Source organism: Triticum aestivum, chromosome 6A (genome assembly GCF_018294505.1).
Source record: "Triticum aestivum cultivar Chinese Spring chromosome 6A, IWGSC CS RefSeq v2.1, whole genome shotgun sequence".
Classification (NCBI taxonomy): Eukaryota; Viridiplantae; Streptophyta; class Magnoliopsida; order Poales; family Poaceae; genus Triticum; species Triticum aestivum.
The window spans coordinates 114362604-114434692 of NC_057809.1; the positions used below are offsets into that span (position 1 = coordinate 114362604).

General features: G+C 44.0%; 2 protein-coding genes and 1 pseudogene across 4 annotated transcripts; 1 reads left to right on the forward strand and 2 right to left on the reverse strand.

Annotated features, from left to right (window-relative positions):
* Positions 1–14919: 14919 nt before the first annotated feature.
* LOC123132399 (probable glutathione S-transferase GSTU6) lies at positions 14920–16107 on the reverse strand. Its single transcript, XM_044552184.1, has 2 exons — positions 15707–16107; positions 14920–15587 (listed from the first exon to the last, which is right to left on the reverse strand). The coding sequence occupies exons 1-2, from the start codon at positions 16028–16030 to the stop codon at positions 15219–15221; spliced, it is 693 nt and encodes a 230-aa protein (XP_044408119.1). The 5' UTR covers positions 16031–16107; the 3' UTR covers positions 14920–15218.
* A 3895-nt stretch (positions 16108–20002) lies between these two features.
* Positions 20003–39994, forward strand: LOC123129527 (probable aldo-keto reductase 3; annotated as a pseudogene).
* Positions 39995–44324: 4330 nt separating this feature from the next.
* LOC123132400 (uncharacterized) lies at positions 44325–51420 on the reverse strand. 3 transcript variants are annotated; one of them, XR_006464682.1, is made up of 8 exons: positions 50841–51420; positions 50528–50723; positions 50359–50439; positions 49450–49557; positions 49102–49371; positions 48103–48318; positions 45077–48025; positions 44325–44960 (listed from the first exon to the last, which is right to left on the reverse strand). XR_006464682.1 is itself a non-coding variant. In XM_044552185.1 (6 exons), exons 1-6 carry the CDS (start codon positions 51317–51319, stop codon positions 48223–48225), a joined length of 1230 nt encoding a protein of 409 aa, XP_044408120.1. In that variant the 5' UTR covers positions 51320–51420; the 3' UTR covers positions 48066–48222. The 3 variants fall into 3 exon arrangements, 1 of the variants encoding a protein (XP_044408120.1); XR_006464681.1 differs by having other exon boundaries at positions 44325–48025; XM_044552185.1 differs by lacking the exons at positions 44325–44960; positions 45077–48025 and having other exon boundaries at positions 48066–48318.
* Positions 51421–72089: the final 20669 nt, after the last annotated feature.

Below are 72089 nucleotides of genomic sequence, written 5' to 3' on the forward strand. Positions count from 1 at the left end.
TGCTTCTTCAACTTCTGGTCTTCTTGCTCCAGCCTCCCAAAGCAGCGCCGGTCGTGCCGCCTGCTCCTACCTCCCGTGGCCGGCTGTGCTGCTGCGGAGGCCTCACCGCCCCCATACTACTCCCACCACTGGCCAGGCCATCCCTCCACTCCACTCACCCACACCCCCTGTTATTCTGTGGCGACGGCAGCGCAGCCGAACCAGTGAACCCTTGTACTCCTCTTCGCGTGGGCATCCACTGCCGCGTCTTCCCCGGCTCCGTGTCGTCCCTTTCCTAGGCCTCACCGTCGTCCACCGCTGTGGTGCTGTCGGCGCGGCGTGGTCAATGTGGTCAACGACCGAATTCCATCGGAAGAATATTGTACGTGGAGAGGCTGACAGTTGGGTCCACGGCAGCCGCAAGGAAGTGCCTCCTTATTATGCGGAAAATAATTATTCCTCCACCTGACAGCAGGGACCCACTGGACGCCCACCAGTATATCATGAAAAAAACGTTTGCCCCTGACTGCTGGGACCCACCCGACGGGCCACCGTATTTCACGAAAAAAACGTTCCCCCTGCTATCAGCTCGGACCCACCGGAAGTGCCTCCTTATTACGCACAAAAAAATGAATACCCCCTGCTAGCTGGGACCCACCTTGGTGGGAGGCTGACTTATGGGCCTACTAAGTTGACGGGGACAGACGGCTTTGTCAACTTAGTCAATATGCACAATTCTAGCTCCAGTGACCGTACGATGTCCATACAACGGCCGTAGTGCTTCTTCAACCTCTGGTCTTCTTGCTTCAGCCGCCCAAACCAGCGCCGGTTGTGCCTCGTGCTCCTGCCTCCCATGGCCGGCTGCGATGCGGCGGAGGCCTCACCGCCCCCTACTACTCCCACCGCTGGCCAGGCCATCCCTCTACTCACCCACACCCCCTGTTATTCTGCGGCGACGGCAGCCTCACACCGCAGCAAATCAGTGAACCCTCGTACTCCTCTACGCGTGGGCATCCACTGTTGCGTCTTCCCCGGCTCTGCATCGTCCCCTTCCTAGGCCTCGCCGTCGTCCACCGCCCTGGTGCTCTCGGCGCGGCGTGGTCAACGTGGTCAAGGAACGGCTTCCATCGGACGTGGACTGTACGTGGAGAGGCTGACAGCTGGGTCCACGGCCACAGCAAGGAAGTGCCTCCTTATTACGTGAAAAATAATTATTCCTTCACCTGACAGCGGGGACCCACCGGATGGGCCACCGTATTTCGCAAAAAATGTTTGCCCCTGACTGCTGGGACCCACCAGCTACATCTTCGCACGCAAGGAAGTGCCTAACAGTCGGGACCCACCTGGTCGAAGCGTACGTAGCGTTGTCATTCTGGTCGTGAACGTGTACGTACATATATACTGGTGGATGTAGAGGTGCGCACGTGTCGTAGTAGAGGCGCGCACGTAGCATGTACACGTACGTACAACGGCCAAGGTGCAAAAAATAAAATACGGCCATGTATGTGTACATACGGGCGGGGTCTCGAACGCCTACTCGCGCATACATACAGCCAGGGCTCGTGTACATGGCTGGGTCGGAACAGAGAAACAGCGTCGTCGTCGTGTTCATGGGGAGGCAACGGAATGCGTCGTGTTCATGGGGAGGCAACGGAATGCGTCGTGTTCATGGGGAGGCAACGGAACGCGTGGGAGCCAACTGGCTGGGTCGGAATGGAATGCGTGGTCGTGTTCATCGGGAGGGCTTGGACAGAACAGATGATGGAAACAAGGCCTGGCGTACCGCAAAATGGAGGAAACGGCCTTGTGTTCGACCGGCCACGTTCGAAACGGGGTCCTGTTCATCGGGAGGGTTCTGGCGTACCGCAAAACAGAGGAAACGGACCTCCTACTGTTGAAACAGGGGTCCTGTTGATCGGGAGGGATGTGGCATACCGCAAAACGGCCGAAACGGACTTGTGTTGGAGCGCTACGGTCGAAACGGGGGTCTTGTTCATCGGGAGGGGTGTGGCGTACCGCAAAACGGGACTCCACGGGATAATGTTCATCTACACCGTCGACTCCCTCCAGCCTCCACGAGCTACTGTTCATCCACCGTCGACCTCCTCCAGCCTCCACCTGCGACTTATCATCCATGGTCTCCTGTTCATCCAGCCTCCACCGCGCGCTACTCCACCGGCTACTGTTCAACCAGCCCTCTCCACGGGCTCCTGTTCAACCACCCCTCCACGGGCTACTGTTCATCCTGCCCTCCACCGTCTACTGTTCATCCTGCCCTCCACGGGGTGGTCCTGTTCATCCAGCCCTCCACGGGGTCCTATTCATCCAGCCCCAACCAGCTCGATCGATCGGGGTCCTGTTCATCCAGAGGCAACACCACGGGGTCCTATTCATCCACCCCCACCGGAACTGTTCATCCAAGCCCCCCCCCCCAATGCTCACTATTCATCCAGAGGTAGCATCGATCGGCTTCAGTTAGCAGCAGTAGTGAAGGAATCGCTCGATCGGGTTCAGTTAACAGCCATCGATCGATTGCTCGGGTTTAGTAACGCGAATCCTGCAGTGCAATCGCTCGGGTTCACTTAGAGCCCAACACCTCGCTCGGGTTCAGTTAGAGCCAGCGCCTCGCACACACACGCGTACGTGTATGAGAGAAGTGTGCATCGCTCGGCCCCCGACCTCCCACCGTAACTGGGAACTCCCCGAAATTTTCATCCCCCTCGCTTCTACCATGGTTTTTTCTATTAGGGACGGCCCAAAGAATGTCATGTAGCTGCGTCTCCGGCCCTCCCAGGACGAAAAGCCCATTTTCTGTCATGATTTTTTGTCATAGAAGTAGGAGCCCACCACATCTGTGATGATACCGGGTTTTGTCACAATTATCGTCATAGAAGTGTCATATGTATGACAGAGAAAAAATTCGTTCGGCCCAAAATGTCACGGATGCGTCTTTTTTTGTAGTGAAATAATGGACCTTAAGCAGCAAGTCAATAAGCTCGAGCAAGAGAATCGTATCCTGAGGGGCATCATCGCCAAGAATATCACATCACCATCCCCGAAAAGGAGACATAATCATATGAGTATGGGCACTCCCCTTGGCAACTGCCAAGCTTGGGGGAGGTGCCCCGGTATCGTATCACCATCACACTCATATCTTTACCATTTTTCTTAGTTCAATCCTTTTAGTAGTATTTTGATCTAATAGAATAAAGTTTTAGTATGATCTAGTTGTGAGTTTTGCTTTATGATCCCTCTATGTAATCGAGTCCGTGAGCTATATAATAAAGATTAGTGTTGAGTTAAGGGTTTGATTATTTTGCCATGATCTTGAGTGAATAAAAGAATAGAGAAAGAATAAAAAGAAACAAAGAGATCATATGGATCTGATGGAGAGTAATGAGCTCATGTATAAAGAGTATGATGAATAAAAGCTGTTGAGAGTTGACTAACATAGTTTTGGTAATCATTGCAATTAATAGGAAGTAATAAAGAAAGATAGGTCTTCGCATATAAATACACTATCTTGGACATCTTTTATGATTGTGAGCACTCATTAAATTATGACATGCTAAAGAGTTGATGTTGGACAAGGAAGACAACATAATGGGTTATGTTTTCTTACATCTGAGATAAATTATATTGTCATGGATCATCCAACATGATTGAGCTTGCCTTTACCCTCATGCTAGCCAAATTCTTTGCACCAAGTAGAGATACTACTTGTGCTTCCAAATACCCTTAAACCCAGTTTTGCCATGAGAGTCCACCATATCTACCTGTGGATTGAGTAAGATCCTTCAAGTAAGTTGTCATCGATGTAAGCAATAAAAACTGCTCTCTAAATATGTATGTTTGATTGGTGTGGAGGAAATAAGCTTTATACGATCTTGTGATGTGGAAGAAATAAAAGCGACGGACTGCATAATAAAGGTCTATATCATAAGTGGTAATATAAAGTGACGTTCTTTCGCATTAAGATTTTGTGCATCCAACCATAAAAGCGCATGACAACCTCTGCTTCCCTCTGCGAAGGGCCTATCTTTTACTTTTATCTCCCACCTTACATAAGAGTAATGGTGATCTTCACCTTTCCTTTTTAAATTTTATCTTTTGGCAAGCACAATAAGTTGGAAAGATCCTGGTATATATGGCTAATTGGATGTGAGTTTTCATGAACTATTATTGTTGACATTACCCTTGGGGTAAAACGTTGCGAGGCAAAAGTATAAGCCCCTATCTCTCTCTGTGTCCGATTAGAACTCCATACCCATAAGTATTGCGTGAGTGTTAGCAATTGTGAAAGACTACATGATGGTTGAGTACGTGGACTTGCTAAAAAGCTCTTATATTGACTCTTTCCTATGTTATGATAAATTGCAATTGCTTCAATGACTGAGATTATAGTTTGTTAGTTTTCAATGAAGTTTATGATTCATACTTGAAATTGTGATTGAATTGTTACTTTAGCATAAGAGATCATATGACAATAATTATATAAGTTGTTGTTCTAAGAATGATCATGATGCCCTCATGTCCGTATTTTGTTTTTATCGACACCTCTATCTCTAAACATGTGGACATATTTTTCGATTTCGGCTTTCGTTTGAGGACAAGCAAGGTCTAAGCTTGGGGGAGTTGATACGTCCATTTTGCATCATGCTTTTATATCGATATTTATTGCACTATGGGTTGTTACTACATGTTATGTCACAATACTTATGCCTATTCTCTATTATTTTACAAGGTTTACATAAAGAGGGAGAATGCCGGCAGCTGGGATTCTGGGCTGGAAAAGGAGCAAATATTAGAGACCTATTCTGCACAGCTCCAAAAGTCCTGAAACTTCATGGAAGCTATTTTCAGAATATATAAAAAATAATGAGCGCAAGAAGTTCCAGAGGGGGCCCACACCCTGGCCACGAGGGTGGGGGCGCGCCCTACCACCTGGGCGCGCCCCCTGCCTCGTGGGCCCCTCGATGCCCATCTTCTGCTATATGGAGTCTTTCTTTGAGGAAAAAATCATAAGCAAGCTTTTGGGGCGAGACTCCACCGCCACGAGGCGGAACCTTGGCGGAACCAATCTAGGGCTCCGGCGGAGCTGTTCTACCGGGGACACTTCCCTCTGGGAGGGGGAAATCATCACCATCGTCATCACCAACGCTCCTCTCATCGGGAGGGCGCCAATCTCCATCAACATCTTCACCAGCACCATCTCCTCTCAAACCCTAGTTCATCTCTTGTATCCAATTCTTGTCTCTAAGTCTGGGATTGGTACCTGTAGGTTGCTAGTAGTGTTGATTACTCCTTGTAGTTGATGCTAGTTGGTTTATTTGGTGGAAGATCATATGTTCAGATCCATTATGCATATTAATACCCTATGATTATGAACATGAATATGCTTTGTGAGTAGTTACGTTTGTTCCTGAAGACATGGGAGAAGTCTTGCTATTAGTAGTCATGTGAATTTGGTATTAGTTCGATATTTTGATGAGATGTATGTTGTCTATCCTCTAGTGGTGTTATGTGAACGTCGACTACATGACACTTCACCATTATTTGGGCCTAGAGGAAGGCATTGGGAAGTAATAAGTAGATGATGGGTTGCTAGAGTGACAAAATCTTAAACCCTAGTTTATGCGTTGCTTCGTAAGGGGTTGATTTGGAACCACATGTTTCATGCTATGGTTAGGTTTACCTTAATACTTTTGTTGTAGTTGCGGATGCTTGCAATGGGGGTTAATCATAAGTGGGATGCTTATCGGAGTAAGGACAACACCCAAGCACCGGTGCACCCACATATCAAATTATCAAAGTACCGAACGTGAATCATATGAACGTGATGAAATCTAGCTTGACGATAATTCCCATGTGTCCTCGGGAGCGCTTTCTTCTATATAAGAATTTGTCCAGGCTTGTCCTTTGCTACAAAAAGGATTGGGCCACCTTGCTGCACTTTATTTACTTTTGTTACTTGTTGCTCATTACAAATTATCTTATCACAAAACTATCTATTACCTATAATTTCAGTGCTTGCAGAGAATACCTTGCTGAAAACCGCTTATCATTTCCTTCTGCTCCTCATTGGGTTCGACACTCTTACTTATCGAAAGGACTACGGTAGATCCCCTATACTTGTGGGTCATCAGTTGTGCTCTCCTTGGAGAACCCCCAGGCGCAGTCTTGGCCCATTAGGTGTCTTCTGGTCCAAAAAAATCTCCGTAAAGTTTCGTTGCATTTGGACTCCGTTTGGTATTGATTTTCTGTGATGTAAAAAAACATGCAAAAAACAACAACTGGCACTTGGCACTATGTCAATAGGTTAGTACCAAAAATGATATAAAATGACTATAAAATGATTATAAAACATCCTAGATTGATAATATAATAGCATGGAACAATCAAAAATTATAGATACGTTGGAGACGTATCGGCATCCCCAAGCTTAACTCCTACTCGTCCTCAAGTACGTATGTGATAAAAACATAATTTTCGATGTGGAATGCTACCTAACATGTCAAATCATATTATTTTCTTTATAGCATGGACATTTGGACTTTTATATTGTTCAAAGCAATAGTCCAGTTTTGACATGATAACTTAAATACTCAAGCATATTAACAAGCAACTATGTCTTTCAAAATATCAATGGTAAAATAAGTTATCCCTAGCCCACTATGCTCAATCATTGATCCATTCATGGAACACACTCGCATATTAGCTACACCCAATGCTCAAGTACGATCATAATGCCTCATAGTTGGTGCTTTTGTAAGAGAAGATGGAGACTCAATTTCAAAAATAAAAATTGCATAAAGTAAAAGGAAGGCCCTTCGCAGAGGGGAGTAGGGATTTGTAGAGGTGCCAGAGCTCAAAGCAAAAATCTTAGAGATAAAAACATTTTGGGAGGTGTGACCTTCCCACCAATGAAAATGACTTAGAGTTCCCAACACTTTCCATGCTAGATATATCATAGGCGGTTCCCAAAAAGAAGATAAAGTTTATTCCTTTTTCCACCATACTTTCACTTTCCATGACTAGCCGTATCCACGGTTGCCCTCCATACCAACTCTTTCCAAGGAATTTATTATTTGACAACATAAAGTAAATTCATTTCTCATTTCGGGATTGGGCATCCCTAATACCTTTACCTTACTCTCGTGCAATGACAAGTGAATAAACATTCATCGTGAGAATAACACATCTAGCATGGAAAATATTAACCATCCCTCACCGCTCCACGAGCGAAACGAACACACAAAAGAGAAGTTTATTTTAAAAATTAGAGATGGCACATACTAATTTGCTTAGAACGGCAAAAGAATACCGCATATAGGTAGATATAGTGGACTCGTGTGGCAAAACTGGTTTAAAGGTTTTTGGATGCACAAGTAGTGATCATACTTGGTGCAAAATGAAGGCTAGCAAAAGATTGAGAAGCGACCAACCAAGAAACGAATAATATCATAAGAGAGCATTAAGCATAACTAACACCGAATAATGCACCACAAGTAGGATATAATTTCATTGCATAATTATTGACTTTTGTGCTTTCATAGGGAATCACAAACCTTAACCCCAATATTCTTACTAAAGCATAATTACGCATCAACATAACTCACATATCACATCATCATATCTCAAAACTATTACCAAGAATCAAGTTTATTTTGTCCAATGATCTTCATGAAAGTTTTTATTATATCCTTCTTGGATATCTATTGCTTTGGAACTAATTTTCATGTGTTGCTTTTGACAATCTCAAACAAATATAAGTGAAGATCATGAGCATAATATTTCTTTCTCTCAAATTAATTGAAGTGAAGCAAGAGAGACTTTCTTGAAAATTTTACTAACTCTCAAATAAATCTAAGTGAAGCAAGAGAGTATTTCTTCAAAAATACTAAAGCACACCGTGCTCAGAAAGATATAAGTGAAGCACTAGAGCAAATCCATAGATCATAAAAATTTAAGTGAAGCATAGAGAGCAATTCTAACAAGTCATGGCATAATTTTTGCCCTCTCAAATAGGTGTGTCCAGCAAGGAATCAAGACTTAAAACACAAAATAAAACAAGCAAATACTCTTATCATGCAAGACGCTCCAAGCAAAACACATAGTATGTGACAAATAGAAATATAGCTTCGAGTAAAATGTTGATGGTCGTTAGAAGAAAGAGGGGATGCCACTCGGGGCATCCCCAAACTTAGTTGCTTTCTCTCTTTTGGATAATAGCTTGGGATGTCGGGGCATCCCCAAGCTTAGGCTCTTCTTACTCCTTATTCCTTCATCCATCATAAGATAACCCAAAACTTGAACAGTTCAATCACACAAAACTCAACAAAAGCCTTCGTGAGATCCGTTAGTATAAGAAAACAAATCACTACTATAAGTGTTGTAGTAAACCAATTCATATTTTGTTCTTGAATTATATCTACTATAGTCCAACTTTTCAATGGCAAAAAATCATCAAAGAAAACCATAGAGCCATTAAAACAAGCACACAATGCAAAGAAAATAGAATCTATCAAAAACAGAACAGTCTGTAGCAATCTGGATATTTCGAATACTTCCGTAATTCTAAAAACTCTGAAAAATTAGGACGACCTGGGAAATTTGCATATTTATCTACTGCAAAAGGAATTGTTGTTTTATCACTCTCTGGTTAAAAGGAAAATAATTTTCACAAGTGCAAAAGTTTCTGTTTGTTCAGCAAGGTCAAACAACTATCACCCAAGAAGATCCTAAAGGCTTTACTTGGCACGAACACTAATTAAAACACAAAAAACACAATCATAACAGTAGCATAATTGTGCAAACACTCAAGAACAGAAAGAAAAAGGCAAAAATAAATTTTATTCATTGGGTTGCCTCCCAACAAGTGCTATCATTTTACGCCCCTAGCTAGGCATGAGATTTCAACGATGCTCACACGAACGATAATAATTGAAACGCAAAGAGAGCATCATGAAACATGTGACAAACACATTTAAGTCTAACATATTTCCTATGCATAGGCATTTTATAAGCAAGCAAATTATCAAAACAAGAAAAGACTAGCATATGCAGGGAAGAAGAATAAAACATAGACAATCTCAACATGAAGAGAGGTAAATTAGTAGCATGAAAATTTCTACAACCATATTTCCCTCTCTGATAATAATTATATGTGGGATCATATTCAAATTCAACAATATAGCTTTCACGTAACATATTCTCTATATATTCCACATGCATGCAACGTTGACACTCTTCCAAAATAGTGGGATTATCATCAAATAAAGTAGTGACCTCTCCAAGCCCACTTTTATCAAAAAAAATCATAAGATTGAACACTCTCCAAATATGTGGGATTATTTTTAGCTAAAGCTTACACTCTTCCAAACCCACTTTTGATATTATCGCAGGCATATTCAACATGAGGTTTAAATAAATTTTCAAGATCATAAGAATCATTATCACCCCCATCATGATCATTACAACAAGTAGTGGACAAAGCAGAATTAGCATCCCCAAGCTTGTGGTTTTGCATATTAATAGCAAAATTGACAATAATAGAATTTATAGTAACACCATTGCAATCATGCTTTTCATCCAAGGAGCTATCATGAATCACTTTATGAATTCCTTTGTTTAACACTTCATCACAATTTTCAGATTCATAAGTCTCCAACGTATCTATAATTTTTGATTGTTCCATGTTGTTATATTATCATTCTAGGATGTTTGACAATCATTTTATAATCATTTTATATCATTTTTTGGTACTAACCTATTGACATAGTGCCCAGTGCCAGTTGTTGTTTTCTACATGTTTTTTACATCGCAAGAAATCAATACAAACGGAGTCCAAACACAGAGAAACTTTTTGTGGATTCTTTTGGAGCAGAAGACATCCAGTGGGCCAAAGAAGTACCGAAGAGGGAGCCTGAGGTGAGCATAAGACACCAGGGCGCGCCTGGAGGCCAAGGGCGCCCTGGTGGGTTGTGCCCACCTCGGTGGCCTCTCGAACCGCCTTTTGGCTGTATAAATACCCCAATATTTCAGAAACCCTAAGGGAGTTGAGGAAAATCAATTCCAGCCATCGCAAGTTCCAGAACCACCAGATGCAATCTAGACACCATCACGGAGGGATTCATCATGTCCATTGGTGCCTCTCCGATGATGCGTGATTAGTTCTTTGTAGACCTACGGGTCCGTAGTTAGTAGTTACATGACTTCCTCACTCTCTCTTTTGATTCTCAATACAATGGTCTCTTGGAGATCCATATGACGTAACTCTTTTTGTGGGGTGTTTATTGGGATCCGACGAACTTTGAGTTTACGATCAAATCTATCTTTTTATCCATGAAAGTTATTTGAGTCTTCTTTGATCTCTTATATGCATGATTGCTTATAGCCTCGTATTTCTTCTCCAATATTTAGGTTTTGTTTGGCCAACTTGATCTATTTATCTTGTAATAGGAAGAGGTGCTTTGTGATGGGTTCAATCTTACGGTGCTTGATCCCAGTGACAGAAGTGGAACCGACACGTATGTATCGTTGCCATTAAGGATAACAAGATGGGGTCTATTTCTACATAAATAGATCTTTTCTACATCATGTCATCATTCTTATTGCATTACTCCGTTTCTCCATGAACTTAATACACTAGATGCATGCTGGATAGCGGTCGATGTGTGGAGTAATAGTAGTAGATGCAGGCAGGAGTTGGTCTACTAATCTTGGACGTGATGCCTATATAATGATCATTGCCTGGATATCGTCATGATTATTTGAAGTTCTATCAATTGCCCAACAGTAATTCGTTTACCCACCATTTGCTATTTTTCTCGAGAGAAGCCACTAGTGAAATCTACTGCCCCCGGGTCTCTTCTTTATTATATTTGCCTTCGCGATCTATTTTTATTTGCTTTTATTTTTAGATCTATTAAACCAAAAATACAAAATTACCTTGCTGCACTTTATTTTATTTGGCGATATATCTATCAATTTATTACAACTTTCTCACACCCACTTGCCAATTTCTGGCGCCGTTGCCCGAAGGGGATTGACAACCCCTTTAATATGTCAGGTTGCGAGTATTTATTATTTATGTGCAGGTGCCGTTCATGTAGTGTTGCGTGGTTCTCCTACTGGTTCGATAACCTTGCTCTCATCACTGAGGGAAATACCCACCGTTGTTGTGCTGTATCATCCCTTCCTCTTTGGGGAAATACTAACATAGTTCAAGCAAGCATCAGTCCCCGTCACCGACCCCCTTCGACCTCGAGGTGAGACTAGCCAAATCCCCATGTTGATTATGATGTAGATGCTTTCATAGATGTAGTAGAGTAGTAGATGAGTAGTTGTGACAATTTCCATGGAATAGAAAATTTTCAATGTAGGTCTTTCAAATATGATGGAGAGTTAGACATGTGATATGTAGTGTTGTGTAGTACTAGTGCTTGCCCAAGTGGCCTATGTTTGCAGTGAACACCTCACAGTGGCCTATGTTTTGCCATAGTGTTGATTAATTTCCATTCCGGCAAATTCAGGCGTTCGATATATGTCCTTTTTAGCAATGGTCATACCGGATTTTTCTGTGAATTTTGGCATGACTTGTGCTAGAATATGTAGGAAATATTGAGTGGCCCGGATCTTGTAGAAAGATAATTAAATGACATTTCGGGTTGACTTTAAGTCTGTTGGGACTCCACCATATATATGAGAGAAGAAGAATGCCGACTATTGTCGTGGGTGTCATTCTTCCTCTTCTTTCTTGTGATAGACCTTTTAGTAATGCACGAGAAGGAAGATAAGATCGACCATCACCGACGGTCACAAATGTCAGAGAGGAATCAGTGAGGGAGAGTCTCCACCATATATGAGAGGACAAAGAATCCCGACTGTTATCGTGCGGGTAGCTTCTTCTTCATTCCAAGGTGCTAGACATTTTGGTCTAATGCACTTTGGAATGACAGGAGTAGCTACCATCACCAACGGTCGAATATATACACCACGTGAGCTGAGAGTTTTCAAGAAAAGACTCGACGGACCGATACTCAACCCATGATGAATAATAATGATATAATTTAGTTTTTATAGTACATATATTGAATTGTACAAGTTTAATCTTTGAATTATGAACATAGGAAATGTCTGACGACGACGATAGGCTCCCAGAGTGCGACTGGTGCGGCGACGACCAGGGTCTGTGCGACAGGCCTCACCTGGTAGACGGTCGGCGCTTCAGTATTAAGCTCCACAAGACCTTCGATGTTGAAACGGTACGCAACAACTACAAGTGTCCTTTTGTATTTAAGCATGACTTCTGCTTCTTCAACGTGTAATTTCCGTCTTTTACAATTCGACTAGCTTATCCCATGCCATGCAAGATGCTATGTCTTGGAGAAGCTGGATTTTGAAGATCATAAAAATATGGAGACAAAGATAGTTCACCTAAGGACCCATCATGGTTATGATTTTGCTGTAAATCTATACAATTCTGAGAGCGTATCCCATTTGGGTTGCCTAAATTGGGAAGCACTTTGCAAGCCATATGATTTTCATGAGGGTATGCTTGTCACCTTCGATCTTGGTGATCCTGACATCGACGAAGAGAATATGGACATTTGGGTCCTTGTTGATACGCTTCCACTTCTACCGCTATGTGAGTTTCTCAAACATATTTATTAAGTAATTTATATTGTTTATTTCAAAATAGTTGACAGCTTATTTTCATTCTTCAAAAATTGTACGGAAGATGGTGGACACAACCTACTACGCCGATAGCGCAGAATTAACTTATCAGGAGAAAGATCATCTTATCTTATTTATTATTGATGTTGAGAATTACAATATCAATCATGAAACTCCTGCACATTATGGTCAGTACGTGCCATTAGTGCACGTGTTGAACTACGATAACATTCATGGAGATGGCATTGTAAGATTTTTTTTTACTATTATGACATCTGTGCATATTTTGCATAAATTCTTCTAAAGCTAAACTACATTGCTAACTACGATGTTATTATTATGTTTTTCAACAAAAAATCCCGAAGGATTGTGTGCCTGATCTTATGTTTCCGAAAGGTCACCTTGATGTTACTAGCTTATGGCCAAGTCATCCTAGGCTTCACCGCTGTTCATACTGAATTTCTAAAACCGATGAAGACATGACAATCAAAGAATGGAAAAAAATGTATGGACAATCATAAAGAGCTACTTAGAAGCAACATTGTGTGAAGCGCAAGAATTGGAGACATGGTAGTCTCCATTCTCCATAACGGAGCGTCAGGGCCTATCTTGTTTTATGCTATTTTACCTTAGAGAGGGTAGTAGGTCATATATGAGAGGAGTAGGTCCTAAGTATTAAGAATAATTAGTTAGTGTTGATTATGACTATGATGATGATTAGAAGTTGTTACTATGTGCTATAATGTGTTAGAGTTGATGATGATGAGGAGGAGGAGTTGTGATTATGACTAGTGACCAAGTTGTTATATGATGTATCATGGACGAAAATGATGGTCGTGATGAGTTGTTATATGACAATGATGTACTATGATGATAAGTTGTTATATGACAATGATGTATTATGATGATAAGTTGTTAATGATGATGATGATGATGATGAGTTATTATAATGGTGTATGAATACGACATAAAATAAAATAAAAATAGAATACATAGTAATAGTAGTAGTGCGGGCAGAGAGGCGCGCTGCCAGTAACTACCAGTAGCGCTTTCTGAAGTAAGCGCTACTACTAAGTAGGTATAGCAGTAGCGCGGGTGAACCAACGCTACTGCTACACTTTAACTGTACTGTCGTAGCAGTAGCGCGGCCCAAAAACCAGCGCTACCGCTAGGCTTTTCCCTAATAGTGTTCCATAATCTTGACATGGTAATCAAAGCCTTCCTCTTTCATTGCATCTAGCAACCACCTTCTCCATCGCATCATCCAGCCTTTATCTTCATATCATCCAGCCTCCCATCTTCCCATCACACCCACCATGTCTTCCTTCAGGCAAACTATCTCCACCGGCTTGAACAATACCATCTCTGAGCTTCTCACCAGACCCTACTATATTCTATGGCAAGTCCAAGCTCGCTCCCAGATCATGGGGATAGGACAATATGGGTATTTTGATCAAACCATTGCCGACCCACCAAAAACCATTGTTACTAAAACCTCCGAAGGGAAGGATCAAACCATTCCCAATCTGGCCCATAGCCTTTGGCTTACTCAAGATGCAACGGACATTCGGACGAGGAGGACGCAAAAACATCCGGTTTGTGTCTGTTTTAGATCCAAATTTTCGACATAATGGATCCGAACGCACACAAAACGAACAGAAAATGGGAATGGGTGCCTTGCTTGGGCATCGTTTTTTGTCCGCGCGGGCACAAACGGATGCGGCTGGACCAAATGGGTCGCCGCGTTGGGTTGCTCTAAGAGATTGGAAATTTTCCACCGACCTACCACAATCATGCTAGGCAGTAATGTGATGGATTGTTTCCAGTATGTCTGTTATCTGATCATTGATGTATGGTTGAGAGGCATTTCGATCTCTTTGGTAAATTACACCAAAATTTATTTTCCTGGACTTTCGACTGCTACAAAATTTAAGTCCCGCGACTTGTTTTCCACTCTGCATTGAGAGGTTTGGGGGCTTGCCAAAAGTTGGAGGTGTTGGTGCTATTTTTATTTTATCTTTTGAGGTGGCTGACCAAATAACCTCGATTGAGAAGTCTTTCAAGAAAACATTTTTTTTCTAGATTGAGGCTAATTTGACTGTTTTTGCATGCCTCTTTTGAAACATCTTACGAACTACAACAGCATGAATGCATGATTGATCAACAAACGGTCGCACAAATATATCTGCATTTCCAAAGCAAAGGTGCCAAGAAATATTGACTATTTTTCCTTTACTTGGTCTAGCTCAAATATCACTACAATGAATGAATATATATAAATTCAGACCAAAATTACCATAAATTTCAATTTGTAAGCATTTTGCTGGCAGTTTAAAAAAACTGTTGAACACACTCTTGAAACAGAAAGAGAACCTCAACTAATACATGCACGCATTATAAATTTTGGGAACTCCACACAAAAGTAAAATATTAAAAACTCAAGGACATAATCAATACTGAATAAATGGACAACATGAGTTACTGGTACACTACTACATCAAGCAACCGAACAAACAACATTTAAAAATAACAAATTTTAATTATTTTGGATGTGTGCTCGCTCAGTTAGACGCTGCAGCGGCAACCTCTCGTGCCTTGGCGAACTCAAGCAGCCTGCCCACGTCCGGCAGGGCTGCCTTGGCCGCGTCGAGCCCGCTGAAGTGCTCCACCCACGCGGCCAGGAGCGGGGTCTTGGCAGCGTCGAAGATCTTGTCACCGGACAGCACCTCGGTTACCTTCATCCACGACAGCACGCCTCCCAGCGCAACGTCGACGAGCCCGACGCCGTCCCCGCCGAAGAAACCCCCTCCCTTGGAGCACTCCCTCAGGGCCCCTTCCAGGACCTCCACCGCCGCGAACGCCTGCTTCTTTCCCTCGGATTTCTCCTTCTCTGTCTTGCCCTTCAACCACTGCCTCCATGGGGCTACCAGCTGAAACACAGAGAAAGATAACGGTCAAAGATGCTCGTTGGATGCCTTAATAATAATATATCTACTGTAAATGGAAGGAACGGATGCCACTAGTTCAACCAATTGAGGATAATTTAAACCTTGTCGTCAACGTAGGCCACCCAGAAGCGAGCAACGGCGCGTTCGTAGGGGTCCACGGGCAGAAGCGACGGGCCGGTGCCGGTGAACACGTCGTCGATGTACTGCACAATGATCATGGACTCGCAGACCGGGGCGCCGTTGTGGATGAGCACGGGTATCTTCTTGTGCACCGGGTTGGACTTGAGGAGAAGCTCGCTCTTGTTGTACAGGTTCTCCTCCACGTCCTCGTAGCTCACGCCCTTGAAGGCGAGCGCCAGCTTCACCCTGGTAACAAACGGGCTTGGCCATGCGCCGAGCAGCTTGAGGTCATCTCCTCCGGCCATCTCCAACTAGCTAGCCTAGAACGATGGATGTGTGTGTGTGCGTGAAGGCTGAGATCGTTTTAGCTGTTTGTGATTTGCTGGGTACTGGCTTGATGAATGTATCGGAGGCATATCAACTGTTTATATAGTGACCATGTAATACAAACTGGAGTATACGTCATGGGTGATGCTGCTTCGAGGAGAGTGTCATCCGTGATGCCTGGGCGATCAGCAGATGCCGTCCTTGTAGTGCGTCGATGGATTTTTAAAGGCCTTTTGTTGGTTTCCTTCAATCATGCTTGACTGTGGAGATGCGTCTGTCTTAACTTATACACTTGAAATGTAGTTGAATTATTTCTGAGGCGCCACGTGCTGCTGCCTCCCCTCGCGCAAGCCCTTCCGTCAGCAGACCATCCATACAGGCGTCAATTTTTCTGACTTGGTTGCGAGCAGATGATTAAAATACCGTAGCTACAAGTTACAACAACATCCGCCTCTTTTGTCACTGAATGTGGAGATTGTATCTGGATTAAAATTTCAATGGCATAATTTTAAAAGGACCACCTACTCAACAGTTGCTCTTTTTTTGTGTGTGCTTTCCATCGATTTCGTTCAATCCAACTCCTGCTGGCCATCATCCTCCCCACCCCTTTTATGGAAAAGGGTTTCTCCCCGCTTTAGATTATAAAGCAACCGCCACAACAACATCCCTACTAGATACATTGTTCATCTTCTTCCTAGAACCGTCCCTGACACCCGCCCAACCGCCCGCTCCTTCCCCCTTGGCAGGCGAGCACTGCCTTGTAACCCCAACATGGCAGAGCATTTGCCTCCGCCGCCCTACAGCCGTCCCCGCCTCCCCGGCTTCCCTCTAGACCACACCAGATTCTAACCGGCAGCCCACCAGCACCCCCCCCCTGCCCTCACACGAACCCATTAACCTCTGACTCCTCCAGCAACACCACTGATGTGTCGTCCCTCGCCGTTGGCAACTTTGGAAGCACTGTGACGTGGTGGTCTTTCAGGGCTTGCCCCCATTGCTACCTCGGCTGCTACAGTTGTGTAGGGAAGATGTCATGCTTTGGCGTGTTCGCTTGCCTGCTGCCCTTAAACATGCATTAGATGCGTGGCTAGGCTGCCTGGTTGGTCCTTGGGCCACCTGATGATTGCCTTGCCCCCCACCCCCCCAAACTCTTCCCTCTCCCCTACTCTCCTTGTAAAAATGTACCTATGCATGTTGTCTTACTTGGGCATTTTGGCCCCGATATATGAAAATTCAGGTGGGGAAAACTTCCCTCGGTGAAAATTCAAAAAAAAAAGTTTTGATGAAAATGATCATGAATAATGTTTGGATTATTCCCTCCATCCCATAATGTAAGAGCATTTTTTTCACTACTGTAGTGTCAAAAATACTCTTATATTATGGGACGGAGGGAGTAGTTTACAAGCATTGGGACCACAATTGCACTACAAAAGTATAAGAGCGCTAGATGGTTGGTTAGTCTCCCAAAAGAAGAGGAAAGAATGCATTGTTGGTGATTATACAACCGTTGCGGTGCCCATCAACAAAAGCAGAGGGTAAAACAGTGTGCTAAAAAAACACAGGGTAAAACATGTAGAAAATATTTGAACATTGATTATTTGTATTGTATTGATCTCATCGTCATATGTGACATATATAGAAGTACAAACTTGAAGGGTAAGAAGCCTAGAGACTTGTGGTACAAGAAGATGTTTTATATCTACAATATTTTAATTTATCTCTAGTTCATAATCTCCAATGTGTTTGTATTCTAACATTCCCCCTCAGTCATAGCGGGAGTGAAGCTAATGATTACGACAAAATTTGAAGTGTTGCGCTTATGTCGTCTTCTTCGCTGCGCCATCATCAATTGCATTTCTGATGGGTCGGCGCCTAGGGTAGTGACTACGTCCCCTTCTGTGCCTTCCTTGTCTTTCCTTCCCTCCCGCAGTCACAGCAGGAGTGGCATGGACGCTAGTGACAACACAGACGATGTTGACTGGAGTTGTTGCCGATGAGTTATTGTAGACGTAGCTATTAATATGGATGTTGAGGTAGCCTTGATCGAGGTAGTCGTGTTCTGGAGTGCTGATGGTCGATACTTTCATGTAGTAGCTTGCTTTTGTGCCTTGTATCTACCATTTGGCGTTGCATCCTCGTTTTTTCTCTTATTTTTTGTTGTTTTGTTTGTTGTTATTTTGATATGGTGTACTAGTACTTTTTTAACTTCTCGTGATCAATAAAAGCTAGTATCCCTACTATCCTCAGAGCAAATGTAGCAGATCCGACATGTTGGCAGCCTTGTGGAGCGAGCTCCATATGCATTTTGGAGGCTACCAAGATGATGCGCATACTCAGAGCCTCCATATTGGCTGCCTCCATATCGTAGGACTTAGTCGACAACATGACATATTTTGCCACAATCTCTCTGCCATCCCCATGTGAGGTGGGGGAGGGCGGCATGTGATGTTTCCTTCACAACACAAACAACTGTCATATGAAGTGCACTTTAAAGTTGGCTTCGATGCATCAAATATGGAGGCGGGGAGGCCAGATATGGAGGACCCTTCATAAATTATGGCAATTTTGATAGGTATGGCGACTCTGGTAGACTGTTATTCTGTTTGACATAATCGTCATATCGGTAGTTATTATGGCAATTGTTCCATTACGATGAGTCTGCTAAAAAACATAGGATTGCAGTGTCATACACATTTGAATATTACATAATTTTGATTTGCTTGATTGCATCATAGAAAAAACCAAACAAAAAAACTTTTTTCAAGGGGTTTGAGTGGATGCTAAAATTCTTATGAAATGTAGTACAACGAAAACTTTAGAAAAAAATTCTACAAAATCCAGTCCTTTGAAATAAACGACTAGCATATGAAAGATTCCTGAATCCGTTCAAAATACCTATGAAAGTCCTTCGAATCAAAGAGAAATTAAGAAAGTGATCTTGATTAAGGACAACTTGACAAAGCGTAGTTGGGAGGATAGTAAATGGTGTTGTTTCTGTGATAAAGATGAATTCATCCAACATCTTTTTTCCTCAAATGCCCACTAGCCAAGTTACTGTGGTACAGTACATATCTCTTTTAATGCCAGTCCTCCTAATAGCATTGTCACTTTATTTGGGACATGGCTAAATGGAGTAGTCTAATAGCGACGCATATTCGAGTCGGAGTGTGTATATTACTTTGAACTATACGGTATTGTTGGAATGACATAATTTTTAACCGACAAAACATCACAAAATTTACTCAGCCGTGCGGAAATCAAGTAGCATGTGGCATATGAGTACAACTGTTGGGAGACGGTACCACATGATACTTACAACCGATTTAAATGACCGTCCAATAATAGAATAGGTGTTTAGTCATCTTGTCCTTATTTTACCGGCTGTGGCAATTTTTATTTTATTTAAGCTTGATTTGTGAACTTATATCGAACTACCTACTTGATGGCCACTTTGATAATATGGTTGTATACATTATTTTGATGTAGAGACCAGAGATAATCCTTTAAAAAAAACCCATATCATGTGTCAGGTTGTGATGGAATCAAACTTATATCCAAAAAAGAAATCACAAGGCTAACCATCCTCTGCCGAGAAGGAGCTCGTTGGTGAAGGGCCCGTAGGCGTCGGAGGTGTCCAGGAGAGTGACGCCGGCGGCGACGGCGTGGCGGAGGAGCGCGAGCATGTCGTCGTCTGGCTTCGCGGGGCCGTAGTTGCCGGACATGCCCATGCAGCCGAGGCCCTGCGCGGAGACCTCCAGCCCCTGCGAGCCCAGCTTCATCCGAGGCACCGTCGGCTTGGCCATGATGAACTAGCTAGCTGCTCATGGGTGATGATCGTCCTGTGTGACCTTTGCGGGGCTAAATTTCGTGTTTTGATCCTTTTATGCAATCTATTCAAGATTTGATCCTAATTTGAATTTTTTTTAAAATATGACTCTTTTGCTACCGCCATGGCGGTATGGTATAACAACCTACCGTCAAGGTCCCTGGCGGTAGGGTTGCATGCCCTACCGCCAAAAACCTTCTAAATATTGAATATAGTGCGTGCTCGTGCTTACCGCCAAGCATCTTGGCGGTAGGGTTGTGCAGGCTACCGCCAGCCCGGTTGGCGGTAGCGATGTTTTCTATCGTCAAAGTCTCTGGCGGTAGGCTGTTAGACCCTATCTTCATGAACTCTGGCGGTAATAAAAGGGTCAGATCTTGATTTTTTTTAAACTAGGGCCAAATCTTGAATAAGTTTCAAAAAAGAGTCAAAACATGAAAATGCCCCTTCGCGGCGCTGGCGAGTCCGCTTTATACAGATTTTTGTTTTGTTTCGGCCTCCTGTCTGTGTGTGTTGACGGAAGTGCTTGCATCACGCATCAACAGAGATTCTTTTTCCGCTTTAGTCTACTGAATGTGACCAAAGACATGGTAAGTTTAATCAACCACGGAGCCCTGGTGGCACTAGCAGCCTGATCCCTTTTTACATTTTTTCTTGCGGGTGCCCTTTTTACATTTCTGCTCTCATCAAATTTTAGACATGTGCTTGTTCTCATGTGCAGTAAATATTTCAGGCAAGGCAGTGTTTTAATTCCAAGGAAATAGGGAAGGCGATGGTTATGAAAGTGAGCCTTGTGATGCAAATAGAGAGGAGTGCAGGGAGGGTTGTTGGCGACGGCGACCGGTGGGGTGGGAGTGCAGGTGGCCACCAAGTTCGGGGTCAAGTTCACCGAGGCGCCGCCGGGGTGAGAGTTCTGCGGCTCGCCGGCGTACGTCCGGCAGGCGTGCGAGGCCAGCCTGCGGCGCCTAGGAGTCGACTGCATCGATCTCTACTACCAGCACCGCATCGACACCCGTCTGCCCATCGAGATCACGGTCAGCCTTGTTCCAGGATCCAGGCAGATGTCCTCGATCATCACAGCAAAGAAAAGTTCAGTCACTCGCGGACCGTATCTTCTATTTTCACAGCTGACCAGCTGTTTGTTTTGCCACTAGATGGGGGAGCTGAAGAAGCAGGTGGAGGAGGGGAAGATAAAAGTACGTGGGCTTGTCGGAGGCCTCCGCTTCCATCATAAGGACAATTCCACCGTGCGATCTCAAATGGACGTCTGTTTTATCCGGATTCTGTTCATTTGACTAGAAGAACGCCCGTGCGTTGCAACGGGGCCACATTAACTTTAAAAGTTCAATATTAATCATGTTAATAATACATTTAATATTCTCATACATATCAAGTGACATGAAAATATGGTAAGAGTTCAATATTAATCATGTTAACTTTAAGAGTTCAATATTAATCATGTTAATATTCTCATACATTTAATAATCATGTTAATAATACATTTAATATTCTCATACAACTACAAACATGAAAAATGATAGCACCCTATGAAATATGGTAAGATTATGTGTTTTTGCACGCAATTGTTGTGATTTATGTGTGATTTTTTTAATGTGATTTCGTACAAACAATTATAATGAATATATACTACTACCACTACCAACTACAACTTGTGACCAATCACATAAAGATATATATTTAGAAAGATGTGCATTGCTACGACTTCTAAATTGATATATCATACTGTATTTTGTCTCTTTTCACTTCTTTCCTCTCCTCATCTCGTTGGCTAGTCTTCTCTGATTATTTGTTGTCAATCCTTTTATCAAGGTTATGCAAAAAGAAAGTTCAAAATGTTCAGATCAAAGATAAATCTCTATGAAAACTAATTATTCAAGAGCGACGATGCAAATTAAAAGATGAGACAACACCTTGATGAAAAAATGCAGATCCACTTGTATGGCGTCCAAATATGTTACCCAGTGGGTTTCTTGTTCACTGAGCAAATTTCAGCACTTTCATGGAATTAATTAGTAGAATTATTGTAACACCAAGCATGTACAAGTATCCCAAGATGACCACGAGTGAAATTTCTATTGTAGTGCATACTAAACATACCTGACCTTTTTCTTCTTGAATCCATCAAATTTTCATTTCATTTAGAGCATCATGATGTCGTGAATACAACTTCAAAACTATTTAGAGCATCATGACCTCAACACTTCTAAGTCTGAAATCATCTCTATAAATGATCTGTGGAGCAATTCATAAACTGCAGTCAGTAGACAAATTAATTAGATTGTGCATGCATGAGACGATGGATTGTGTAGATGATCCCTAAGCTGTGGAACAGTACAACCAGAGAAAATAGCAGTCAAAGGGAGGAATTAGCTAGTTAGATTGTAGATGCATGCATGAGTCAGCCGGTGCAAGGGAAGTCGCGCGGAGCGCCATGACGAACTCGGAGTCTGGGCCCGAGCCGTTACACCTCGGCGGCAGACAGCGGCCAGCACAGCCGCTGCCCGCTGGGTCGCTACTCGCTAGTGCCCACCGCGCTGTTGAATCCACCGCCGATTGTAGCCACTGCATACAGTGTTCGCGCCGCCATGATGGTACCCGACGAGGACGGCACAGGGCGGCGGAGTCGTGCATATCCAGCGGTGAGATCGAACAGCGAGGCGAGGTGACCGGCAGCGAACGGGCAGGACCTGCGGCGTCGGCTGCAGATCTCCTGGAACAGAGAAAAAGAGAGAGAGGTAGAGACTGAGGAAGGAGAGGTAGGGCGCAGGAAGAGGAGAGGGATACTGGTGTCCATGGCGAGGCCTCCGTTGTCCACCGGCAAACCTCCATGGCTAAGGTAAGGTGCACCTACACCCGTAACACACCAGCATGACCTGACGGTGAACGGGTTCACGTGACGAGCGCGGGGCTGGCAATCAACGTTTCCTGATCCTCCTCGCTGATGCATAACGGGCACGCATCGCTGCCTGGGTCGCTCACCATGAAGAAGAAGATAGGGTGAAGGAATTGAGCGAGGGAGGAGGAATCGAGCGGCTTGTACGGCAGGGGGCCAAACCATGATAAAAATCAGTACAACCCGTGCGAGGTGGAGAACGAAATGACTTGCCTATAGCTCATGATTCGATTGAGATGATAGGGAAGGAAGGAAAATTGTGATTTAGCCAGACAAAGTTTTGGAAAGTTCTGATTCAGCTGAGAAATAGATGGAAATAATGCCCCAGGATGAGGAGGTCACGATTAGGGTATGGCAAGAAGAACTTTTTTGGAAAGCTTTGATTCTGGTGATAATTACCATATTCGAAATTTCCTTAGTTATAGCCTTACCATACATGGATTGATTTATTACTATAATTATCATATTTGAGATTTCTAAGTTTATAGCCTTACCATACGTGGATTAATTGTGATTGATTACCATAAATACGTTGGGTATTGTCGGCCAGACGAGAAAGACAAAAACCGATGGGAGGGGGGTGGTGGGAGGTGGGACGAAAAAAAACCGGTTGAAAATAAACCGGTTGAAAGTGGGGGGGGGACTATTCAACCAATTCGTCCATTAGGAGTAGAGATTAGGACGATGGGGTCGTGTCCAAGCGTGTCCTAGGATGCGGTGGTCGTGTGCCCAGCGCGCGGCTCATTCCCTTTGCCCCATCCTATCCGCCAGGTCAAAAATGCCCATATTTTCATTAAAACTAATTTTACAACCTAAATATTTGTCTGAAAATTATAATAGTTTTACAACTAAATATAAATTGTCTTGACTGAACATAAAATGGACCAATACATCTATTGGTTGCCAATGTGATCCCATACGTGCTCAACCAAGTCATTTTGAAGATTCAAATGAGTGTGCGAATCACACATCTCACGATAGAATTGAGCAAACTGTTCAAATGTGGCCGGGTCTTGATGCAGGGGCTCAATATTTTCACCTTGATAATCAAATCATTGGTAGAAGATACTCTCATCATGCTCGTCCTCGACGATCATGTTGTGCATGATCACACAAGCAGTCATCACCTTCCAAAGCTTCCTTTCATCCCATGACAGTGCAGGGTTTCGAATGATACCCCGCCGGGATTGAAGCACACCAAAAGTACGTTCCACATCCTTTCTAACACTCTCTTGCATTTGGGCAAATCTCTTTCTCTTCTCACCTTGAGGTTTCGAGATTGTTTTAACAAAAGTTGACCACTGAGGATATATGTCATCTGCTAGATAGTATCCCTTGTTGTACTGGTGGCCGTTGATCTCAAAGTTGACAGGTGAGGAGTGGCCTTCTGCAAGCCTTGCGAAGACTGGAGAACGCTGCAGCACGTTGATATCATTGTGAGAACCTGCCATGCCGAAAAAAAATGCCATGTCCAAAGATCCTGTGATGCCACCGCTTCTAATATGACAGTGCACCCGTTGACATGCCCCTTGTACTGGCCCTGCCAAGCAAATGAACAGTTCTTCCACTCCCATGCATACAATCTATGTTGCCAAGCATGCCTGGAAAGCCTCTAGCTGCATTGGTCGTCAACAATCTCTCTGTATCAGCGGCAGTTGGAGGCCTCAAGTACTCTGGGCCAAACACCTCGATCACAGCCTGGCAAAACTTGTACGTTGACATCAGATATGTTGTCTCACTCATACGCACATACTCATCCACCAGATCGCCTGGAATTCCATATGCAAGCATGCGGATGGCCGTGGTGCATTTCTGGTAAGAGGAGAATCCAAACTTGCCAAGGGCATCCGTCTTGCACTCGAAGTATGGGTCATGAGTAACCACTCCCTCTCGGATATGATTGAACACATGCCTTGACATTCGAAAACGGCAACGGGATTTATCCGGCTTGAAGAACGGGGTGTTGGCAAAGTAATCGGCATAGAGCAGGGTGTGGCCTCTCTCCCTGTTGCGGTTCAGGTTGGGAGCACGGCCAGGGACTGACCCCCTGTACCGAGGAAGCTGCCGTTGAATGTGGTCGTGAACGACCAGTGCAGCCACCACAAGATCTTCATCATCCGACGATGAATCATCCTATGAACAAAGGAAGTGATGGAAGTGAAAGTGTGTTATATCGACTAGAGGGGGGTGAATAGGCGATTTTTATGAAAGTCTTCAAAACATGGAAGTTTCGAAGACAAATGATAGAAATGAACCTATTTCCATGCATCGGAAGATAGACTACACTAGACAGACAATAGTCAAGCATTCAATGAAGTGAAACCACAATGACTAATAGTAGCTAGGCAGTAAGGATCAGGTACACAGTGAAGACAAATAGATAAAGCAAATAGGCACTGACTTTACAAGAGTCAACTGTAAATAAAGAGATGAGAAGGATAGAACCAGTGTGCGTGACGGAGACAAAGGTTTGGTAGACCAGTTCCAACTGTTGTGACAGTTCTACGTCTGGTTAGGGCAGATAGGTATTTAAACCTGAGGACACCCAGTCCCGGACACTTAGTCCTGAGCACGTAGCTCAGAACACTTAGTCCTCTCCATATTCCCCTTGAGCTAAGGTCACACAGACCTCGCCCAATCACTCTGGTAAGTCTTCAAGGTAAACTTCCAAACCTTCACAGACTTCGTTCACCGGCGATCCACAATGACTCTTGGATGCTCAGAATGCGACGCCTAACCGGCTAGAGGATTCACAGTCCTCAAGTGTAATAAGTCTTCAGATCACACAGACAAGAAGACTTAAGTGATGCCTAACACTCTTTGGCTCTGGGTGGTTAGGGCTTTATCCTCTCAAAGAATTCTCTCTCAAAGGCTTCGAGGTGGGTTGCTCTCAAACGACAAAAGCCGTACTTTAACTCTGAGCAGCCAACCGTTTATGGTTGTAGGGGGTGGGCTATTTATAGCCACTAGGCAACCCGACCTGATTTGTCCGAAATGAGCCTGGGTCACTAAGGAACTGACACGTGTTCCAACGGTCAGATTTCAAACACACACGGCAACTTTACTTGGGCTACAAGCAAAGCTGACTTGTCCAACTCTGAACAAGATTCGCTCTCATAGTCTTCACTCGAAGACATAGGATTTTGGTTAAGCATCACTTCAGTCATTCTGACTGGTTTTCTTGGACCCCACTTAATAGTATGGTGGTTCCTATGACTCAACAAAGAAGAAAAGGAACTACGAAAGATCTAAGTCTTCGCGCTCCCTAGTCTTCATGCGATGTCTTCTCTTGTCGTAGTCTTCAAGGTGAATGTCTTCACTTACCACCTTTGACTTCAATGTCTTCATACATTTTTAGGGGTCATCTCTGGTATGAAAACCGAATCAATGAGGGACTTCTACCTGTGTTATCCTGCAATTCTCACAAACACATTGGCCCCTCAACTAGGTTTGTCGTCAATACTCCAAAACCAACTAGGGGTGGCACTAGATGCACTTATAATCTCCCCCTTTTGGGTGATTGGTGACAAACTAGTTGAAGTTTTCAACGGGGAATATAATATGTGAAATTGTAAAGGATAAGGAATTGTCTTCATAAGTTGCAAGGGCTCCCCCTGAAGATGTGCATATAAGTAATTTGCTTTTGGAATGCAAATGCACATGGCAGGTTGTACTCGTGGAGATCCTCTTCAACTTATGATGACAATTTATCATGCATGAAAGGTATGTGAAGATAATGACATGCATAATGAAAAATAGATGTCTGCAAAATGATCTAAGTGCGGAATTTATCGTCGCACATGCGGGATTTATCATCGCATCACAAAATAGCAAATAAGTAGCAGACGACCATCGAGTTTAAGTGTTACAACTCAAAGAACCAAATGTATCAAAACGAGAGTTGTAAACACTAGGCAAAACATAAAGTAACCGCCCATATGGACCCGCTTGAAGACTATCAAACTCATATGCTTCTCCACCTTTTGTCAGTGGGGACCAAAAAGGTTTGAAGACATAGAGCATCTACTCGTTTCCATGAAGAGTAGGTGAAGCAGCAGGGTCGTCGGTGGTGTTCGGCGGTGCAGAAGAACTTGGGGCAGTGTCGAGGCGTGCAGAAGTAGGGGGCGGTGAAGTGGCATCATCTTCATCCTCGATCACTCTGGCATTCACAGTTCCTGCAGAGGAAGAGAACTCAGAGTCTTCAAGAGATGGAGTTCGTCACAGCACAGTCCTTCGGGGAGGTGTGGACTCAAACTTGAAACGTTCAGAGAAGCCATCCTCTTGAAGATCATCCTCAGAACACATAAGTGTCAGCCCTTTCCATGTACGCCGATAGGTTTCATGGGGAACAAAGGCATTCTTGGTGGCAAGATTGCGAATGCGGTTGACATCCACCAAGAGGCTGTGCATTTGGTGCTTCAGCCAGTCATGATGCCTATCCTGTTTCTGATGAAGAGCAACCAAAAGCTCTCGGTCATTGAGAACATGAGATCGCTTCTTAGGTCATTGGGCAATAGTGCTTTCAGTGGCTTCAGTAAGGGCACGATGAGGTGCATGTGTAGTACCAGCCAGAGGATAAACACGAGTGACTGCTTCAACTCCTTCAATGTTCTGAGTGAAACTTTGATGCTCCGCATTCTGAAGACTAAGAGGTTCCTTGGCAGGCTCTGGATAAATGGCTTCAACGGGCATATCCACATCAGGCAGAAAGATCCGATGATTGCGAGCAGATGGCTGATATGAGATAGCTGAGTGGAGTTTAATCAACGGCATTATCCATGGAGCGTAGAACTTCAAGCCAAAAAGATCAGATCCTGATGCAGCAAGTTGGCGGATGAAGAAGTCTTGTGCATTGAAGCATTTTCCATGAAGAATATAGAAGACCAAAGTCTTCATTGCACCTTCCAGTTTTGCATGTGGAGAATGTCCTTTGATGGGCCAGAGAGTTCGCCTTATAATGTGATAGATAGTCCTTGGCAGATACTTAAGGTCTTCAACAAAGAACTCCTTAGGATATGCAGCATCTTGTGGCAAAGGCTTCATCATACTGAGCATCTGACTCATGTTCGGTTCAGGCTTCTGAAAGATGCTCTCCATAGCTTCACTGTGAAGCTGACAGCCAGGTTCATAGAGATCTCCAGGAGTGGGCAGACCAGTGAGCTCAATGATATCAAAGGATTTGGCTTCGTGATGAACATTTCCTGTCATCCACTCAAGGACCCAAGTCTTCGGACCTCTGTTGTAACCACGTATGTGAAGTGTGGCATAAAATTGGAGCAGCAACTCTTCGTTCCAGTGCTCTTGGTCGGTGACGAAAGACAACAAGCCAACCTCTTTGAAGCAATTCAGAGCTTTTCCAAACAGGGCAGACCAGCTATTGCTTCGGTGTCAAGACGCATATGTGGGAAGATGCGACCTTGATTATACAGAATGCAGGAGTAATAGCTTCATTGCGGATAGCTCCAGAACCGATCAGAAGATATTCGTTCCCTTGAGTAGGGGTTCTTGGAGCTATTGAAGAAGGTATTGTCTGCTTTGAAGCCATTGACATTAAAGGATCCAGGTGCTGATGCAGGACCTGGAAACCTAGGCAACCTTGGCATTGGCTTCTGTACCTGAGGCCTATGCTCAATATGATAGTCAAACTGAGGACCAACAGCAGGCGCAGGAACAGAAGCAGTAGCATCATTGGCTTCGCTGACTTCTGGTTCTTGGGTTGGTGTAGGCTCCACATTTGCTTCAACCATGACAGCGTCAGTGGCTTCATTGGTGTTGGTGGTGGTAGCCTCAAGATTTTCTACCTCCACTTGATGAGCTGGAGGGTCGGGCACAGACACGTTCTCCTCGAGAACAGCTTCTTTAGAAGTTGGGGGAGTAGGGACACGTTCTTCTTCTTGGGTGTCATCGGCTGATGCAGCCGGAATGTCTTCAGCAGTTTTAACCTCAGACTCGGAGACTTGAGACCTTGGTCCTTTGTGAAGCCTGCGTAACGCTGGCGACGCCTTTGGAGATGGAGTTGGCTGGGCCTCAAAGTCATCTTCTTCTTCTTGCCGGGGTGGTGTGACTTGTTGTTGTGGGTGATCAGCCCATGATGCATCCTGAGCAATTGGTGTCAGAGGACGACTAATGCTGATGAGTTCGCTGTGCGTAAGCACAGGCGATGATACCTGTTGGTGCTCGATCTGAGGAAGAACTACATCATCTTCAACATGGTCATGGTGACCAATGTCTTCAGCTGCGGTGGGATCAGCTGCTGGAATGTCTTCAGCTTCATGAGCCTCTGTAAAAGCAGGCTCATGGACAGTCAGTTGGTGCTCTTGATGTTCAGCGGCAGGGCGAACCATGGAGATAGGTTCAACAATTAAGGACTCTGTGGGAGCAGCCCGTTCCTTCTTGGTCTTCCGCTTCTTCTTGGAGGGAGCAGCAGCAAAGGCTTCAGGATGTTTCCTCTTTCTGGCTTCAGCCTCAACAGTTCTCGTCTTCTTCAGTTCTGAAGTGGTAGACCTGGCTTTTGGCTTCGAGCCAGTCATGCTGGTTGGGAAGACAATGGGATGTGCTTCCTGCCTTGGTGCGTCGGGTTCGGCCATAGCGGGCTTCTTCTTCTGCTTTGCAGCCATCCTGGGGTCGATGCTAGGACGCCCAAGGGCCTTGCGCTTCTCAGCCTCATTGTAGGCTTGCACACACTTGTTAGCCAGGCTCTTCATGCGCTCATGAGAACCTTGAGCTTCTTCACGCTTCTTGAGAAAGGCTTCTTTGAGCTCATGCAGCATGATCTTGAAGTTCTTGACCTCTTGCACGCTGAGCTTGGCCATATGCTTCTTGAACTGAGCTTTCTCAAAGTCAATCTTCTGCTTCAGTTCAACGATGTGCTGGGCTATATCTAACTCTGAAGCAATGGCGCCATGGAAGGCAACACTGAGGCCAATGGGAAGTTACAGATCTTCAAAGCTGAGGTTGGGCGTGTCAAACCACTCATCGATGGAGTCGTGGATGATTGCCACGTCAAAGAGAGGCAAATTGTTGAAGATTTCTGCTTCTTCTTTGCTCTTGATCAGTTGCTCAAGAGCGTCATCTGCAAGATCTTCATCACTGGACAGATCAATGGCATCATTGCACAGAATAGCAGCAACAGTCAGTTCTTGGCCGGTATGTGGCAGAGGCATCTTGACTCTCGGGGGCTTGGAGATGCGTGACAGATCTTCAGACTGCACACTATCTTCAGGAGGTGCAGTAGCCAGTGGCTTCGCCCGTGAGATTTTTGGTGCTGAGGCAGGCTTTGAAGCTTTAGGCAGCTTTGGCTTCTGCAGCTTTGGAGTAGGAGCTGGGGCTTCATCAGTGTCAGCATCATCATCAGAATGATCCACTTTGGCACCTTGAACAGAGATGTGAGTGATGAGGCCATCCAGGTTGTAGAACGGACCGACGACATTGGGTTCGGCATCACGGGTGCCATATGCACGGGGAGCAGAGGGACCAGGGTTGAAGTCTAGTCCCAATGACTTCTTGTTCTGCTTCGCCGAATTCTGGGCAAACTGGAAGTTGCGCTTGACCAGATTGTCGTCACGACACCATAGCAGTGACGATGGGTCAGCATCCGCAGGCTGTGGTCCACGGACCATGCAGGGATAGAAGCCTTGTTCAATGGCTTCATCTCTGGACCTGGGTTGAAGATTTCTGTATAGGATGTTTCCCCATGGTCGCTTGATGGTATTCTTCTCAGCATATTCCTTTGTCACAAACCTGTACTTGAACCACTGTTCTGCCCAATATCGTCGAATCCATTGGATTCGTGTCTTGCGCTGATTGTAATCCTCTTTTGGATCTGTCTTGTACAGTTCTGAGAGGTCATCGGGCAGATCTCTTGATGTTTCACCTCGACGCTTTCTACCACCCTTCCTTGCTGATTTCTCTGCAGCCATGAACTTTAAACTGAATGGCTTCAATACGTTCAAAGGCTTCAAAGGCTTTCGTTTGCTGGACAAACAGGAACTGGCTTCGGGAGAATTTATATGATGCTGTAAGAATTCTGCAAATGAATGCAGACTATGAGAACCAAGGGATTCTCCCACGGACATGTACCTGTGACAACATTAAGGTGCGAGGGAAGGGGAAGAGGTCATATGCATTCTCAGAAGATTTTGAAGATAAATCAGTTTAGAAGACATTGACCTCATCGTGTGAAGACATTCACTCATAGATAAGAAGTTGGTTCCAGATTTGTACGAATCCACAGATCAGTACAAGTGAGGAATCTAACTACTTTGTGGCGCATAAGTGAACATACTAGGCATAATATGAGATGCAGTATGAAGTGGATCCAACTTGTGTGAACAGAAACTGCTTGTGATAGAAAGTGACAAATCTATAGGATCAAAGGGGCCATAAAAAGGAAGTTTTATTTACCACACAAGGAACTGCTAGACGGAGTGGAAGAGGAGGCCGAGCAGTTCGATCATCCGTGCCCTAACTTGGCGACGGAGGACACCTACGGCGACGGCAGAGAAAGACGATGTCCGCGGCCGGCGTGAAGACGGCGTCGGAGAGGCCGCGACAGCTAAGCGCTTCGTCGCCGGCGTCGTCGAGGGCTAGCGGTGGCGCTAGGGTTCGTGCGAGAGTGGAAGAAAGGATAATGACTATGGTGAGGCATGTATTTATAGGGACAGGGACGGCACAGCGTTATTACACAGGTGCCCCTGGCGATTCACATCTGAAGAACACGTGGCCATCATGCAACATATCGAAGGTTGTTCCACGTTCCCACGCATGCCTGGATTGTCGGGTGGTCGTTCCCACTTCTCCGGGTTTCAGATGAAGGAATTAGCATTGAAAACAGACTTAATGTTTGTCTCTGTATCTTCTGCTGATAAGGACGCAGAGAAGATATTCGACAGTTTCAATAGAATGCATATGATTTGGAGAGATAGAGTTTGAGATAGAAAGCATAGAGAGGTTAGGGTCCGATCACATTCACTTAGTTCAAAAGATTCAACAAGAAGACATAGCTTTAAGTGAATGTTGTAGAGGACAGAACACTAGTATATATATATGATCAACATAATGAAGATAATCACGAAGACATATTGAGATTGAAGCCAAATCAAATGTGAAGACACAGCAAATGTAACACCATGGGTAAAACACTTCAAACAGACAAATTTTGTGGTGCCGTTACCCACCGTATAGGAAGTATTAGACCCAGACACGGTGCACAATTATCGTGGCGCTCCGAAGTCAAATTCCACATTAATGTATTCACACTTAGAATGTATGTCTTCATTGATTGAAGATATACTTTACTTTGTGTGTTGCACATCTAAGTCATCAATATGCATAAGTGTTAGGATGTGTGCCTGATCACAGGACATTTGAGGATTCCAAGATATTTAGCTCACACCGTAACTTGCAAAATCTCTTCTCATCCAAGGGCTTGGTGAAGATATCTGCCAATTGCTCTTCAGTGTTGACGTGTATGATATCAATATCTTCCTTTACAACATGATCTTTGAGAAAGTGATGATGAATTTCAATGTGTTTTGTCTTTGAGTGCTGAACTGGGTTGTTGGCAATCTTGATGGCGCTTTCGTTGTCGTAGTAGAGTGGCACTTGCTTCAGATGAATGCCATAGTCTTTGAGTGTTTGCTTCATCCACAGAAGCTGAGCGCAGCAAGATTCAGCAGCAATGTATTCAGATTCAGCAGTGGAGAGAGATACACAGTTCTGCTTTTTTGAAGACCAACATACAAGTGATCGTCCCAGAAAATGACATGTGTCTGATGTAGACTTGCGATCCACCTTGTCACCAGCATAATCAGCATCCGAGAATCCAACCAGATCAAACTCTGAGCCCTTTGGATACCATAGTCCTAGAGTTGGGGTGTAAGCCAAATATCGAAGAATTCGCTTCACGGCTAAGTGATGCGATTCCTTTGGTGCCGCTTGGAATCGAGCACACATGCAAACACTAAGCATAATATCTGGCCTACATGTACATAGATAAAGTAAAGAACCAATTATGAAGCGGTATACCTTTTGATCAAACTCTTTACCATTGTCGTCGGGACCCAGATGATGTATGGCTGGCATTGGCATCGTGAAGCCTTTGCAGTCTTGCATACCAAACTTCTTCAGGCAATCTTTGAGATACTTCTCTTGAGATATAAAGATGTCATTGCGTTGCTGACGTATTTGAAGACCAATGAAGAACTTCAGCTCACCCATCATGGACATCTGATATTGCTCTTGCATCATATATCCAAACTCTTCACTGTATTTCTGATTGGTGCAGCCGAAGATAATGTCATCCACATATATTTGGCACACAAACAGTTCACCATCATATGTCTTCGTGAAGAGAGTGGGGTCGAGGGAACCAGATTTGAAGCCTTTGCTCTTCAGGAAGTCTTTGAGTGTGTCATACCAAGCCCGAGGGGCTTGTTTGAGGCCATACAGTGCCTTGTTGAGCTTGTATACCATGTCAGAATGTTTTGGATCTTCAAAGCCAGGCGGTTGTGCAACATACACTTCTTCTTCGATCTTGCCATTGATAAAAGCGCTCTTCACATCCATTTGATATAGAAGTATGTTGTGATGATTTGCATAGGCCAGCAGTATGCGTATGTCTTCAAGTCTAGCCACAGGAGCAAATGTTTCATCGAAGTCAATCCCTTCAACTTGAGTGTATCCTTGAGCAACGAGACGGGCTTTGTTTCTGACAACTTGACCATGCTCATCTTGCTTGTTGCGATATATCCATTTGGTGCCTATTATATTGTGCTTCCGAGGATCAGGACGCTTAACCAGTTCCCATATATTATTCAGCTCAAACTGTTGAAGCTCTTCTTGCATAGCTTGAATCCATTCAGGTTCCATGAAGGCGTCTTCAACTTTCTTGGGTTCTGTTATTGAGACGAATGTGAAGTGCCCACAAAAATTTGCTAGATGTGTTGCCCTTGAACGAGTGAGTGGACCTAGTGCATTGATGCTATCGATTATTCTCTCAATCTGCACTTCATTTGCAACACGATGATGTACAGGACGAAGATTTTGCTCTTGCTGATCATTGTCATTGTTAGAGGGATTGTCTTCAGGCTGAGCATTGTCTTCAGGTTGATCAGGTGCGGAGATGATAAGTTCTTCTTCAGGTTGAGCTTCAGAAGGTATGATTTCTCCAGTTCCCATAAGTTTGATTGATTCACTGGATGGAACTTCATCTAGCACATTTGGCAGTTGCTCTCTTTGTGAGCCGTTAGTTTCATCGAACCGCACATCCACTGTTTCAACCACTTTGTAATGAAAGAGATTGAAGACTCTGTAGGAGTGCGAATCCTTTCCATATCCAAGCATAAAACCCTCATGTGCTTTTGGTGCAAATTTTGAAGTGTGATGTGGATCCTTGATCCAGCACCTGGCGCCAAATACTCTGAAGTAACTGACATTTGGCTTCTTGCTAGTAAGAAGCTCATAGGATGTCTTGTTCAGAAGCTTGCGAAGATAAACACGGTTGATGATATGGCATGCAGTGTCAATGGCTTCAGGCCAGAATTTTCTTGGAGTCTTGTATTCATCAAGCATCGTTTGAGCCATCTCAATAAGTGTTCTGTTCTTGCGTTCGACGACGCCATTCTGCTGTGGCGTGTACGGAGCTGAGAATTCATGTGTGATGCCCAAAGTATCAAGATATGTATCTAGGCCAGTGTTCTTGAATTCAGTGCCATTGTCACTTCTGATGTGCTTTATCTTGGCGCCATAGTTGTTTATTGCTCGATTGGCGAAGCGTCTGAAGACATCCTGCACTTCAGTCTTGTAAAGGATTATATGCACCCAAGTATATCTTGAATAATCATCAACAATGACAAAGCCATAGAGACAAGCAGTAGTAGTAAGAGTTGAGTAATGAGTGGGACCGAAAAGATCCATGTGTAGTAGTTCGAAGGGTTGAGTCGTTGTCATGATTGTCTTCGAGGGATGCTTGGCCCTCGTCATCTTTCCTGCTTCACAGGCACCCCATAAGTGATCCTTCTTGAACTTGACACCCTCAATGCCTATGACATGCTTCTTCCTTGCAAGGGTGTGGAGGTTCCTCATGCCAGCATGCCCTAGCCTTCGATGCCAGAGCCAGCATTCAAAAGCTTTTCCTAGAAGACATACTGCAAGTTGTGGTCCTGCTGAGAAATCTACAACATACAAATCATCTTTTCGATACCCTTCAAACACTAGAGACTTGTCAGATTCCATTAGTACAAGGCAACGATATTTTCCAAACATCACAATCATGTTTAAATCACAAAGCATTGAGACAGACATTAAGTTGAAACCAAGGGATTCAAGAAGCATGACTTTATCCATGTGTTGATCCTTTGAGATTGCAACTCTACCTAGACCCAATACCTTGCTTTTACCAGTGTCAGCAAATGTGATGTGACTTTTGTCTGATGGACGTAAAGTTGAGTCCATGAGAAGGCTTCGCTTGCCAGTCATGTGATTTGTACACCCACTATCAATAATCCATTCTGAAGCAGCTGGTGCCGTACCCTACAGTGCAGTTAGGGGGATAGGCTTCATGAAGAGAATTGTGAAGCAAAAACATTTGACGAACCAGTGGATTATTAAAGCTTAGATCGAGATTAGGACTGATAGGGCAAGTTGCAAGCGATTCAGAAACAAAGTACATAGTAAGACCATTTGGGCATTTGATCTTGCGCCCTACAAGATGTTTAAGGTACCCAGCAATAGTGTCAGATAATTTTGGTTTTCGGCGTGAGACCTTTCCCTGCAAAAGAGAGTTAAGCTTTCTTAGCCACCCACATCTTCAGGGGTGGCTTCGAAGCAATAAGTCTAAGTGCAACATCTGAGAACTTTGGCTTTGGAGCCCTAGCAAAAAGTCTTGCAGGTGGACAATAGTATTCATAAGAATAAGCAGAATAGTTCTTGGTCTTATGAACATGGCGGTTTGATGAACCGCGGTCATATTCATAGGCCTGAGTATGGCTTCCCTGCAAAACATTTGCGTTAGTATGACTCAGGTGAGTCCTCTGTCTGTATGAAGCCTTTGGACCGTATGAATCCTGTGGTCTGGGGTTTGTCTTCTTCACCTGTAGTGTCATGATGACATTCATAGGAAGATTCTCCAAACACCTTTTCGGTACCCAGATCTTCTTTATAGGCGGTCCATTCCTGCTGTTAGTACCAATATATCTGGCAAACACTTCACCATTTTGATTCTTAAACAGTTTATAGTTTGCATCAAAGGATTCATCAATAACAATGGGGTTAGCACAAGTGAAGCCAGATAGAGTGGATGGATCTGCTGAAGGTTCCTTTGCAGCAACCCATGTGGTTTTGGGGTACTGCTCAGGTTTTCAGTAAGAGCCATCAGCATTCATTTTCCTTATGAACCCAACACCCTCTTTCCTAGGGTTTTAGTTTAGAATCTGCCTTTTGAGGACATCACATAGTGTCTGATGCCCTTTGAGACTTTTGTGCATCCCTATTTCAAGCAGTGTCTTCAACTTAGCATTCTCATCAGCAATAGCAGTGGTGTCCTCAGCAGAGGGGTTAGTTTCCACATCAACAGTTGAAGATATTGCAACAGTAGCAGCAGTAGAACATTCAACAATAGGAGTAGCGTTATCACGCTCAATGCATTTAAGACATGGTGGTTCAAATCCTTCCTGAGCTGACCTGATCTGTTCGGCGCGAAGTGACTCGTTTTCCTTTTGAAGATCTTCACGAGCCGCTCTCAATTTCTCGAGTTCTTCATGAGTTGTTGAGAGCGTTTCATGACGACTTTCAAGATCTTCATACTTAATATGAAGATTTTTTTATGTCTTTAATTAAGGACTGAGATCGAGTCATTTCAGCGTCCAACAGGTCATCGCTTTTGTCTAACAGTTTTTGAATATGTTCCATAGCTTTTTGTTGTTTAGTGACAAGGGAAGCAAGTTTTGCATAGCTGGGTCCAAATTCATCACCAGATTCATCATCACTGGATTCAAATAGATAGCATTCAATTACCTTAGCATCATTTGCCATAAGGCATGATGCAGAAGATGATGATTCTGGTTCGAAAGTCATCGCTTTGAGTGACTCCTTAAAGTCCTCGAACCGAGGATCATGACGAGTTCGATGACCCTCATAGACCTCCGAGAGACGGTCCCAGATGAGCTTTGCATGATCGAGATGCATGACATTCCTAAACTGATTTTGAGATAGACAGGAGCAGATGACGTCCTTCGCCGTGAGGTTGAGAAGAGTGTACTTGCGAATGTCATCATCTTCCGCCATTTTGCACAGATCGGTCAGACCAATCTCAGTGACGGTCCACAGCTCGCTGTTTGTTGCCATGAGGCGCTTCTTCATCATGACCTTCCACTTGGGATACTCGTGACCGTCAAAGATGGGGCATGACACAGTCTTCATACCTATGGTCGACATAACTGAAACTCCAGACAGTTAAACCAAAATCACACGGAACAAGTGAGTACCTTACTCTGATACCAATTGAAAATGTGTTATATCGACTAGAGGGGGGTGAATAGGCGATTTTTATGAAAGTCTTCAAAACATGGAAGTTTCGAAGACAAATGATAGAAATGAACCTATTTCCATGCAGCCGAAGATAGACTACACTAGACAGACAATAGTCAAGCATTCAATGAAGTGAAACCACAATGACTAATAGTAGCTAGGCAGTAAGGATCAGGTACACAGTGAAGACAAATAGATAGAGCAAATAGGCACTGACTTTCCAAGAGCCAACTGTAAATAAAAAGATGAGAAGGATAGAACCAGTGTGCGTGACGGAGACAAAGGTTTGGTAGACCAGTTCCAACTGTTGTACAGTTGTACGTCTGGTTAGGGCGGATAGGTATTTAAACCTGAGGACACTTAGTCCCGGACACTTAGTCCTGAGCACGCAGCTCAGAACACTTAGTCCTCTTCGTATTCCCCTTGATCTAAGGTCACACAGACCTCGCCCAATCACTCTGGTAAGTCTTCAAGGTAAACTTCCAAACCTTCACAAACTTCGTTCACCGGCGATCCACAATGACTCTTGGATGCTCAGAACGCAACGCCTAACCGGCTAGAGGATTCACAGTCCTCAAGTGTAATAAGTCTTCAAATCACACAGACAAGAAGACTTAAGTGATGCCTAACACTCTTTGGCTCTGGGTGGTTAGGGCTTTATCCTCTCAAAGAAATCTCTCTCAAAGGCTTCGAGGTGGGTTGCTCTCAAACGACAAAAGCCGTACTTTAACTCTGAGCAGCCAACCGTTTATGGTTATAGGGGATGGGCTATTTATAACCACTAGGCAACCCGACCTGATTTGTCCGAAATGACCCTGGGTCACTAAGGAACTGACACATGTTCCAACGGTCAGATTTCAAACACACACGGCAACTTTACTTGGGCTACAAGCAAAGCTGACTTGTCAAACTCTGAACAAGATTCGCTCTCATAGTCTTCACTCGAAGACATAGGATTTTGGTTAAGCATCACTTCAGTCATTCTGACTGGTTTTCTTGGACCCCACTTAACAGTACGGTGGTTCCTATGACTCAACAAAGAAGAAAAAGAACTACGAAAGATCTAAGTCTTCGCGCTCCCTAGTCTTCATGCGATGTCTTCTCTTGTCATAGTCTTCAAAGTGAATGTCTTCACTTACCACCTTTGACTTCAATGTCTTCATACATTTTTAGGGGTCATCTCTAGTACGAAAACCGAATCAATGAGGGACTTCTACCTGTGTTATCCTGCAATTCTCATAAACACATTAGCCCCTCAACTAGGTTTGTCGTCAATACTCCAAAACCAACTAGGGGTGGCACTAGATGCACTTACAGGAAGAAAAACTCGTCTCCATTGTCCATACCTTTATGGGCAAAATGCCGAACACCTTGCGGTCATGGTGGTGAAGAGGTCGCGATGATCACCTCGGCGCAGCAGGGGTGGTTGCCGGCCGGCTACTGACCGCTCTGGAGCTCTCGTCGGAAGTTGCCGAGGCCGCCGTGGTACGGCGCCGGCGGTCGTCTTCGCTCTGCGACCGACAAAGACGGCGACGGCCAAACCTCTGGTCGACGGCCAAAACTACGGCCAAAGCGCGGGTGTGGTGGCGGCCATGTTGAGACGTGGTTTGGTAGGGACGGCCGGGGGCTGCGCGGTGAGGAGGCGGCCGGAGAATAGCGGCGGCGCCGGCGGCGGGGCGGGAGAGAGAGGGTGGAAGCGTTGGAAGCGGAGGGACTGCTAGTGTCCCCGACAGACTGGCCACGTGGGGGGACAAGGGCGTGCGTCCAGGCCGTCCGCGCGCGTCCGTTTCACGCCAAACCGAGCGCAAGTTTGGGTCGGTGATGGATCAAAAACGGACGAAATCCGGATATTTGTCTGTTTGAGACCGCGCGCTGGGCCACACTATTCGTTTGTTTTGTCCCAAACGAATGCGCGCGAATAGGATGGGATCACGCGGTGGAGTTGGTCTAGAAGAGCCCATGCCGTTCATCCCATCACCGCGGTGCAGCTCGAGTGGTCCCTCTGGACCACAGACTCTGAAGATGAGATCATCCCTACCTGCAGGTCCAAACCATTTCATATCATTTCAATTCAGGCATAATACATAGTTACATTGTTCTCTTCTTACTGTGCAACTGTCAACATATTTATATGTTGGTTCGTTCTACAAGGAGCTTGGCATCGGCATAGTGGCATACAGCCCCCTTGGCGGGGGATTCTTCGGCTCAGGAGCAAAGTCGGCAGATAATCTGTCAGACCACGACGTCCGCAAGGTAATGCATTTTCATCTTGAATACATAGTCCGAATTTCATGATCACACAGTATACAAAATTTAGTTTCAACCCATTTCATCTGTGCAGAATCTGCCTCGGTTCCAAGCCGACAACCTGGAGCACAACCAGTTGATCTTCGAGAGGGTGAACGAGATGGCGACGAGGAAAGGATGCACGCCGTCGCAGCTCACTCTGGCCTGGGTACACCACTAGGGACCGGACGTGTGCCCGATCCCGGGGATTACTAAGATGGACAACTTCGACAGCAACCTCGCGGCGCTCGCCCTCAGGCTTACCCCGGAGGAGATGGCGAGCTAGAATCTTACGCCGCCGCGGACGCTGTGAAAGGGTTCAGGACCTACAATGCAGCGAACACGTGGATGAGCTCGGATACCCCTCCGCTCGAGTCGTTCAAGGGAGAGTGACTGACTAATTGCGTCACTCCACCTTTATGCTTACCACCTTAGATGACTCCCCTGTGCCTTGATGATTTACTAGAGGCAAATGCGCGCTTCACCGCTCCGTTCTTCACTCGTTGGAGAACTCTTTTATATCTAGAAGATTATTAAAATTGGTTGTTTTGTTTGGATTTTTTTCTGTGTTGACTTGTCTTTAAATTATGTTTTGGCGGTGCCTTTTCATCCATATATCGTGTCAGGTTGATGTTGAAAATAGTATTTGTTTAGAGAGGAGAATCGAGTTGTTTGTTGCGTGGTTGTGGTGTCTTCACTTTTTTGACCTCGTTATCAGTTAGTGGTAGTCATTTAAGCATCTTTGGAGTTCCTGTTCCACGATAAAACCGTGGAATTGTTGTTATAATGCCCACATGGGCCGGTCCACGAAGCTCTCGTTTGCTTAGCTTTTATTTGCTCGCCCCACTATTATAGCTTAGATAAATTGGCTATCTGTTTTAAATTTGGAAATTTTAATTTAATTAAGATATATTCAAGGATTTCAAAAATATTTGAAATCGTAAAAATTAAAGAATTTTAGAAAAATTTCATGAATTTTAAAAATCCACAAGTTGAATATGTTTTCCAAATTTAAAATATGTAATAAATATTATCGAATCTAAAAATGTGAATTGTAATTTTTATTTTCACAGATTTTAATAAGCTTAAAATGTGTAAAAAAGAGAAAGAGAAGGAGAAATAGAACTAAACAGCACACAACCTTACGTGTACGACCCTCACCGATCCCACAACCCTCGCAGAACCAGAACGCTTAAATTATGGGGCTTCAAATTTTAAAAATGTTCACAGACATTTAAATTGATTATGAAATATCCATGAATTTAATAAATACTAATGAATCTAAAAATGTGAATTGTAATTATTATTTTTCTTTTTAATGTTCAAATTTGAATAAGTGCCCATGAATTACAATGTGTAAAAAAATAAAAATGAGAAGGAAAATAAAATTAAACAGGACACACCTTACAGGTAGGGCCCTTAGCGGTTTCACAACCCTCAAAGCACCAAGACGCTTCAAATCATGGGAGCTTAGTATGTTTTCCAAATTTCAAAAATGTAATAAATATTATTGAATCTAAAAATGTGAATTGTAAATTTTTTTATTCACGGATTTCAATAAGCGCTCATGAATTAAAATGTGTAAAAAAGAAAAAGAGAAAGAGAAATAGAACTAAACGGCACACAACCTTACGTGTACGACCCTCAGCGGTCCCACAATCCTCGAAGAACCAGAACGCTTAAATCATGGGGCTTTCAAATTTTAAAAATGTTCACAAACATTTAAATTGATTATGAAATATCCACGAATTTAATAAATATTAATGAATCTAAAAATGTGAATTGTAATTATTATTTTTCTTTTTAATGTTCAAATTTGAATAAGCATCCATGAATTACAATGTGTAAAAAAATAAAAACAAGAAGGAGATATAAAATTAAACAGGACACACCTTACAGGTAGGGCCCTCAGCGGTTTCACAATCCTCAAAGCACCAGAACGCTTTAAATCATGAGAGCTTAGTGTCTCATAGGTCTTTAACCATCTGTCCTTGTAGTTCGGTGTGGGTAGTAGTAGTCCACCTTCTGTTCTTGTATGCGTCCACAGTTAAACTTTACTTGTGAGGCTTTTATCCTTTTCTTCACCGTATGTTGAAACTTAATAAAGCTTCCACTCACAAATCGTTTTTTTTTTTTGAAAATGGAGGTTAAAACCCCCCGTCTCTGCATCAATTGATGCATATGGCCATTTTTATTTATTATTCAACATAGATCTAATAAGAACATACATCAAGCCACCCAAAACCACCACTCACATCTATAAAACTCGATAATGTGGAGTGCTCTCACTCTTCATATCTAAAATTGGTGTCATCGCCGATCCACCCACGTAACGTATCGGAACGAATAGGCGGTGCAGTAGACCTAAAGCATACACCACATGCACACGTTTTAGAAGCCGCCATCATCATCGGACCGCTGACCCATCTTTAGGAGAGAGATCCGCATCATCCTTGTCAGTTCGTCCATCCGTCGACGCCACCATGGCGCTCAACGGCGCCACCGCCCTGCGCTCGTCCATCCAGACACGGAGATTCTGGAGGATTTGTCGTGCGTAGCACCTACCGACTAGGCATGACACAACATAGCACCTGCTAGCTAGGCATGACTTGACATCTCCATCGAAGCTCCGTGCAAGACAAAGCCGCTCCACTTCCTGCCTCTGTCTTCCAGCGCTGCTCCACCGACGATGCTCCCAAGAAAGAAACGACACCGTAGTACCGCCATCGTCCGATCTGGAAGACCAGATCCTAGGGTTTTCCCCCGAAGCAGCACGAGTGGATCGACAAAAGTTACACGACGATGCCTTCATCAAGGTAACGGCGCAGAACGCTGCCATCGCCTGCCATCGGCTCGGTTTTCACCGGCAACTCTGTCTTCTCGACTCGCAGCCGGGACTAGATGACGGATCTCGAGATCTGGCCATCCAGCCTCAGGCCGACCACCTCCGACGGAGGAGATAGCCACCACCACGGGCTACACTGGTCGGATCAGATCTGGCCAAAGGCGCCGCCGAATAGTCCACCAGGCCCTCCACGCCGCCGCTGCTGATCCGATGCCTGATGGCGCGCCGCCGCCAACCGCAGCCACCGCCCTTCGTGGTACAATGACGCGCCGCACCTGCAGCTGCCGCCGCCCAAGGCAGGGCCGGCCACCATGTCGGCACCTGCCGCAACCATTGTCGCCGCGACGCATAAATTGGATCGGCCACGTCACCACGCGTTTAGGGGCACTGCACCACCCCTAAGACGCGGGAGAGAGGGAGTCCCCCGCCACCGCCGTCGGCATCCGAGCTTAGCCCGGCGGCGTCCTCCGGTGGCGGCGGAGGGAGGGGAAGAGGGAGATCACGGCCCCGACGGCTAGGGTTTGGGCGCCGCCCGAGCAGGGAGCGACGCGAGGGCTGCGTGAGATATGTGGGGCGCCTCTCACAAGTCGTATGCGTTTATAAAATCCTGTTGGGGGCGATGCTTTTCTCCCTTCTCCCTTCTTGTGGTGGATATGGTGTTCTCCCTTCTCGCTAACAGTTCCCTCACGGCTTCACCGATCCCTGCCATTTACTCTTCGCTAATATATGTATATCGAAATGAACTAAATTTTATGTGCGCTAAACGTATGCACACAAAGTCACAAAATACCGTTGCAACCAAAAGTTTCTCAAGACTCAACTATACAAGTGCATAAAACAATTGCAACTATATATACAGATGTTGCTATTTCTGACCATGTCCTCCACCGCCCGCTGGTCTGGTATTTCTTACTGGCATTTGATATTGTATCTGCGTTCTTTGATCACATGAATTCGTGTCTTATACCTGTTTCAGCAGACTCCTAAGAAAGTTACTGAAAGAACAGGTAATGGTTGTGAAATAGCATCACTAGGTGCATCGCTGATGCTTGCAAAGGAGAAAACTAGAAAGCATCCAATGGTTAGGTCTCAGAACGTTGTCGTTGATTGCATCTGATGTGTCCAACGAGGCATTTAAAATCTATCTTCGGGGTATCTAGAAATTTTTAGTATTTTGACATTCAAGAATCACATATCATTGCGATATTCAGTTGATATTCTTATGTTCCGTTTAGTGTTTACATACCAGCAGAACGTAAACAGATGATCTTTTGTTTCATCATGGTGGTTCGTTTACAAGACAATCATCATATTGAAATCTTACCTGTGATAGCTCCACATGTGTGGCTGTGCATAATGGAAAATAAAACTAGCATCATGTGACAGTGTGATGGTTGCAACCAACGGTGTCCTGTGTACATGTACTTTTTATTGCAGAAGTCAATCAATTTACCTTTATGGTGTACTCCCTCCATCCCAAAATAAGTGTATCAACTTTATACTAACTTTAGAAAGTATTCCCTCCGTTCCAAAATAGATGACCCAAGTTTGTATTAAAGTTAGTACAAAGTCGAGTCATCTATTTTAGAACGGAGGGAGTACATAATAAAAAGATGTGTAGCCCATCAAAAGTGTGATACCTTCCATGCTTGCTTAGCTGTTTGGTATTGGCAGATCATTGGATGTTAACAAAGATGCTATGTTGCCTGTAATACTAGGTTTACAACCTAATGTGTCATGCTTATAGCTCTCCTTAATTTGTTTAAACAGCACAGCCTAATAACCTATATGTTGTTGCAAGGGAAAACTATATGTTGTTAGCAGTCACCGCCAGCAATCTAAGGCAATGGTTGCCAAGGGAAGGTGAGGAACGAAAACTGAAATGCGAACAATCTGAAAATTGCAACTCAGCAGGTAGCACACACCGCATTCTCGTGCAGTTAACCAGCATGGCAATTCAGTAATCCACTACTAAATACTACTACAACTCTATATAGACAGCGGGTCTGTAAACCACACCCATTGCAGTAGCAACTAGCAAGGAAGACCAAAGCATCGTCAAACAACTATATGGCACACAATGACAATGCAATGTACTCCCCCTGTTTATGTGTTGGAATGTCCGGGGCCTCAACTATCCGGATAGACGAGCTACTGTCAGCACCACCATCGCTGCTTCTTCTTGCCATATTGTGTGTCTACAGGAAACAAAGCTTCACAATGTCGACATCTTCACAGCTTCCTTCTTAGGAGGGAGCAGACTCCGCAGTTTTGCGCAAAGGCCGGCGGACGGCACTCGTGGAGGCATTTTGCTGCTCTGGGACGATCACCTTGTGGAAATGTCCAACATCACAGCTACCACCTTCTGCCTGTCCGCCATGGTCCGTATTCGTGACTCTGATGTGCAATACAAGCTCACCACCGTGTACGGCCCCGCGGATTCTTCTCGCAAAGATGCCTTCTTCGCGGAGCTTATCAGCCAAAAACCGCCCAATGGCATGCCATGGCTTGCGGCTGGGGATTTCAACCAAATTTATCGTGCAAGAGACAAAAATAAAAGGCATGTCAATCGAAGTAGAATTAATCGGTTTCGAGCGACACTGCAAAGTTGTGAGCTTAAAGAGATACACCTGCAAAATAGGAGGTTCACTTGGAGCAACGAGGGAAAACCCGACTATGTGCAAACTGGACTTGTTTTTTTGCAATGCCGAGTGGGACACCACTTTCAGCACTCATCTGCTTCACGCCCTCTCGTCCTCTCTATCCGATCACTGCCCGCTTCTCCTCGCAGATGATAAGGGGCCTCGGAGGCCTAGAACCTTCAAGTTTGAAATTTTTTGGATTGCTATGCCCGGCTTTATGGAGGTGGTCAAAAAGGCTTGGATTGAGCCGCTCGAGCATGTTGAGCCATATCAAGTCCTGTTCCATAAGCTCAAGAAGGTGGCTCTCCGCCTTTCCGAATGGAGTAGGGGCCTTTTCTCCAAGGCAAAGGTTCACCTACACGCTGCACTATTCGTGATCCTACGCCTCGACATCGCTCAAGAGACCCGACAACTCTCCCCCGAGGAGAGTGACCTTAGGGCGAGGCTTAAAAGGAGGGTCATTAGCTTGGCCGTGCTTGAGAGAGCTCGGAAAAAGCAAAGTGCGAGAATTGCTAACCTCAAGGAGGGTGATGCCAACACCAAGTTCTTCCATCGCCGGATTAATGCTAGAAGGAGGAAAAATCACATTCATAGGCTAAAACATGACCAAGGGTGGGTCACCGAGCATGACGCTAAGGAGAAGCTCATTCTGGACCACTTTTCTGAAGTGATGAAAAAAGGAAACACGTGCAATAAGGATCTAAACTGGGAGGAGCTCAACTTAGAGGTACATGACTTGCACGGCCTCGACTCACCCATCACCGTTGAGGAGGTACGTGAGGCAATCAATGACATGCCAAGTGACAAGGCGCCCGGCCCAGACGGCTTCACTGGAGCTTTTTTTAAGAAGTGTTGGGACGTCATTAAGTTCGACATGATGAGGGTGATACACCAGTTTGACTCCCTTCACACATCTAGTCTCCATTGGCTCAACTCCGCAAATATAGTGCTGTTGCCCAAGAAAGAGGGCGCGGAGGGGATTGCGGACTACAGGCCCATTAGTCTCATTCATGCCGTCGCCAAGATTATCGCAAAAATTCTTTCCATCCGTCTCGCCCCGCGCATGAACAGCTTGGTCTCTAACGCCCAAAGTGCATTCATCAAGAGCAGAAGCATCCACGATAACTTCATGTGTGTTCGGAACTTGGCCCGTAGGCTACACAAATGCAAGACTCCGTCTCTCCTGTTCAAGCTAGATATACGCAAAGCCTTCGACTCGGTCAGATGGGAATACATCCTCGACCTCCTTCGGCGGAGGGGGTTTCCCCCCAAGTTTCGGGATTGGATTGCGGCTCTTCTTTGCACATCATCTTCTAGGATTCCGTTAAACGGGGTGGCTGGCAACCCCATCAAGCACGGTAGGGGCCTTCGGCAGGGGGACCCCCTATCCCCGCTCCTTTTTGTCATTGCAATTGACACACTCCAACAACTACTGGAGCTGGCAACCCGAAAAGGACTACTCCACAAAATTCGTGGGAGAGGGATCATGGTGCGAACTTCACTATATGCAGACGATGCGGCTGTTTTCATGGCTCCAATCAAAAAAGATATTGACAACCTCTCGGCCATTTTGCGCGGATTTGGGGAGGTCACCGGACTATGCACCAATTTTCACAAGAGCTCGGTTGTGCCCATTCGATGCAATCACCTAAACCTGGAGCACATTCTGCAAGGATTGCTAGCTAACAGGGCGTCCTTCCCCATAAGATACTTGGGTCTTCCATTGTCCGTCTGGCAGCTTAAGAAGGTGGATTTGCAATTTCTTGAGGACAAAATTGCGGCCAAGTTGGTGACATACGAGGGGCAAAACATCACCACCATTGGACGAACGACACTTGTTAAGTCTGTCGCCACCTCGCAAGCGGTCTATTTCATCACATCTTTGGTCATACCGCCGGGCATTCTTCACAATATCAACAAACTGGAGCGGGCTTTCCTTTGGTCGGGATCGGATAAGACGACGGGCGCCAAGTGCAAGGTAAACTGGGAGATGGTTTGCCGCCCGTGCGAATATGGCGGCCTAGGGGTTCTCAACACCGATAAATTCGCTCGGGCCTTGCGCTTGAGATGGCCATGGTTTGAATGGACGGCACCACAAAAGTTGTGGGTGGGCTTGGGAAATCCATGTAATGAGGAGGACCTTGACTTCTTCTATGCATCCACGACCATCACCATGGGGAACGGCGCTAAAACGCCTTTTTGGGATTCACCATGGCTCCATGGGTGCAAGCCTAAGGATGTTGCCCCGCTCGTCTTTGTGGCCTCCTCAAGGAAGAATTGGAAGGTGCGGGAGGCCCTACAAAATAATGCATGGATCCTCAAGATCAACACCTCCACGATTGTCTCCGCTGAGCACATCCGACAATTCTTCACACTATGGACACTTGTGAATGATGTACATCTGGATGCACTCTCTGAAGATACTATTGTGTGGAAGCATACGACAAGCGGGCACTACACTGCAGCCTCCGCCTACAAGGCCCAATTCCTTGGCTTGGTTCTCTCTCCCATGGACCAAATGGTTTGGAAAACTTGGGCGCCACCAAAGGCTAAATTCTTCGCTTGGTTGGCTATCCAAGACAGAACTTGGACCGCGGATAGACTACAAAAACGTGGATGGCCAAATTGTGGTCTTTGCACCCTTTGCAAGCGAGAGCAAGAAAGTGGACCGCACCTTTTCTTCAAGTGCCGCTTCACTATTAGGCTATGGAACTTGGTCATTGCAAAATTTGGGCTTCATCATATGGACACCTCTATGTGGCATCTTGAGAGTTCGGTCAAGGAATGGTGGACAAATAGGACCGGCGCCGGAGTCCCCAACAGGAAGGCCATGGCCTCTCTAAACATGCTCGTGTCATGGACCATTTGGAACGAGCGGAATGCCCGTGTTTTCCGGAACAAGAGTGCTCCGCCACCAATCTTGCTAAACAACATCATCTGCGAGGCAAACCTTTGGATCACCGCCGGAGCAGAAAAATTAGGGAACATTATTTTGTGTGAGTAATCTTCCATACCGTCTAAAAGTGTGTCCTTGTAACAAACTCTATCCTCTTCTTATTTAATAGATGAGGCAAATCTTTTGCCTTCGTTTCGGAAAAAAAATGTACTCCCCCTGTATGTCAGCATACCCAAGCTCAAGGCTTGATCTTGTAGCTCAAAACAGTGTCCCAGATCATCTGCACCGCGGAGTCCAGCATCCCCTTCAGAGTGTCCACCTCTTCATTCCCATCCTGGTAAATGATTAAGGAGACAGAGTCATCGTGCTGTTCAATCCACAGTCGGTTAGAAAACACAAAGCACTCATATGTTGGTAGGAGAACAGAATATTAGGTGTGCACATGACATGGTAATTCCAATTGAGAGTAGCCAAATGTCAGCACTAAAACAGGATATTAGGTGTGCGCATTACATGCGTATGAAATAGCCACAAGAGGGTTGTTGTTTGGACATTAGGTCAAGCAAAGCCAGTATAAAATGCAGGTAAGTCACACATGCAACGGGAAATACCCTTCAGTTCCTGGGTGTATATACACCTTATATGAGATTATTTTTTAATAATTACAAAAAAGTCAAAAGTTTAGAAGTTTTTTTGGAATAAACTTGACATTCTTTTGCACTAGTATATAAATTTCTGAGAACAAAAACTCAGCGTTGACTTCATGGCAAGAAAACAAAAATTATTTGCTATTATAGGTCACTGTTCACACTATTCTTGCCGAAACTTTTATTTTTTCTGAAAGAAGTCAAAAGGTTTTTATCTTTTTATGGATTTTTTCTTACAAGCAATGGAAGGTCAACTTCAATTCAAAAATATTTTCAGAATTTTTTCACTTATTTAATTACTAATATGTTTTTCCATATAGGGTGTATATACACCCATAGACCAAAAGTTCCCCTACCACATGCAACCAAATAATTTGCTCAGGAACATCACAAATAAAAAAAATGATATTATCTTATGAAAACGCGTCAAAAAATATATTATCTTATGAATTGATTTATCCTGTAGTAACCTGCAGTCTCTCAGATATGCCAGTTAGTTTGAAGGTAACTTCATTGGAAATCTCTCCAGTGGAGCTCCGGTGGTCAAACCGGTCAGCACACCTGAGCTTCAACCTTAAGGTTTTATTCCTGAAAGCACTATAGCTTGTATGCCACACCCCAACTATGCTGAACCTCTCACCAATCGACTCATTCCCAAGTGGCCATTTAAGTCCCCCTTTGGCATCAGGATCAACAATAGCTGAAGACACTAAGCTCTTTATGGCATTTTCCACTTCAGGCTGCAAGTGATATCAGATGAGTCTGCAGAAGATAAGATCGTAACAGAAAGGCTCAAGGTAGTTCTAATATGAACTCACGTCTATGTTCTTCAGGATCCTTTTTGTACGCAACATCAGCCTTAAATCAAAATCTTTGGACAGGCAGGATATGTCCTCCACCAGCTGCCGTATCTGGTTCAATTCAACCTGCACGAGAAGTAACAGTGAAGACTAATGAGAAAGAAAACCATTGTTAGCTGGCGGCTTGTAATGAATAGTATATCTGAGCAATTTAGCACAAGCCACAGTATGTGGGCCACGTATTATAACCTAACCAACTGGCCCTATACATGGTATAAATGAAATTTTGCACATCTCCTCACCTATCTAAGGGAAAATGTTATGCCCAACAAAATCAGCAGTAGAATGAAAAGAAACAAGGCAAAAAAGAATAATAATCGCATCGACTATAGCCTACATCTGCCAGTGAAACAATCTCCATTCAACTCATTTCAAGCAAACATAGTTGCTTTTCCATAACAATGCTGTCACACTGAGTTTTATTGCTGCAGTATTTTGAGTTAAAAAACATACTGAGTTCAGAGCTAATTGTCCAAGTTATAGACCACAAACAAGAGACACGGCTGCTTTAGAGAAAGAAGGAAACACCGCCCACTTGAGTGGCAATCAGAAGACCACATATAGTGGTACGCATATAGTGAATGATATCGTGTATACAAACTGATTCTATTTACGCATTCCTTCATCTGAATTTCCCAAAAATTTCCTTTGAACAAAGACAAGCATGATAATTGATGGCTAAAAAGTTAGCAGCATACATCGTCTCAATGAATACCAACTTATAAATTGAGACGACTTAATTGTCAGGCGTAAAAGAACAAAACTATGCACAATCCCAATATTTCATACTGTGTTAGCGCTAAACGTTAACTGTCACGCTGAGATCTGAAAACCAAAAGAAAGGACATAAATGTATACTATACAGACCTTGTGGATCACAAGCTTCCCATCCTCTTGCACGGTGCATTTGCAAGACATCGTCGTATCACTTCGCTGCTTGTCAAACACCTATCAGGTATTTACAGGCCCCAAAGTCAATTCACACTCATCTGAAAAATAACCAGGTATAACTCTCAAACTGTCGGGACGTCCGAACCTTGACATGGTAGTGCTTTTTTGATGAATCGAACTTCAGATCCGTCAGCTTCCCAATATACATCCCAATCTCATCCACACACTTGCCGGGCAAATTCGTATAGAACGATTTACGGACCTGGCTCCTCGATCCTTCTGCCCCTGCTTTTGCTGCGTCGCGGACAGAGTCCAGGGAGACGGGTCCGCCGCTAGGTCCGCTACACAACATCACCCAAAGAAAGCAGCTCTTTGCGCATTAATCACAATGTGATGTGACACGAAGCACAGGTTCAAGAAATGAAATGGTGGACGGACAAATGTAGGAGAAGACTCACGGTTGGAACAGGACCTTGCCCACCCTTGCCACGAGGCTCAGCTTTACCTCCTCGTCTTCCGTGGGCGCATCGCGCGCCGTCGCCCTCGCCCTCTCCGCCGCGGCTAGGAGGTCCGGCAAGAAACTCTCGGTGATGGCCGCGACCGCGGCCTCCGCGGAGCCGGGGGCGCTTTTCGGGGAGGAGAGGGCGAGGACGAGGGGCTTGGCGCCCGTCTCGCGCTCGATGGGATCGCAGGGGAAGGGGACGAGGCGGAAAGTGTCGGCGTCGCCGGAGCCGGGGGGGAAGGGCGGGAGCGGGGACCAGCGGGAGACGCAGCCCGCGGCGTGGATGATCTTGTTGTTGGACGGGCGGAGGTGGTGACGCCCGCGACCGCGAGGGGAGGAGATGGAAAGGGACTGGAGGGAGGAGATCGGTGGGAAAGGGGTTGGGGCGGGCTCGGAGCTGCTGGAGTGGCGCCGGTGGGGCGGGAGGTAGGCCATGGCGGATGCCCGATTGGCCGGCGGCGAGGAGGTTACCTTTTTCCTCTGAGATTGAGGTTTTTTTTTTTTGAAAGGAGAGATTGAGGTTTTGGGAAGGGGAGAAGGGGAAAGAGGGAAGTTGGCGATGGACTGTGCTGGAAACTGACCGTGGTCGCCTCTTTGTTTCAAGACCCTTTATTTTTCCCAAATGATAATGCTCACACACGTTTTAAGTCCGTTTATTTTTCCCAAATGATAATGCTCACACACATGATATGAAGTAATTCCGTCCATATGTTTTTTGATGGTCACTTTAGACTAGCTACAATGAAAGTAATTTTAGCAGTAACATCGAGTCCAACTCAGCAAATTTGCTTATGTGGTAATGAATTAATAAGGAGAGATGTAGTTTGAGTAACTTAGCTAGTTACTGTAACATCACATGTCTCAATGCAATATGAGTTTATAACCTAATAAATAAGCCTTTGCATGACACCACACTTATGTTACTACCCACTATGAAGATAGTAATATAGTCTAGGGATATGTGTATGTTACTAGTGTATGTTACTCTCCACTGTAGCTAGTCTTAGTTACAAAAGGATGACAACTTTAACTAGCCACAGTGGGAGTAACTTCAGCAGTAACATCAAATCCAACTCAGCAAATTTGTTTATGTGGCAATGAGTTAATGAGGAGAGAGGTAGTTTGAGTAACTTAGCTAGTTACTGTAACATCACATGTCCCAATTCAATATGAATCTATAACCTAATAAATAATGATTTGCACTTATGTTACTACCCACTATGAAGGTAGTAATATAGTCTAGGGATATGTGTATGTTAATCTCCATCGTGGCTAGTCTTATGAAGTATGGCAACTTTCTGTTTGAATGACAAGTTTCAGTTTTTTTGAGATTTGTTTTTTTAGATGGCAACTTTAGTGTAAAAACGTGTGGGCGATGTTACTACATGCCGCACGATGTGGCAATTATCGTGTTGGGGAACGTAGCAATAATTCAAAATTTTCCTACATGTCACCAAGATCAATATAGGAGATGCTAGCAACGAGAGAGAGGGAGTGCATCTTCATACCCTTGAAGATCGCTAAGCGGAAGCGTTACATGAAACGCGGATGATGGAGTCGTACTCGCGGCGATTCAAATCGCGGAACATCCGATCTAGCGCCGAACGAACGACGCCTCCGCGTTCAAGACACGTACAACCAGGGGACGTCTCCTCCTTCTTGATCCAGCAAGGGGAGAGGAGAAGTTGAGGGAGAACTCCGACAGCACAACGGCGTGGTGGTGATGGAGCTCGTGGTTTTCCGACAGAGCTTCGCCAAGCATTATGGAGGAGAAGGTGTTGGAGAGGGGGAGGGGGCTGCGCCAGGGGAAGGGTGTGGCAGCCCTCCCATCTCCCCCCCATATTTATAGGGGAAAGGGGAGAGAGGGCCGGCCCCCTAGATCACATCTACAAGGAGGGGGCGGCGACCAAGGGGGGACTTGCCCCCCAAGTCAGGTGGGAGGCGCCCCCACCCCCTAGGGTTTCTAACCCTAGGCGCCTTGGGCCCCTTTGGGGGGCGCACCAGCCCACGAGGGGCTGGTTCCCCCCCCCCCCTTTGTTCAGCCCATTAGGCCCATCGAGGTAGGTGGCCCCATCCGGTGGACCTCCGGACACCTTCCGGTGGTCTCGGTACAATACCGATAACCCCCGAAATTATTCCGGCGACTGAAACAAGACTTTCCATATATAATTCTTCACCTTCAGACCATTCTGAAACTCCTCGTGACGTCCGAGATCGCATCCGGGACTACAAACAACCTTCGAACCACATACTATTTCCCATAACAACTCTAGCGTCACCGAACCTTAAGTGTGTAGACCCTACGGGTTCGGGAATCATGCAGACATGATCGAGACATCTCTCCGGCCAATAACCAACAGCGGGATCTGGATACCCATGTTGGCTCCCACATGTTCCACGATGATCTCATCGGATGAACCACGATGTCGAGGATTCAATCAATCCTGTATGCAATTCCCTTTGTCCATCGGTATGTTACTTGCCCGAGGTTTGATCATCGGTATCCCCATACCTCGTTCAATATCGTTACCGGCAAGTTTCTATACTCGTTCTGTAACGCATGATCCCGTGACCAACTCCTTAGTCACATTGAGCTCGTTATGATGATGCATTACCGAGTGGGCCCAGAGATACCTCTTCGTCATACGGAGTGACAAATCCCAGTCTCAATTCGTGCCAACCCAACAGATACTTTCGGAGATACCTGTAGTGCACCTTTATAGCCGCCCAGTTACGTTGTGACGTTTGGCACACCCAAAGCATTCCTATGGTATCCAGGAGTTGCACAATCTCATGGTCTAAGGAAATGATACTTGACATTAGAAAAGCTTTAGCAAACAAACTAACGATCTTGTGCTACGCTTAGGATTGGGTCTTGTCCATCACATCATTATCCTAATGATGTGATCCCGTTATCAACGACATCCAATGTCCATGGTCAGGAAACCATGACCATCTATTGATCAACAAGCTAGTTAACTAGAGGCTTACTAGGGACATATTACGATCTATATATTCACACATGTATTACGGTTTGCGGTTAATACAGTTATAGCATGAACAATAGACAATTATCATGAACAAGGAAATATAATAATAACCACTTTAGTATTTCCTCTAGGGCATATTTCCAACAGTCTCCCACTTGTACTAGAGTCAATAATCTAGTTACATTGTGATGAATCGAACACCCATAGAGTTCTGGTGTTGAGCATGTTTTGCTCGCAGAAGAGGTTTAGTCAACGGATCTGCGACATTCAGATCCATATGCACTTTACAAATATCTATGTCTCCATCTTGAATATATCCACGAATGGAGTTGAAGCGACGCTTGATATGCCTGGTCTTCTTGTGAAACCTGGGCTCCTTGGCAAGGGCAATAGCTCTAGTGTTGTCACAGAAGAGAGTCATTGGGCCCGACGCATTTGGAATAACTCCTAGGTCGGTGATGAAATCCTTCATCCAGACTGCTTCTTGTGCTGCCTCCGAGGCTGCTATGTACTCCGCTTCACATGTAGATCCCGCCACGACGCTTTGATTGCAACTACACCAACTGACTGCCCCACCATTCAAAATGTACACGTATCCGGTTTGTGACTTGGAGTCTGATGACCCATAAGTATAGGGCATCTATCGTAGTCCTTTCGATAAGTAAGAGTGTCGAACCCAACGAGGAGCAGAAGGAAATGATAAGCGGTTTCCAGCAATGTATTCTTTGCAAGTACTGAAATAAGTGGTAACATATAGTTTTGTGATAAGATAACTTGTAGCGAGAAACAAGTAACAAAAGTAAATAAAGTGCAGCAAGGTGGCCCAATCCTTTTTGTAGCAAAGGACAAGCCTGGACAAACTCTTATATAGAGAAAAGCGTTCCCGAGGACACATGGGAATATCGTCAAGCTAGTTTTCATCACGTTCATAAGATTCGCGTTCGGTACTTTGATAATCTGATATGTGGGTGGACCGGTGCTTGGGTACTGTCCTTACTTGGACAAGCATCCCACTTATGATTAATCTTTATTGCAAGCATTCGCAACTACAACAAAAGTATTAAGGCAAACCTAACCATAGCATGAAACATATGGATCCAAATCAGCCCCTTACGAAGCAACGCATAAACTAGGGTTTAAGCTTTTGTCACTCTAGCAACCCATCATCTACTTATTACTTCCCAATGCCTTCCTCTAGGCCCAAATAATGGTGAAGTGTCATGTAGTCGACGTTCACATGACACCACTAGAGGGATGACAACATACATCTCATTAAAATATCGAACGAAGACCAAATTCACATGACTACTAATAGCAAGACTTCTCCCATGTCCTCAGGAACAAACGTAACTACTCACAAAGCATATTCATGTTCATAATCAGAGGGGTATTAATATGCATATTGGATCTGAACATATGATCTTCCACCAAATAAACCAACTAGCATCAACTACAAGGAGTAATTAACACTACTATCAACCCACAGGTACCAATCCCGGACTTGGAGACAAGAGATGAACTAGGGTTTTGAGAGGAGATGGTGCTGGTGAAGATGTTGATGGAGATTGCCCTCTCCCGTTGAGAGGAGCGTTGGTGATGACGATGGCAATGATTTCCCCCTCCCGGAGGGAAGTTTCCCCGGCAGAACAGCTTCGCCAGAGCCCTAGATTGGTTCCGCCAAGGTTCCGCCTCGTGGCGGTGGAGTTTCGTCCGAGAAGATGGCTTATGATTTTTTTTCTCATTGAAAGACTTCATATAGCAGAAGATAGCCACCGGAGGGCCACCAGGGGGCCCACGAGGTAGGGGGGCGCGCCCAGGGGGTAGGGGCGCCCCCTCCCCCACCCTCGTGGGCAGGGTGTGGCCCCCCTGGTGAACTTCTTCCGCTGAGTATTTTTTATATATTCTGAAAACGTCTTCCATGAAGTTTCAGGACTTTTGGAGCTGTGCAGAATAGGTCTCTAATATTTGCTCCTTTTCCAGCCCAGAATCCCAGTTGCCGACATTCTCCCTCTTTATGTAAACCTTGTAAAATAAGAGAGAATAGGCATAAGTGTTGTGACATAATGTGTAATAACAGCCCATAATGCAATAAATATCGATATAAAAGCATGATGCAAAATGGACGTATCAACTCCCCCAAGCTTAGACCTCGCTTGTCCTCAAGCGAAAGCCGAAATCGAAAAATATGTCCACATGTTTAGAGATAGAGGTGTCGATAAAAATAAAATATGGACATGAGGGCATCATGATCTTCTTAGAACAGCAACTTATATAATTCTTGTCATATGATTTCTTATGCTAGAGTAATAAGTCAATCACAATTTCAAGTATGAATCGTAAACTTCATTGAAAACTAACAAACTATAATCTCAGTCATTGGAGCAATTGCAATTTATCATAACATAGGAAAGAGTAAATATATAAGAGCTTTTCAACAAGTCCACATACTCAACAATCATATAGTCTTCCACAATCGCTGACACTCACGCAATACTTATGGGTATGGAGTTTTAATAGGACACAGAGAAAGATATGGGCTTATAGTTCTGCCTCCCAACGTTTTACCTCAAGGGTAATGTCAACAATAATAGTTCATGGAGACTCACATCCAATTAGCCATATATACTAGGATCTTTCCAACATATTGTGCTTGACAAAGGATAAAATGTAAAAAGGAAGGGTGAAGATCACCAGGACTCTTATGAAATGTAGGAGATAAAAGTAAAAGATATGCCCTTCGCAGAGGGAAGTAGAGGTTGACATGCGCTTTTATAGTTGGATGCACAAAATCTTAATGCGAAAGAACGTTACTTTATATTGCCACTTGTGATATGGACCTTTATTATGCAGTCTGTCGCTTTTATTTCTTCCATATCACACGATCGTATAAAGTTTATTTTCTCCCACACTAATAAGTCATACATATTTAGAGAGCAATTTTATTGCTTTGTACCGATGACAACTTACTTGGAGGATCTTACTCAATCCATAGGTAGGTATGGTGGACTCTCATGGCAAAACTGGTTTAAGGGTATTTGGAAGCACAAGTAGTATCTCTACTTGGTGCGATGAATTTGGCTAGCATGAGAGGGAAAGGCAAGCTCAACCATGTTGGATGATCCATGACAATATAATTTATCTCAGATGCAAGAAAACATAACCCATTACGTGTCTTCCTTGTCCAACGTCAACTCTTTAGCATGTCATATTTTAATGAGTGCTCACAATCATAAAAGATTTCCAAGATGGTATATCTATATGTGAAGACCTCTCTTTCTTTATTACTTCATATTAATTGCAACGATGACCAAAACTATGCTTGTCAACTCTCAACAACTTTTATTCATCATACTTTTCTATGTGAGCTCATTACTCTCCATGAGATACACATGATCTCTTTGTTTCTTTTTATTTCTTTCTCTTTTCTTTTATTCACTTAAGATCATGGCAAAAGAATCAAGCCTTTGACTCAACACTAATCTTTATTATATAGCTCACAGACTCGATTACATAAAGGAATTATAAAGCAAAACTCACAACTAGATCATACTAAGAACTTTTATTCTACTAGATCAAGATATTACCAAAAGGATTGAACTAAGAAAAACGGTAAAGATAAAAGTGATGGTGATACGATACCGGGGCACTCCCCCAAGCTTGGCGGTTTCCAAGGGGAGTGCCCATGCCAGATACTCAATTCTTCTTTGTTGGTGGAGACAGTGATGATTTTGTTGATGGCGTAGGCTTCTTCCTTAATTTACGCTTGAGGACAGAATTTTGGTCCCTTAGGTCCTCGATCTCTTGCTCCAGGCTCAGTATCTTTTTGCATAGTTCCTGCTTATTTTCCGGCAAGAGGCGAAAAGGGATAAACTCGATCTTAGGTTTCTTTACTCTATCCGGGAGGCTTGACTTTTTGAACTCCACATGCATGTCCCCAGGTTGAGGTAGTGGGACTTCATCTTCATCTGAGCTCGTCTCCTCCTTTCCCTTAGGTTCATAGTCCTCTTCTTCTTCCGAAGTCCAACCACAATGCTCCACATCCCCATAGACCTTAGGATCTGCAAGGTAATCAGCCACATAACTTTCTCCTTCTGAATCCTGGGACGACATGTTGCTCTAATCTGCAGCAGGACAGCTCGAAACAAAGACAAGAGATACTTGCGTGATACGGGAGTCAAAACCTCCGGGAGACTATATAATGAATTTTTACCGACCAAAATACGTAACGTGTACGAAGACGGAGTCCGGAGAGCACACGAGGTGCCCACGAGGTAGGGGGCGCGCCCAGGGGGGTAGGGCGCGCCCTCCACCCTCGTGGAGCCCTCGTGTCCTTTCCGGACTGCTTCTTATTTTTCTATTTTTCTAAATATTCCAAAACAGAGAAATATTGCCTTAAAAACTGTTTTGGAGTCGGTTTACTTACCGTACCACATACCTATTCCTTTTTGGAGTCTGAAACGTTCCGGAAAGTGTCCCTTATGTATTCCTCCGGGGTTACGATTTCAATAACATTTGTTTCAACATTTATGTGATTACCTGAGATATAATGTTTGATTATTTGACCGTTCACCACCTTTGGATTTGTGCCTTCGAAGTTGTTGATTTTTATGGCACCGGAACGATAGACCTCCTCGATAACGTAAGGACCTTCCCATTTGGAGAGGAGTTTTCCTGCAAAAAATCTTAAACGAGAGTTGTATAGCAATACATAATCACCTACATTAAACTCACGCTTTTGTATCCTTTTATCATGCCATCTTTTAACTTTTTCTTTAAACAACTTGGCATTCTCATAGGCTTGGGTTCTCCATTCATCGAGTGAGCTAATATCAAATAACCTCTTCTCACCGGCAAGTTTAAAATCATAATTGAGCTCTTTAATAGCCCAGTATGCCTTGTGTTCTAGTTCGAGAGGTAAGTGACATGCTTTTCCATAAACCATTTTATACGGAGACATACCCATAGGATTTTTATATGCAGTTCTATAGGCCCATAATGCATCATCAAGTTTCTTGGACCAATTCTTCCTAGATCTATTAACAGTCTTTTGCAAAATTAATTTGAGTTCTCTATTACTCAATTCTACTTGACCACTAGACTATGAGTGATAAGGAGATGCAATTATATGATTAACATCATACTTAGCAAGCATTTTACGGAAAACACCATGAATAAAATGTGAACCACCATCAGTCATTAAATATCTAGGAACTCCAAATCTTGGAAAAATAACTTCTTTAAGCATTTTAATAGAGGTTTTATGATCAGCACTACTAGTTGGAATAGCTTCTACCCACTTAATAATGTAATCAACAGCAACTAAAATATGTGTATATCCATTAGAGGAAGGAAACGGTCCCATATAGTCAAAGCCCCAAACATCAAATGGTTCAATAACGAGTGAATAGTTCATAGACATTTCTTGACGTCTACTAATATTACCAATTCTTTGACATTCATCACAAGATAAGACAAACTTACGGGCATCCTTGAAGAGAGTAGGCCAATAAAAACCAGATTGCAATACCTTATGTGCAGTTCTATCTCCAGCATGGTGTCCTCCATAAGCTTCGGAGTGACACTTGCGTAGGATCTGTTCCTGTTCATGCTCAGGTACATAATACATCTAATAACACCATCTACTCCTTCTTTATAAAGATGTGTGCCATCTCAAAAGTAATGCCTCAAATCATAGAAGAACTTTTTCTTTTGCTGGTATGTGAAGCTAGGTGGTATAAACTTAGCAACAATGTAATTAGCATAATCAGCATACCATGGAGCAGTATGAGAAGTATTTATGACATTTAATTGATCATCAAGAAAGCTATCATCAATAGGTAGTGGGTCATCAAGCACATTTTCTAACCTAGACAAGTTGTCTGCAACGGGGCTCTCAGCTCCCTTTCTATGAACAATATGTAAGTCAAATTCTTGTAGCAAGAGAACCCATCTAATAAGTCTAGGTTTAGCATCTTTCTTTTCCATAAGATATTTAATAGCAACATGATCAGTGTGAATAGTTACTTTAGAATCAACAATGTAAGGTCTGAACTTATCACAAGCAAATACAACTGCTAAGTATTCTTTTTCAGTAGTAGCATAATTTCTTTGAGCATTGTCTAGGGTTTTACTAGCATATTGAATAACATTTAATTTCTTATCAACTCTTTGCCCTAGAACAGCACCTACAGCATAATCACTAGCATCACACATAATTTCAAAGGGTAAATTCCAATCAGGTGGCTGAACAATAGGTGCAGAGATCAATGCTTTCTTAAGTATTTCAAATGCTTCTACACAATCATCATCAAAGACAAATGGTATATCTTTTTGTAATAAATTAGTCAGAGGCCGAGAAATTTTTGAGAAGTCCTTAATGAACCTCCTATAAAATCCGGCGTGACCAAGGAAACTTCTTATACCTTTGATGTCCTTGGGACATGGCATCTTTTCAATAGCATCAACCTTGGCTTTATCAACTTCAATACCTCTTTCGGAAACTTTATGCCCCAAGACAATACCTTCATTAACCATAAAGTGGCACTTTTCCCAATTCAAGACAAGATTAGTTTCTTCACATCTCTGCAAAACTCGATCAAGGTTGCTTAAGCAATCATCAAAAGAAGATCCATACACGGAGAAATCGTCCATGAAAACCTCACAAATCTTTTCACAAAAGTCAGAGAATATAGCCATCATGCATCTTTGAAAGGTAGCAGGTGCATTACATAAACCAAAAGGTATACGTCTATAAGCAAAAGTACCAAAAGGGCAAGTAAAAGTAGTCTTTAATTGATCTTTAGCTGACACAGGTATTTGAGAGAAACCAGAATAACCATCTAGAAAGCAAAAATGTGTATGTTTGGATAATATTTCTAGCATTTGATCGATAAAATGTAAGGGGTAATGATCCTTTTTAGTGACCTTATTTAATTTACGAAAATCAATTACCATCCTATATCCTGTAATAATTCTTTGAGAATCAATTCATCTTTATCATTAGGAACGACAGTAATACCTCCCTTCTTAGGGACACAATGGACAGGGCTTACCCACTGACTATCAGCAACGGGATAGATTATACCTGCCTCAAGGAGCTTTAGTATTTCCTTTCTTACCACTTCTTTCATTTTAGGATTTAGCCGCCGTTGATGATCACGAACTGGTTTAGCATCTTCTTCCAAATTTATTTTATGTTGACATAGAGTGGGACTAATGCCCTTAAGATCACCAAGAGTATACCCAATAGCAGCACAATGCTTCTTCAGAGTTTTCAATAATCTCTCTTCCTCATGCTTTGAAAGGTTAGCACTAAAATAACAGGATATATCTTTTTCTCATCAAGATAAGCATATTTAAGAGTATCAGGCAACAGTTTAAGCTCAAACACGGGATCACCCTTGGGTTGAGGAGGATCCCCTAGGATTTCAACAGATAAATTGTTTTTCAGAATAGGTTCCTGTTTAAAGAATACTTCATCTATTTCCCTTCTTTCATTCATAAACATATCATTTTCATGGTCTAGCAAATATTGTTCTAAAGGATCACTAGGAGGTACGACAATAGAAGCAAGACCAATAATATCCTTACTAGGTAATTCTTCTTCATGGTGTTGTCTACTAAATTTTGAGAAATTAAATTCATGAGACATATCATCTAAACTGATAGTAACAACATCCCTTTTGCAATCTATGGTAGCATTAACAGTGTTCAGGAAGGGTCTACCGAATATAATAGGACAAAAGCTATCTTGTGGGGAACCAAGAACAAGAAAATCAGCAGGATATTTAGTTTTCCCACACAAGACTTCAACATCTCTAACAATTTCCATTGGTGAAATAGTATCTCTATTGGCAAGTTTAATTGTAACATCAATATCTTCTAACTCAACAGGTGCAATATCATGCACAATTTCTCTATATAGGCTAATAGGTATTGCACTAGCACAGGCACCCATATCACATAAGCCATGGTAACGATCTCCTATTTTAACAGAAATAACAGGCATGCCTACCACAGGTCTAGGTTTATCTTTAGCACATGGTTTTGCAATTCTAGCAATTTCATCACAGAAATAAATAACATGCCCATCAATATTATCAGACAAGAGATCTTTAACAATAGCAATATTAGGTTCAACTTTAACTTTCTCGGGAGGTGTATAAGTTTTAATATTGCTTTTACGAACTACAATTGAAGCTTTAGCATGATCCTTTATCCTAACAAGGAAAGGTGGTTTCTCAACATAAGAAGTAGGAACAACAGGATCATTATAAGTGATAATCTTTTCTTCAACTTTAATAGGTGCATCTACTTTTACTTCTATGGGAGGATGATATTTAAACCACTTCTCCTTGGGGAGATCAACATAAGTAGCAAAAGATTCACAGAAAGAAGCTACTATGTCAGAGTCAAGTCCATATTTAGTGCTAAATTTACGGAAAACATCGGTATCCATAAAGATTTAACACAATCAAACTTAGGTGTCATACCTGACTCCTTACCTTCGTCGAGGTCCCAATCTTCAGAGTTGCATTTAATCCTTTCCAATAAATCCCATTTGAATTCAATAGTCTTCATCATAAAAGAGCCAACACAAGAAGTATCAAGCATGGTGCGATTGCTATCAGAAAGCTGAGCATAAAAATTTTAAATAATCATTTCTCTTGAGAGCTCATGATTGGGGCATGAATATAACATTGATTTAAGCCTCCCCCAAGCTCGAGCGATGCTTTCTCCTTCGCAAGACCAAAAATTATATATATAATTGCGATCACGATGAACAAGATGCATAGGATAAAACTTCTGATGAAATTCCAATTTCAATCGTTTGTAGTTCCATGACCCCAAATCATCACATAGCCTATACATGTCGATGGATATCCCTTCAAAGATAAAGGGAAGACCTTCTTCTTAACAACATCTCCGGGTACACCTGCAAGCTTAAATAATCCACAAACTTCATCCACATATATTAGATGCTCATCAGGATGCTTCGTTCCATCTCCTACAAAAGGATTAGCTAGCAGTTTTTCTATCATACCCGAAGGAATTTCAAAGCAGACATTTTCATTTTTAGTAGGTTCAGTAGGTTGAGGATCAACTCTTTGCTCTACTGGTCAGGGTGAAGATACCCCGAACAAGCCCCTCAGAGGATTACTTTCCATAGTAACAAGTGACAGTAATTTTCAGCACACTATATAAATTTTTCAATACCAAATTCCACCTACCAAAGGCGATTCACTCCCTGGCAACGGCGCTTGAAAAGAGTCTTGATGACCCACAAGTATAGGGGATCTATCGTAGTCCTTTCGATAAGTAAGAGTGTCGAACCCAACGAGGAGCAGAAGGAAATGATAAGCGGTTTCCAGCAAGGTATTGTTTGCAAGTACCGAAAGAAGTGGTAACAGATAGTTTTGTGATAGGATAACTTGTAGCGAGCAACAAGTAACAAAAGTAAATAAAGTGCAGAAAGGTGGCCCAATCCTTTTTGTAGCAAAGGACAAGCCTGGACAAACTCTTATATAGAGAAAAGCGCTCCCGAGGACACATGGGAATATCGTCAAGCTAGTTTTCATCATGTTCATAAGATTCGCGTTCGATACTTTGATAATCTGATATGTGGGTGGACCGGTGCTTGGGTAGTGTCCTTACTTGGACAAGCATCCCACTTATGATTAACCTCTATTGCAAGCATCCGCAACTACAACAAAAGTATTAAGGCAAACCTAACCATAGCATGAAACATATGGATCCAAATCAGCCCCTTACGAAGCAACGCATAAACTAGGGTTTAAGCTTCTGTCACTCTAGCAACCCATCATCTATTTATTACTCCCCAATGCATTCCTCTAGGCCCAAATAATGGTGAAGTGTCATGTAGTCGACGTTCACATGACACCACTAGAGGGATGACAACATACATCTCATCAAAATATCGAACGAAGACCAAATTCACATGACTACTAATAGCAAGACTTCTCCCATGTCCTCAGGAACAAACGTAACTACTCACAAAGCATATTCATGTTCATAATCAGAGGGGTATTAATATGCATATTGGATCTGAACATATGATCTTCCACCAAATAAACCAACTAGCATCAACTACAAGGAGTAATTAACACTACTATCAACCCATAGGTACCAATCCCGGACTTGGAGACAAAAGATGAACTAGGGTTTTGAGAGGAGATGGTGCTGGTGAAGATGTTGATGGAGATTGCCCTCTCCTGATGAGAGGAGCATTGGTGATGACGATGGCGATGATTTCCCCCTCCCGGAGGGAAGTTTCCCCGGCAGAACAGCTCCGCCAGAGCCCTAGATTGGTTCCGCCAAGGTTCCGCCTCGTGGCGGCGGAGTTTCGTCCGAGAAGATGGCTTATGATTTTTTCTCATCGAAAGACTTCATATAGCAGAAGATAGCCACCGGAGGGCCACCAGGGGGCCCACGAGGTAGGGGGCGCGCCCAGGGGGTAGGGGCGCCCCCACCCTCCTGGGCAGGGTGTGGCCCCCCTGGTGAACTTCTTCCACTGAGTATTTTTTATATATTCTGAAAACGTCTTCCGTGAAGTTTCAGGACTTTTGGAGGTATGCAGAATAGGTCTCTAATATTTGCTCGTTTTCCAGCCTAGAATCCCAGCTGCCGGCATTCTCTCTCTTTATGTAAACCTTGTAAAATAAGAGAGAATAGGCATAAGTATTGTGACATAATGTGTAATAACTACCCATAATGCAATAAATATCAATATAAAAGCATGATGCAAAATGGACGTATCAGAGTCATCCAGATCTGTGTCGAAGCTAGCATCGACGTAACCCTTTACGCCGAGCTCTTCGTCACCTCCATAAACCAGAAACATATCCTTAGTCCTTTTCAGGTATTTTAGGATATTCTTGACCACTGTCCAGTGTTCCTTGCCGGGATTACTTTGGTACCTTCCTACCAAACTTACGGCAAGGTTCACATCAGGTCTGGTACATAGCATGGCATACATAATAGACCCTATGGTTGAGGCATAGGGGATGGCACTCATCTTTTCTCTATCTTCTGCCGAGGTCGGGCATTGAGCCGTGCTCAATTTCACACCTTGTAATACAAGCAAGAACCCCTTCTTGGACTGATCCGTATTGAACTTCTTCAATATCTTGTCAAGGTATGTGCTTTGTGAAAGACCAATGAGGCGTCTCACTCTATCTCTATAGATCTTGATGCCTAATATGTAAGCAGCTTCTCCAAGGTCCTTCATCGAAAAACACTTATTCAAGTAGGCCTTTATGCTTTCCAAAAGTTCTATATCATTTCCCATCAATAGTATGTCATCCACATATAATATGAGAAATGCTACAGAGCTCCCACTTACTTTTTTTGTAAACACAGGCTTCTCCAAAAGTCTGCGTAAACACAAACGCTTTGATCATTTCATCAAAGCGAATGTTCCAACTTCGAGATGCTTGCACCAACCCATAGATTGAGCGCTGGGGCTTGCATACCTTGTCAGCATTCTTAGGATCGACAAAACCTTCCGGTTGCATCATATACAATTCTTCCTTAAGGAAACCATTAAGGAATGATGTTTTGACGTCCATTTGCCATATCTCATAATCATAGAATGCGGCAATTGCTAACATGATTCGGACGGACTTCAGCTTCGCTACGGGTGAGAAGGTCTCATCGTAGTCAACCCCTTGAACTTGTCGACAATCCTTAGCGACAAGTCGAGCCTTATAGATGGTCACATTACCATCCGCGTCAGTCTTCTTCTTAAAGATCCATTTATTCTCTATGGCTTGCCGATCATCGGGCAAGTCTGCCAAAGTCCATACTTCGTTTTCATACATGGATCCTATCTCGGATTTCATGGCCTCAAGCCATTTGTTGGAATCCGGGCTCGCATCGCTTCTTCATAGTTCGAAGGTTCACCGTTGTCTAACAACATGATTTCCAGGACAGGGTTGCCGTACCACTCTGGTGCGGAACGTGTCCTTGTGGACCTACAAAGTTTAGTAGCAACTTGATCCGAAGTTTCATGATCATCATCATTAACTTCTTCTCTAGTCGGTGCAGGCACCATAGAAACATCTTCCTGAGCTGCACGACTCTTCGGTTCAAGAGGCAGTACCTCATCAAATTCTAATTTCATCCCACTTACTTCTTTCGAGAGAAACTCTTTCTCTAGAAAGGATCCATTCTTGGCAACAAAGATCTTGCCTTCGGATCTGAGGTAGAAGGTATACCCAATAGTTTTCTTAGGGTATCCTATGAAGATGCATTTTTCTGACTTGGGTTCGAGCTTTTCAGGTTGAAGTTTCTTGACATAAGCATCGCATCCCCAAACTTTCATAAACGACAGCTTACATTTCTTCCCAAACCATAATTCATACGGTGTCGTCTCAACGGATTTCGACGGAGCCCTATTTAAAGTGAATGTGGTAGTCTCTAAAGCATAACCCCAAAATGATAGCGGTAGATCGGTAAGAGACATCATAGATCACACCATATCCAATAGAGTGCGATTACGACGTTCGGACACACCATTTCGCTGAGGTGTTCCAGGCGGCGTGAGTTGTGAAACAATTCCACATTTTCTTAATGCGTGCCAAACTCGTGACTCAAATATTCCCCTCCACGATCTAATCTTAAGAACTTTATCTTTCTGTCACATTGATTCTCTACCTCACTCTAAAATTCCTTGAACTTTTCAAAGGTCTCAGACTTGTGTTTCATCAAGTAGACATACCCATATCTACTTAAGTCATCAGTGAGGGTGAGAACATAATGATAGCCACCGCGAGCCTCAACGCTCATTGGACCGCACACATCAGTATGTATGATTTCCAATAAGTTGGTCGCTCGCTCCATTGTTCCGGAGAACGGAGTGTTGGTCATTTTGCCAATGAGGCATGGTTCACACGTGTCAAATGATTCATAATCAAGAGACTCAAAGTCCATCTGCATGGAGTTTCTTCATGCGTTTGACACCAATGTGACCAAGGCGGTAGTGCCACAAATATGTGGGACTATCATTATCAACCTTACACCTTTTGGCATTCACACTATGAATATGTGTAAGATCACGTTCAAGATTAAACAAAAATAAACCATTGACTAGCGGGGCATCACCATAAAACATATCTCTCATATAAATGGAACAACAATTATTCTAGAATTTAAATGAGTAGCCATATCACATTAAACGAGATCCAGATACAATGCTCATGCTCAAAGCTGGTACTAAATAACAATTATTAAGGTTTAAAACTAATCACGCAGGTAGATTTGGAGGTAGCGTGCCGACGGCGATCACATCGACCTTGGAACCATTCCTGACGCGCATCGTCACCTCGTCCTTCACCAGTCTCCTCTCATTCCGTAGCTCCTGTTTTGAGTTACAAATATGAGCAACCGCACCGGTATCAAATACCCAAGAGCTACTACGAGCGATGGTAAGGTACTGCAGGAAATATTCGATAGAGGCAATAATAAAGTTGTTATTTATATTTCCTTATATCATGATAAATGTTTATTATTCATGCTAGAAGTATTAACCGGAAACTTAGTACATGTGTGAATACATAGACAAACAAAGTGTCACTAGTATGCCTCTACTTGACTAGCTCGTTGAATCAATGATGGTTATGTTTCCTAACCATAGGCATGAGTTGCCATTTGATTAACGGGATCACATCATTAGAGAATGATGTGATTGACTTGACCCACGCGTTAGCTTAGCACGATGATCGTTTAGTTTGTTGCTATTGCTGTCTCCATAACTTATACATGTTCCTATAACTATGAGATCATGCAACTCCCGAATACCAGAGGAACACTTTGTGTGCTACCAAACGCCACAACGTAACTGGGTGATTATAAAGGTGATCTACATGTGTCTCTGATTGTGTTTGTTGAGTTGGCATAGATCGAGATTAGGATTTGTCAATCCGATTGTCGGAGAGGTATCTCTGGGCCCTCTCGGTAATGCACATCAATATAAGCCTTGTAAGCAATGTGACTAATGAGTTAGTTGCGGGATAATGCATTACGAAATGAGTGAAGAGACTTGCCGGTAACGAGATTGAACTAGGTATTGAGATACCGACGATCGAATCTCGGGCAAGTAACATACCGATGACAAAGGGAACAACGTATATCGTTATGTGGTTTGACCGATAAAGATCTTTGTAGAATATGTGGCAACCAATATGAACATCCAGGTTACGCTATTGGTTATTGACCCGAAGACGTGTCTCTGTAATGTCTACATAGTTCTCGAACCCGTAGGGTCCGCATGCTTAACGTTCAGTGACGATCGGTATTATGAGTTTATGTGTTTTGATGTACCGAAGATAGTTCGGAGTCCCGGATGTGATCACGGACATGACGATGAGTCTCGAAATGGCCGAGACATAAATATTGATATATTGGATGACTATATTCGGACACCGGATGAGTTCCGGGGGCCACCGTATAATTATTGGAGTGTCGGGGGTTATCGGAACCCCCGGGGGAACTAATGGGCCAACATGGGCCTTGTGAGAGAGAGAGAAGGGGCCATAGTGCTGCTCCCCCACTTGGGAGTCTGAATTGGACAAGGAGGGGGCGGCGCCCCCTCTTTCCTTCCCTCTCTCCCTCTCTTTCCTTCCCCCTCATTCTTCCTAGTTGGACTAGGAAAGGAGGAGTCCTACTCGTACTAGGAGGAGGACTCCTCCCTCTCCTTGGCGCGCCCCAAGGCCGGCCGGCCTCCCCCTTGCTCCTTTATATACGGGGGCAGGGGCACCCTAGGACACACAAGTTGATTGTTTCCAGCTGTGTACGGTGCCCCCTCCACCATAATCCACCTCGGTCATATCGTAGCGGTGCTTAGGCGAAGCCCTGTTCCGGTAGCATCATCATCGCCATCACGCCATCGTGCTAACGAAGCTCTCCCTCGACACTCTACTGGATCGTGAGTTCGTGGGACGTCACCGAGCCGAACGTGTGCAGATCGCGGAGGTGCCGTACTTTCGATACCATGATTGGTCGATCGTGAAGACGTACGACTACATCAACCGCGTTGTCATAACACTTCTGCTTACGGTCTACGAGGGTACGTAGACAACACTCTCCCCTCTCATTGCTATGCATCACCATGATCTTGCGTGTGCGTAGGAATTTTTTTGAAATTACTACGTTCCCCAATAGTGGCATCCGAGCCAGGTCTATGTGTAGATGTCATATACATGAGTAGAACACAAAGGAGTTGTGGGCATGGGTATGTACATATTGCTTGCCGTCACTAGTTGGTTCTTGATTCAGCGGTATTGTTGGATGAAGCGGCCCAGACCGACATTACGCATACGCTTACGCGAGACTGGTTCTACCGACGTGCTTCGCACATAGGTGGCTGGTGGGTGTCAGTTTCTCCAACTTTAGTTGAATCGGATTCAATGAACAGGGTTCTTTCTGAAGATTAAAAAGCAATCAATATTCCGCGTTGTGGTTTTTGATGCGTAGGTAAGAACGGTTCTTGCTCAGCCCGTAGTAGCCACGCAAAACTTGCAACAACAAAGTAGTGGACGTCTAACTTGTTTTTGCAGGGCATGTTGTGATGTGATATGGTCAAGACATGATGCTAAATTTTATTGTATGAGATGATCATGTTTATCGGCAACTGGCAGGAGCCATATGGTTGTCGCTTTATTGTATGAAATGCAATCGCCATGTAATTGCTTTACTTTATCACTAAGCGGTAGCGATAGTTGAAGGAAATATGCCCTAGAGGCAATGATAAAGTTATTATTTATTTCCTTATATCATGATAAATGTTTATTATTCATGCTAGAATTGCATTAACCAGAAACTTAGTACATGTGTGAATACATAGACAAACAAAGTGTCACTAGTATGCCTCTACTTGACTAGCTCGTTGAATCAAAGATGGTTAAGTTTCCTAGCCATAGACATGAGTTGTCATTTGATTAATGGGATCACATCATTAGAGAATGATGTGATTGACTTGACCCATCCGTTAGCTTAGCACGATGATCGTTTAGTTTGTTGCTATTGCTTTCTTCATGACTTATACATGTTCCTATGACTATAAGATTATGCAACTCCCGTTTATCGTAGGAACACTTTGTGTGCTACCAAACATCACAACATAACTGGGTGATTATAAAGGTGCTCTACAGGTGTCTCTGAAGGTACTTGTTGAGTTGGCATATTTCGAGATTAGGATTTGTCACTCCGATTGTCGGAGAGGTATCTCTGGGCCCACTCGGTAATGCACATCACTATAAGCCTTGCAAGCATTGTAACTAATGATTTAGTTGCGGGATGATGTATTACGGAACAAGTAAAGAGACTTTCCGGTAATGAGATTGAACTAGGTATTGAGATACCGACGATCGAATCTCGGGCAAGTAACATACCGATGACAACGGGAATAACATATGTTTTTATGCAGTTTGACAGATAAAGATCTTCGTAGAATATGTGGGAGCCAATATGAGCATCCAGGTTCCGCTATTGGTTATTGACCCGAGACGTGTCTCAGTCATGTCTACATAGTTCTCGAACCCGTAGGGTCCGCACGCTTAAAGTTTGGTGACGATCGGTATTATGAGTTTTTGTGTTTTGATGTACCAAAGGTAGTTTGGAGTCCCAAATATGATCACGGACATGACGAGGAGTCTCGAAATGGTCGAGACGTAAAGATTGATATATTGGACGACTATGTTCGGACACCGGAAAGGTTCCGGAAGGTTTCAGACGTATACCGGAGTACCAGGGGGGGTTACCGGAACCCCCCGGGGGGCTTAATGGACCTACATAGGCCTTAGTGGAAATAGAGGGCAGCAAGGAAAGTGTGGGGCGCGCCCCCAAGGCCCAAACCGAATTGGTTTGGGGCAAGGGGGCCGGGCCCCTCTTTCCTTTTCCTCCTCTCCCTTTCCTTCCCCCTCTCCTACTCCTAGTAGGAAAAGGAGGAGTCATAATCCTAGTGGGAGTAGGACTCCCCCTCTTGGCGCGCCTCTCCCTGGCCGGCCGCCTCCTCCCCTTGCTCCTTTATATACGGGGGCAGGGGGCACCCCGTAGAGACAACAATTGATCATTGATCTCTTAGCCGTGTGCGGTGCCCCCTCCACCATAATCCACCTTGATCATATCGTAGCGGTGCTTAGGCGAAGCCCTGCGTCGGTAGCATCATCGTCACCATCACCACGCCGTCGTGCTGACGAAACTCTCTTGTGAAGCTTTGCTGGATCGGAGCTCACGGGATGTCATCGAGTTGAGCGTGTGCAAAACTCGGAGGTGCCGTGCGTTCGATACTTGGATCGGTCGGATCGTGAAGACGTACGACTACATCAACCGCGTTGTGCTAACACTTCCGCATTCGGTCTACGAGGGTACGTAGACACACTCTCCCCTCTCGTTGCTATGCATCACCATGATCCTGTGTGTGCATAGGAAAATTTTGAAATTACTATGTTCCCCAACAGTGGCATCTGAGCCAGGTTATTGCGTAGATGTTATATGCACGAGTAGAACACAAGTGAGTTGTGGGCGATACAAGTCATACTGCTTACCAGCATGTCATACTTTGGTTCGGCGGTATTGTTGGATGAAGCGGCCCGGACCGACATTACGCGGACGCTTACACGAGACTGGTTCTACCGACGTGCTTTGCACACAGGTGACTGGCGGGTGTCAGTTTCTCCAACTTTAGTTGAACCAAGTGTGGCTACGCCCGGTCCTTGCGAAGGTTAAAACAACACTAACTTGACGAACTATCATTGTGGTTTTGATGCGTAGGTAAGAACGGTTCTTGCTCAACCCGTAGCAGCCACGTAAAACTTGCAACAACAAAGTAGAGGGCGTCTAACTTGTTTTTGCAGGGCATGTTGTGATGTGATATGGTCAAGACATGATGCTATATTTATTGTATGAGATGATCATGTTTTGTAGCGGAGTTATAGGCAACTGGCAGTAGCCATATGGTTGTCGCTTTATTGTATGCAATGCAATCGCCCTATAATTGCTTTACTTTATCACTAAGCGGTAGCGATAGTCGTAGAAGCAATAGTTGGTGAGACGACAACGATGCTACGATAGAGATCAAGGTGTCACGCCGGTGACGATGGTGATCATGACGGTGCTTTGGAGATGGAGATCAAAGGCACAAGATGATGATGGCCATATCATATCTCTTATATTGATTGCATGTGATGTTTATCCTT

What these genes read in the sequence shown, in the direction of transcription:
- LOC123132399 (XM_044552184.1), bottom strand. Translation starts at nt 16,030, where the DNA reads ATGGCCGGAGGAGATGACCTCAAGCTGCTCGGCGCATGGCCAAGCCCG. An exon ending in TGGCCTACGTTGACGACAAG is followed by an intron (nt 15,588 to 15,706) that starts GTTTAAATTATC and finishes TCTGTGTTTCAG; the next exon opens with CTGGTAGCCCCATGGAGGCA.
- LOC123132400 (XM_044552185.1), bottom strand. Translation starts at nt 51,319, where the DNA reads ATGGCCTACCTCCCGCCCCACCGGCGCCACTCCAGCAGCTCCGAGCCC. An exon ending in GGCAAGGTCCTGTTCCAACC is followed by an intron (nt 50,724 to 50,840) that starts GTGAGTCTTCTC and finishes GATGTTGTGTAG; the next exon opens with CGGACCTAGCGGCGGACCCG. An exon ending in GGATCCTGAAGAACATAGAC is followed by an intron (nt 49,372 to 49,449) that starts GTGAGTTCATAT and finishes TATCACTTGCAG; the next exon opens with CCTGAAGTGGAAAATGCCAT.